Raw genomic sequence first — 72089 nt, forward strand, 5'->3', positions numbered from 1 at the left:
CTTTCTCTACCAAGTAAACCATCAATAACGCCCAAGTCTTATGGGCTGTCAAAAGTCAAAAATTGATGATTGAGAGTATTTGTTGTATTGGGTTTTATTTCATTTTATTTATTATGGACAATTTCTTGATCTGTTTATTGGTGTTGGTGGTTGGGTTTCTAGACGGCTATGGTTAAATTATAATGGTCTAATTTTTTACATTTTTTTCATATTTATAAAAAAAAAATCCACTACAATTTGACAAAAAGAAAAAAAAAAATATTAATGTGTAACGTGATTACTTAAACGTTGCACCTGAAAGATTTATTAATAGGTGAAACTCCTCTGCAGTCCAATAAGAAATTAAGAAATTATACGTATAAAATAGAAGGACTTGTCGCAAATAATTTAATTTATTTATTTTTGAAGTTTCTATATATAAATTATACTTACAAATTTTATATTAAAGATTTATTAATAAGCGAGACCACTCTCCAGTCTAATAAAAAACTAAAAAATTATATGTTTAGAATAGGTGAACTTATTGCAAGTAATTTAATTGAACTTATTGCAAAAACTTAAATAAAAAATTAAACATTTGAAAAATTAAATTTTACAAATTTGCTCTCTTTCTTTTAAAATTATTTTAGTGAACTTATTTAATATTTATTTTATTTTATTTAGTCATATAAATTATTTTAGTGAACTTATTTAATATTTATTTTATTTTATTTTATTTAGTCATATTGTATGAACCTAAGTCACGTGTTTGTGAGGTTTCGTTTGTTTTAAGAGATAGAATGGATGAGATTATTAGTGAAAAGACTGTTAATAACAGAATTAAGAAAAATTGTGTTTGTTTGATAATCAGTGGACTAATAATAGTTCATGTTTGTTTTGAGAGATAAGAGTGAGATTAATCTGTGCATAGTTACTGTAGTACCCTTTTCAACTTCTCTCATACACTATAGTTAGTGATAAGATTGTTAAATTATTTTTATAAAAAATCTTAAAAAACATAATTTATATATTAAAAAATTTAAAACAAATATAAATATCTATAATTATCTCGTGCATAGCACGAGTGATAGGCTAATCATTTATATATGTGAATTGGTATTTTAAATGTCTTTTTTTTTTTTTTTTAAATGTCGTCTTTTTTTTCCTTTTCTATATTATATTAAAGTTTAACATTTTGATAATAATCATATGTGTTAGACTTTTCAAGGAATTAAATGTCTTTTTATTATTATTATATTATATTAAAGTTTAGTATTTTGAAAATAATCATATGTGTTGGACTTTTCAAGAATTTTTTTTATACTTGTTCTTAATGCATTAAAGTGTTATTATGAGGGATAATAATCATATGTGTTGGGACTTTTCAAGGAATTCATATGTGTTGGATTTCAAAGAATTTTTTTTATACTTGTTCTTAATGCATTAAAAGTATTATTATGAGGGTAAGACTTGGGGTTGGGAGAAGTTAATAAATGCTACGTTTTTTTTTTAAATAAAAAAATCAGGAAATTTAGATTGGGATATTCTTGGTTAATTATGAAACATAAATCTTTTATTTTTTAACAAATTAGAAATATACCATAAAATTTATTTAAAATATGAATTGGTCATATAATAGTAGAAATTACAACTATCGTTTGTGATAAATTTTAATTTAATACAATATTCAAGGAAAAGAAAGAAAGAAAAAAGAAAAAAAAAACTATTCTCCTATGCAATAATAAATTATCAAAATTATTTATTGAAAAATATTTCTCATATCATTAAAAAATTATTAATTGACTTAATAATTTATTTATTAAAAAAATGGTTAACTGAAATCTTTTTTCATATCATTAAAAATTATTAATTTACTTAATGATTTACTTATTAATAAAATTGATCAGTTGTTGTGAAAGTATGATTTATGTATTAATAAAATTAGTCATTTGTATATGTATGTATTTTCTTCTGCTTCTTTATTAGTTCAGTGGCTTATCTTAGTAATTTTTTTTAGGTGAGAGAATTATCTTAGTATTTGTTTTATATTTATCTGTTGAAAACAACTACACATTGTAATTTTTTATTTTTTTTATGAATTCGGAAGAAATATTTAAAACTCATAAATTCACCAAAAATGATATGATAATAAAATTAGAGTCAACATTATTGGTTGTATAACAAATCAAAAAATCATGCATATCATAACACATAATTCTATCATATATCTAAATGTCTTCTTTTTTTCCTTTTTTATATTATATTAAAGTTTAATATTTTGATAATAATCATATGTGTTAGACTTTTCAAGGAATTAAATGTCTTTTTTTTTATTATATTATATTAAACTTTAATATTTTGATAATAATCATATGTGTTGGACTTTTTAAGAATTTTTTTTATGTTTGTTCTTAATGCATTAAAGTGTTATTATGAGGGATAATAATCATATGTGCTAGAATTTTTTAAGGAATTCATATGTGTTGGATTTTAAAAAAAATATTTATGCTTGTTCTTAATGCATTAAAGTGTTATTACGAGGGTAAGACTTAGGGGTTGGGACAAGTTAATAAATGCTAAGGTTTTTTTTTTAAATAAAAATCAAGAAATTTAGATTGAAAGATTGGAGCTCTCACAAGGCTTGGGGTTAAAAATCTCATTTTGCTTAATATATAGTATAGATTTAGGCTTATACCAACTAAATAATAAATAAATTTTTACTCAATATCATTCTTCTTCTTCTTTTTATATTTTTTAAATATTAAAGAACCTAATTATAAAAAAAAAATTTACTCAATGTTATTCTTTTTTTCTTTTTTTTTTTAATATTAATGAATCCAACTATCAATAAATTTTTATTCAATGTTATTCTTTTTTCTTTCTTTTTTTTATAAATATTAAAGAATCTAACTATCAATAAAATTTTACTCAATTATTTGTGTTTAATAGTAGATGAGTCATATTATAAGTCTCATTCCAAGTGTTATAACAAATTTGGCAATAAACATAAGGGTAAAATAGTCAATTAATCCATAGTTTCAAGGGATTCATTTTTTAATATCACCTCCTCTAGGCCACTATTAATCCCATCATCCAAGGCCTTTCATAGTCTCATGATATTCTTAATCCCATGGGCACTTTCCAAAATAAATATAATTTTTTGAATCTCACCTTACTAATAGTCTCAATCCCATTCTCCAACTTTAGAAACAAATCGAGCGTAAAAGCGCACGAGAGTCTTGTAAAATTACATTCTGAGCTATATATATTATAGTTTGGAGTTTTGACATATGTTCTATGTCATCAAATTTATGTTGCATTTTTATATAAAAAATTGAGTATTGCTATTCAGATAAAAAAAAAAATTAATTTAATTTTTAAATTCAGTGATGTGACAATCAATTATGATATTAAAAGTAACACAACAAATATTATGACATTATTATTGACCTCACTTATTATACAAATTATAAATACTTAAAACTTTTAAAATTATGCCACATCATCTGTTAGTATACTAATTGATATACCAATTGATCCATATAGCATTATTTATCTCTCATATTTTTTCAATTATCAATCAATCATATCACTTCACATCATTAAATTTATAAAATGAGTTTAAAAAGTAATTTGTATATCATTTTCTTAAAAAATTTGATGCAAAGACGTAAACTTAGAAACATTTAGCCTTGGTTTGGTTTAGATTTCAAAACATAGTTCCATCACTGATTTGAGTATGGTATTTAGTTGCAGCTTTTAAATCATAATTCTACACTCATTTCTCGAAACTCATTTCAAACTATAATCATTACTTTTCAAAACTTATAACCAAAACATACACTCAAAACTCTTTTCAAAACTCAAAAACAACTTAATTTTTATTTTAAATATTTTTTATTTTTTTATTTTAAATATTTTATTTTATTTTATAGGAATATTTTTAATATTTTAATTTTCATAAAAATATTTTAATATTTTAATTTTAATATTTTGATATTTTAATTGTAAATATTTTGATTTTCGCAATATTTTTAATATTTTGATTTTCGGAATATCTTTAATATTCTTAATATTTTAATTTTTGGAATATTTTTAATATTTTATTTTACGGAATGTTTTTAATATTTTAATTTTCTAAATATTTTTAATATTTTAATTTTCTAAATAATTTTAAAATATTTTTAATATTGTTAATGTTTATACCGGCCTAAAAAATGAATTGATAGAAAAAATAATTGACATATAAGTTATTTGAAAAAAAAAAATTATTTGAAAAAACAATTATTCAAAAAAATTACTTAAAAACAATTAATTGAAAAAAAAATCATTTTTTTATTTGAGTGTTTTAAAAATAGTTGGTTATAATTGTTGAGCAACAATACGGATATCGAGTTATGAATTGTGTGTTTAATTATCAATTGTAGGTTGAATTAAGTTTTAAAAACTATTTTGAAAACTCATCACTGACATAGCTGGGCCCATAGGAGCTTTTGGCCCACCACTTAGAGCCCATTGCATAACTCAAACACTACAGCCCAACATTGCTGAAACCCAACGTTGCACCAAGGACCAATGCTACTTAAACACTTGCCAATAGAAGAACCAGCCACGTAGGTAGACAAAGATCCTGCAGAGTAATTGCACCACACATCAGCCATTAATGAGGTCCCTTGCCGCATTTAATGTGATAATCCCTTCACGTCGAAGCAGAACAAAGCAAGCTAAAACGTAGGCTTTCGGCCAACATGGCAGGTCGAAGTGGACAAGGAAATGATGAGCAAAGAGTAAAAGCAGGCTTCTAAGACAAAAAAAAATAAGTTCTTTATCACCATCATATCTCTACATTCCATCACTCTCTTCTCTAACTTGCTCGTCGGAGGGTTCGCTAGGGACTCTCATTCCCCATTGAACTCTTGTGCAGGTTTCTCTGTGGACTCAGCAATCGGACAACGGTTTGGGAGGCATAGATCAATTTGACCCATTCCATCAGGAGCTAGCAGCATCATCAGTTGGCACCGTCTGTGGGAATCGAACCCACGACCACGTGGTTAAACACTTGCTAACAGAAGAACCAGCCACGTAGGTAGACAAAGATCCTGCAGAGTTATTGCACCACACATCAGCCATTAATGAGGTCGCCTGCCGCACTTAATGTGATAACCCCTTCACGTCGAGGCAGAATGGCTTCACCATGAACAAGGCAAGCTAAAACGTAGGCTTTCAGCCAACATGACAAGTTGGAATGGACAAGAAAATAATGAGCAAAGGGTATAAGCAGGCTTCTAAGACAAAAAGAAGGTTAAGTTCTTTATCACCATCCTATCTCTACATTCCATCACTCTCTTCTGTAACTTGCTCGTCGGAGGGTTCACTGGAGGACTCCCATTCCCTGTTGAACTCTTATGCAGGTTTCTCTGTGGGCCCAGCAATCGGACAACGGTTTAGGAAGAGTGGATCAATCCAATCCGTTCTATCAGGAGCTAGCAGCATCATCAGTTGGCGCCATCTGTGGAAACTTTTTACTCCGTGTGACAATCATGCTCATTGTTGCCGAAGACCTACTCCCAATAATTCCTCCTTGCCACCCACCGGGGTGGATGGTCACAACAAGATCCATGGCTTCTTAACACAGCATTGCCTACTCCCAAGCCGACCCTTCTAACACAAACAACCCTCCGCAGTATTTCACAGAACTCACCAATAGTATCAACCGCCTAGCCAAACAAAACCAAGCCTTAATCAACGCTTTGCTTCAATGAGACCTCCCTATGCCTCCTCCACCACCACAAGATATCCCACCTAACCGAGAATGAACTCCGAGACATCCCTCCCAACAAGCCCACCCCTCTAACTTGGAGGGTTTGCGACCCCTACCCCAAGATATGAATCCACCACTTCGGGGTCTACGTCCGCCGGTCCAAGCACCTACTCCTAAGGGAGAGCTAGTAGTATCCAACCTCCAATGCATTATGGAGGTGACAACGTTCCTGTCTGGGATGCAAAGCTCTGAGCCATGAAACTCCAGCTTCAAGGAGTCATGCAGAATATACAGAATAAACTCTCCACAACAGCCAACTCACCATTCGTCGCCTTCATCAAAGACAAACCCCTACCTCCAAAGTTCAAAATGCCCTCGATCGACTCTTTCATCGGTACAACAGACTCGATCGACCACTTGGAGACTTACAGGACCTTAATTATCCTCCATGCTTTTCTTGATGAGATCATGTGTCGGGCTTTCCCCGTAACGCTCAAGGGGTCGGCTCGACTCAGGTTCAGTCAGCTATCGATGGACTCCGTCTCTACTTTTCCAACACCTAAGTGATTAATTTCTTAGTCATTTCATTGGTGCCTAGCGCCAATGACGCCCGGCGACTTATCTCCTCAACATCCGTCAGACGGAGGGGGAATTGCTACGTAGCTTTGTCACTCGTTTCAACACCGAGGCCTTGCAAGTGGCGAAAAATGACGACAAGGTCATTCTCACGGCTTTCATGGCTGATCTACGATCATCTGACTTCTTTTTCTCCCTCTCCAAAAACCCTCCAACCTCCATGGCAACCCTCCTCTCCAAAGCCTAAAAATATATGAACGCTGAAGATTCTCTAGCCGCCCAACAAGATTTCACAACCAAAAACCCAACCCTCAAAGAGAAGAGAAAAGGACTCTAAAACTAGAACCACCCAGTACACACAGCAAACACCTCAGTATACCGACCGACCTGCTTGAGCCGACCGGTCGGCACCTACTCGACCACCTGGCCGGTTCGAACTGTACATTCCCCTCAATTCCCCCATGAAACAAGTCTTGAACCAGATCCAACGAGATTATCCCCTGAAATGGCCACAACCATCGCGGTCTCCTTCCAACCAGCGAGACCAATCCAAATATTGTCGTTTCCATCAGGACCACGGCCACAATACCAAGGAGTGTGCTAACCTTAAAGACCAAGTCGAGAGCTTGATATGCTAGAGGCGTCTTAGTCGGTTCACGGCAGCCCACCCCCAGCAACGGCCAAGGACCGAACCTACCAGAGGCAACCACCGACGCACCGCTCCACGACCACCCACACAACCTAACCAAGGCAATGATCGACCCCCACCACAACCCCGAGCGCAATGCAACCCAACCCCCCCATTGGAAAGATTAGAGTCATTGCCGACGGGCTTGCATGCGGAGCACCATCCTGTGAGGCCCAACGAGTAGAGCTCACAAAAATCAGGCAAGGCTCCGACAAAGAAGTCGCGACATTGGATTGCCCTTCAAACACCCCAAGCAGTAGATGGAACCCATCACCTTTACGGAGGTCGATTGAACAGGCATTCGCTACCCTCACGACGACCCCCTCGTCATCTCAGCTCTCTTGTCTAATTACAAAGTCAAATGAGTGCTTGTCGACAACGGCAGCTCTTCAGATATCATCTTCCTAAACGCCTATTGCCAGGTCAAGGTCGTGGAGGAACGATTGTCCCCTCTCCAAACCCCATTGGTCGGTTTCATGGGGGATCAGGTGACCTCCATAGGCTCCATCGATCTTCCCATTACCATCGGAGAGTATCAACGGCAGACCACCAAGTTACTCACTTTCCTTGTCGTCAACTGTTCTTCGGCTTATAACATCATCCTCGGCCGCACAGCCCTTAACGCTTTTCAAGCTGTTACATCCACGTATCATCTGGCCATGAAGTTTCCTACCGACCTCAGGGTTGGCACCGTGAGGGGAGAGCAGACTGGCCAGAGAATACTACATTGCTTCATTCAAAGAGGTCAAGCTGAAGGAGGCTATGATCATCGAAGGACTTGACGTCCAAGACGAAGATGAATTAGTCAGAGGGGAACCAGTGGAAGAACTTGTTGAAGTCCCCATCGACCCGACCAACCCAACAAAAACAGCCAAGATCGGCAGCCAACTATCCTCCCAAGCCAAGGCCGACCTCATAGCCCTTCTAACCGAGCACGATGATGTATTCGCCTGGACCTATTCCGACATGTCGGGTATCGATCCCTCATTCATCATGCATCGTCTCAGTATCGAGCCCTACTTCCAACCTTTCCGCCAGAAGCAGCGCGTCTTTCACCCAGAACGCAATGCCCTTATCGCCTCTGAGGTAGACAAACTACTGAAGGCACGGTTCGACAAGAACGTGGACTACCCCAGATGGCTGTCGAATGTGGTTTTGGTCCGTAAAAAAAACAGAAAATGGCGACTCTGCGTCGATTACTCTGACCTTAACCGAGCTTACCCCAAAGATAGTTATCCTCTCCCCCGCATAGATCTGCTTGCCAACGCCACTGCCGGCCATCAGATGCTCAGTTTCATGGACGCTTTCTCCGGCTACAATCAAATTCTGATGCACCCGGCTGACCAGGAACACACCTCCTTAATCACTGACTGGGGAACTTACCACTCTCATGTTATGCCATTCGGGTTAAAAAATGCAGAGCAACTTACCAACAGTTAGTCAATGTCGTATTTCATCACCAGATAGGTCAGAACATGGAAGTGTACGTCGATGACATGCTTGTCAAGAGAAAACTCTCCTCTGATCATCTGACAAACTTGCGAGAGACTTTCGACACCCTACGCAAGTATCAAATGAAGCTGAATCCGAAAAAGTGCGCCTTCGGCGTAGGATCTGGGAAATTCTTCGATTTTCTGGTCAGTCAACGGGATATTGAGGCCAACCCCAAAAAAATCAAGGCCTTGATAAAAATACAGTCTCCCAGAACTATCAAAGAGGTTCAACGGCTTACCGGCAGAGTCGCTGCCCTCAACCGTTTTATTTCCCGGGCAGCAGACAAGTGCCTCCCCTTTTTCAAAGTCCTTCAATAGGCCTTTGAGTGGACCACTGAATCCGAAGAGGCCTTTCAACAATTGAAGCAATGCATGGCCAACCCCCCTACTTTCCCAGGCATTCTCGAGCGAGACCCTTTTTCTCTACTTAGCCGTGTCGAACACCGCAGTCAGTGCGACCCTCATCAAGGAGAACGGATCAGTACAGCGTCTGGTTTATTACATTAGCTGAGCTCTCAGAGGGGCAGAACAGAACTACCCTCTGCTGGAAAAAATGGCCCTTGCCTTGGTTATAGCCTCAAGACGACTCCGACCTTATTTCCAAGCTCACTCCATAGTGGTCCTCACTGACCAACCTTTGAATAAGGTAATACAACAACCAGAGCTGTCCGGCAGACTTATGCAATGGTCTATCGAGCTCAACCAATTTGAAATCTCTTATCGACCTCAAACAGCGATCAAAGGACAGGTTGTCGTCGATTTTATCTTGGAATTCACCAATCCCACCCCCACCACGCTCCCTTCGCCCAGGCAATTCAACACTGAGGCATAAGATCCTCACTCTTGGACCCTCAATGTCGATGAATCATCCCGCAAAGAAGGTAGTGGGGCTGGCCTCATCCTCACCGCCCCCGAGGGCCGTTATTTCAAGTGTGCTCTCCACTTCTTGTTTGACGCCAGCAATAATGGGTCTGAATATGAGGCCTTGATAACAGGTCTGTGCCTAGCCGAAGACATTAGTGTAAGTCATATCCAAGTGTTCAGTGATTCCCAACTGATCGTCGGACAGATTACGAGGGAATTCGACGCAAAGGAAGACACAATGCGAGCCTACAGGGATATTGCACTCCCTCTCATTCGCCTTTTCAACACCTTCTACATCAAACACATCCCCCGGTCAGAAAACTCCAAGGCAGATGAAATGGCCTAATTAGCCTCGGTCGACCAGTCAAACCTCAGCCATGGCGTCCGTCTTGAATACCTGGCCCACCCCGCTACTTCGCCAACCCAGCAGGAGGTCCACTTCCTCCAAAACGAACCTATCTCATTGGCGGCGGACATCCTTCCGTTCTTGACAAGTGGGGAGTTACCAGACGACAAGTAGCAGGCCGCTAAAGTCAGAGCCCGGTCATCCAATTACATCCTCATCAGTGGCCTACTGTACAAACGTGCGTTTTCACACCCATATCTCAGGTGCCTCAGTCCCACCCAAGGGACCTATGTGATGAGGGAAGTCCACGAGGGCATATATGGCAATCATTCGGGTGCTAGGTCGCTTACATATAAAATCCTTCACACCGGCTACTTTTGGCCTACTCTCAACCAAGATGCCACAGAATTTGTGCTTAAGTGTGATAAATGTCAGTGCTTTGCCAACATCCCCCATGCTTCACCTACAAAACTGATTACACTCAGCAGTCCCTACCCATTCGCCAAGTGGGGCATCAACCTAGTTGGTCCATTACCCACCGGTAGGGGCCAAACCAAGTTCGCTATGGTCGCCATTGATTACTTCACTAAATTGGTGAAAGCAGAACCCCTCGCCACAATCATTGAACGGAACACAACCAGATTTATCTGGCAGTCGATTGTATGCCGATTTGGAATCCCTCAAGCCATTGTCTCAGACAACAGCAAGCAATTCAACAATGCCAAGTTTAGGAAATTTTGTGCAGAGCTCCACATTCAGCCATGTTTCTCTTTTCCCAGGTCATCCCCAAGGTAATGGGCAAGTCGAGGTCACCAACCGCTCTCTCCTCAAGATCATCAAAACTAAGTTGGAAGCCGCTAAGGGACTCTGGGCTGAGGAATTACCAAACGTACTTTGGGCCTATCGCACTACTGCCCGAACCCCTTCTGGGGAGACCCCATTTCACTTACCATACGGCGTTGAAGCGGTCATCCCAGTGGAAATTGGCCTGCCGACCTCGAGGGTTTTGCACCTGGATCCAGAACTAACTGAAGACTTGCGTCAGGCTGACTTAGAGCTCATCGAAGAGCTCCGAGAGACCACTGTTGTCAAACAAGCCTCATATTAGCAAAAAATGAGAACACACTACAATCGCAAAGCTTGACTGAGGGAGTTTGCAGTTGGGGACCTAGTCTTACGCGAGGCGACTCTTGCCACCAAAAATCCCACCGAGGGCAAGCTAGAAGCCATATGGGAAGGGCCTTACATCGTTAAAGCCAGACCTCGCCCAGGCACCTACCGACTCCAAGACATGAAAGGCAGAGACCCCCCCCATCCGTGAAACGCCGAGCACTGGAAGCGTTATTTCCAGTAAAATGGCGTCTCCTACTTTTGTATTGGTCAATTGTTGTATGTTCTTTTTGACGCTGCACACGCTTGTTCATTTTTGTCCTTTCTATACGTGGTTTAAACTTGTGATCAATAGGCTACGCCTTAAATGCAAATGACTTTATATCTCCATTATCTGCGTTGTGTTTCAATAACGACTTGTTAACTAATGCCTCAGTCAGACTGAGCATGAAGAGCTCAGCCAGACTAAGTTAATTATAGCCTCAGCCAAACTAAGCACGAAGAGCTCAGCTAGACTGAGTTAATTGAAGCCTCAGCTCAGCCAGACTGAGTTAATTGAAGCCTCAGCCAGACTAAGCACGAAGAGCTCAGCCAAACTGAGTTAATTGAAGCCTCAGCCAGACTGAGCACGAAGAGCTCGGCCAGACTGAGTCGATTAAGGCTTCACCATGGTAAAGTCTTCCTGGTCTTAGTCAAAACTCGAATGAAGAATTCGGGCGGCCCATTTTCATAATTTAATATTACGGCATAGTTGTCATACTTAGTTAAAATCCAAGTCCATATTACAACATTTTTTAACATTTTCATGTCTACCCATTTTTAACATTTTTTACATCATGCTTGTGACATCCCTATTCCGTAATATGTTACATGGTCCTTAATATGAGTATGATTATGTGTTTAATATGTTTTTGTGTGCCATTATGTGAAAATATGTGGTTTTGAATTTCTATTTGTTCAACGTAGGAATATCTGTTTGATTATCTGCTTTGGGGATCAAATTGAAGGTCTTATCGGCCACCGAAACCGAAATTGGTCGCGCCATTATGATTGGCATGATTTTTAGAGCCTACGGTGAAATTTAATTGAAAAATTGATATATACCAGATTAAGTTGATTAAATTGGCGAATTAGTGCCCAGTTATTTCTTATTATTAAATTGTGGCTGGTGAGAATTTATGTAAAAGGGCACTATATACCCAACTTCCTCCTTTTATCTTCATTTGGGCTGATCAACTCTCTAGAAAGAGAGAAGGCCGGCTGTTAGAGAGAGAAAAGGAGAGACTTGTGCAATTTTTGGCTCAAGCTTGGGGATTTGAAGATTTAACTCAAGAATTGACTAGAGCTTGGGTGTTTGAAGCTCCTAGGTGAGTGAATTTGTGTATATTAAGTTGTGATTTTGTGAATTTAAATTGGAGTAATGGTCAAGAACATGAATTTGATCGAGCATGATGTAATTGAATTGGTTTTGTTGAATTGAGGGCCAATATGTGCATGCATGTAAGAAATTGTTTTGAATTTGCATGTTTGAGCTTGAAATACATGATTCATGTAGAGTTTTGGTTAAAGCTCATGTTATGATCACCATTTGTATCATCTAAGTTGAGAATGAGAGTAATACATCACATGCATGTACAATTTATGAGGATACGAGCTTTGAATACATGAATGTGTTTTGATGAAAATGAGTTTGGTGTAATTTTAGCCATGCATGTGATTATTTTGTAAAATTGAGCTCCATGTTGATGTATTTTAGTGTTAGTATCATGTTAGTACAAGTATATGTGAAATTGGAGCCATAATATGCAAGAAATGTGGTTGAAATGTCGAATTTGAACTTAAAAACCATTCTGGAAAACCCAAAATTTATGATGTCCACTCAAGCGGGGGAACCGCCGCTTGAGCGGAGAATTCATGCTCCCAGTATTTTTGCAGGCATAGGTTCGCTCGAGCGGGGAGCTATGTAGACAGGCATTCCGCTCGAGCGCCCGAGTTCACGCTCGAGCGTGAATTTGATGCAACCAGCACTTTTGCAGACCAATTGGGTCCGCTCGAGCGGGGACCCTGTTTTCTGAAATTTTGTATGCTCGTTCTGTGTTTCATTTTCCGTTCTCTTTCACTTGCAAGCACTCTTGGGCATGCATTGAGTATTGTAATTGAGTTAAAGAGATATAAATAAAGCCTAAAGAGGAAAATGTGAATTTAAGAACGGATTGAATTGTTGGTAACCCTTTTATGTTCATGGACTGTGTAGGGTCGAGCTCCAGGGCAAACCAACCAACTGATCACTGTGAGTAATATCGATATTTGGAAGCTTGTCATTTGTCCAATTGCTTATTTTCTTATAAGCCTTATGCCTTATGATTTGCTAGTTTGAATTGTGGACAAATGTCTGATAAGAATGAATGGGCCAGAGGCCGTTTTGACAAAAAAGAATGAAATGAGCCAGAAGGCCGTTTTGACATGAATGAATGGGACGAAGGCCGTTTTGACATGAATGAATGGGCCGAAGGCCGATTTGTCATCTGAATGGGTCAAAGGCCAGTTTGTTATCTGAATGGGCCAAAGATTAAGGCCAGTTTGTTCGGAACCGCAGTCGCTTGACCTAAATTATGTATACTTGTTAAATAGAAATATGGATTGGACCCAAGGTCGTTTGAAACATATTATTCTACATATCGTTTGTACAGCTTCTGTATTTGATATTATTCACTGGGCTATCGCTCACGCTCATTCATGTGTTTTGTAGGTGAGCCCAGAGAAGTCCAAACCCAGCCCTAGTGAAGTCTTTGTGGAACAACAAAAGTTTTTGGGAGAGTCAGCCCTTGTGTCTCGCGCACGAGACCCGTCTTCACCCTTTTGTTATGTAATTATATTTTGTCCTGTTGGCGAAGACTTTGTATATGTTGTACATAGTTTTGATGGGTTGACTTAGACTTATGTGATCCTGTTTGTACTGAACCTTATGATGTACATATTTTGTTGTGAGTTATTAATGTGCATATGTATGGTTTGTTATGATGTGCCATGTAAGCACAGCTCTATGGACAAAGTTTTAAATTGCTTCTGTTTGGCCCCCATTAACTCTGTTAAAATACGTTTGGTTTGGTTTGAGGCCGTAGGTAATCTCATGATTACTGGCCGGTTATGTCCTTAACCCACGGGGGCGGGTTTGGGTCATGACAATGCTTTTCTCACAAGTTAGCCTGGTTGTCCATTTTTAAACTTTTCACATCACAATTTACTAGCAAGTTTCACAATTCACGCATAAGTCTTACTTTCACACCCATTTTTCATTGAATTCTGCTCAGCCATTTTCATTATTCCAAATTTACAGCTCAAAATAAATAACAACAACAATAATACAAAAGAAAACTCGTTGTTTTATTCACAAACTTACGCTTTCATACAATTCGCTGCAGAAATTACATATAAAAAAAAAAACAAACAAATAAACAAAACAACAAAAGTAAAATTTTTACACTTAGTTACACAGATCACTCTTCCTTACTAGAGGCAAGATCTTCCTCTTTGGAGGCAAGATCTTCCTCTTCAATGCCCTCGTCCAGGGGAGTTTGGGCGACGTCGTCTTCGCCTACCTTCACGAGGCTGAAGTCCACGTCTAGGAATAGCTCATACGCCTTATGCTTAAAGGTCATCCAGCCGCTATCCCAGAACTCGCTCTTTTCATACTTGTAGAAGTCAGACCGTTGGAAGCTCTAAATCACTTCCTCTTCACTCCTACCTCCAGGGGCCGCTCCTGATGGCCCAGCCCCCCCCCCCCATTTCCCTCATTCGCCAAGCTGCTGGCGACAGCAGCATCTATGGCCATCTAGAAGTTGGCGAACCCCTTGAATTGCTCTATAGCCGCCATACACAGGTCGGGGTACGCCGCCCTCTCAGATGCTAATTTCTCCTTCTCCTCCGCCATGGCCTTCTTCAATGCCGCGATCCGACATTGGCCTCTTCCTTGTCCTTGACCGCTTGGTCCCACAGATCTTCGTTGATGGTCATGGCCTCCTCCCACCTTTCGTTGGCAGTGGTGCAGGCTTGCTGGGCCTCGTCTAGTTTTCCCTTCTTGCCCGCCAACTTGAACTCTAGCGATATCGCCTTGTGGCGCTCCGCTTCCAACTCTGATTTGGTTGCAAGGAGATCAGTACTAGCTCGCTCCGCTGAGTAGCTTTGCATCGGTGCCAACACCTCCATGTTCTTCGGCCTTTACGCATACTCCAATCCCTTGGTGCATGCACTCCGAGCGGCATTCCTCCACCCCACTATCTCAACCCTTAGGTTCTGCAGCTGCAATTTTGTCCCTTCCAACTGGGTCCTCAGCAGCCCTACTTCCACCGTAGCGCGCGATGCCTTATTTATCAAGGCAGTTGCCAGGGTCGCTGCCTCCATCTGGGCTAAGCAAAACCCTCTCAGGAGGTCTACCTCTGTCAACCACGCCATCGACCGCATAGTCACATTCTCCACCACTCCAACAAGGCGGTCAGCTGCGACCTTGGCTTCCCCCCTTCTGCCGAGAGACCTGCAAGCGCTTGCGTATGGTACAACGCGGTCACCGACGCGGCACTCGTCTCTGGCTTACTGATCCCAGTCTTTCCATCGCTGGGACTTGAGGTTACTTCTGGTACAGGTACCACCGTCGACACCTTAAGGGCCTTTGGGCCCAAGGGCTCTTTCAGTACTTGGGCACTTGGACCTTTGTCTTCCTTCGCCACTTGGGCGGTCTCCTCCGCCTCTTCTGGAGTTGCCTCCACCATTCCCTCCTTTATGTTCCCCACCATAGAGGCATCCTCGCCCCCAACCTTCATCTTTTCCCCCCCTCTACACCCGCCCTCTTCTTCATTGACTTCTTCAACACTGTGTGGACGTGCCCCGGGAACTCTCCAGGATCCGCGCTGTGAGGGCCCGAAATCCCGTTTTGTTCTTTAGGCTCTACAAGTTCGAACTCGTGTCACGGTTCTGAATCTAATCTCACAAAGTGCAATGTGAGACCGATAAATCACCAAAGAGTCCAAATCCGATAAATCGTTTTGAAAAACTGATTTTTATAAAGAAGTGCCAAACATGGACTGCTTTGCCAGATACAGAGTCGCCACCTAAATGTTTTGTTTTAGAGAATTTAGGAAACCCTGACTCGTGCCTAAGGCCACATGTCCGTCATCACCAAAGTTGCCTCGGCTCGGGAACTTGGGTATGAGAGGGGAAGGTCATGCAATGAGCACCCCCGCTCGCCCGATCAAAGATCGGCCTGTACTAAACATGATATTTTGTTTTTGAAAACACATGTGTTTTTATTCCGGTTATTAACCTAGAATTAATATGTTATGTGCACAGCAAATAAGTATAGACTAGATTGCCTAAGTTTGAACAAAATATTGCATATTCGTTTATGAAAATGATTTGAAGTTTGCTACTCGCAAGTAGGCTAAAACGAGAATTTTGATGAATTGTTCCAATTCAAGCAATCCAACCTTCACCCAGAGGCATTCTGGCAGTTATATCAAATAAGCAGTTAGCCTCATGGCAAGCATGCTTTTATGGCAACATTAACACACATACAGTATGCTAAAGCATAAACACTCACAGTGTACTCCAAGCCAAAACAAAGAACTAGTTAGAAAACATGCATGATCCTAGTTCATGTTAAGATGGCTAATGTAACACATGCCAAAATGCAACTAAAATAGGCTCGGCTATTCTAAGATGGCATGTGAAATGCAGATTGATAACATGTATTCAGATTGGAATTTAAATACAATGCAGTTAGTATGATGCGCCGAGCCCGGTGCATGCAATACAGATGAATGGATGCACGCATGCGAAGCATAAGGTATGCTAATCGAAATATGCCCTAAAACTAACCATCGTAAGCGGTTAAGTAAAAAGGAGAAAGAAATGGGGGTTGGAAGACATGCATCACACACACGCACGCTTATTACAATAGTTAGCCCTCTCGACGGAGGGTCCGAATAAGGAACTAACTAGTTAATCTAAGCTAATTAAACTAATTATTACAAAACAAAATTGAATAACTAGCTACAACTAATTATTACAACACAAATTGAATAGCTAAGCACATTAGCTAATTAAGTACAAAACCAAAGTGTAAACTAGCTATGCAAATTAGCTAAGTAAATCAGTAAAATAGGAGCCTCAAAGGGAGAAGAGTGCATGCATGCTCGGTCGCCTCATTCAGAAATCCGTCGCGATGCCCCAACTTGCCTCTGTTTGCAATTGTCCTCAGAACCTTGTACCAAGCTCCAGAAAGCTTCTAACTCACCTTGGCGACCTGTAGGAGGATGGCTGACCACCTAAGAGTGCTTCCAGCCAGTGGCCGACCACTTTTTGTTGCTACAAACCAGAAAAAGTGGTCGGCCAGCTAGTTTTTCTGGCTGGCCGGCGAGTTTTGCTGCATTTCTCCAGTTGGCTACAACAGAGAGCAAGAAAGGGCATGGCAATGTATTTGCAAGATATGTGTGCACAACCACCCTCCCTATTATTTCATAAGCTCAAAGGAGTGTGGTTCTCGACCCTCGAGCCACCAATCATACATCTCGATGCATGATGGCCGAGAAGCCAAATTACACAATTCAATGTAAAATGAACGCACACATAAACACATAAATACCTAGAACTCTATCATGCATGATCAAGAGCGTCGGCGACCGGAAATTAAGGCACGTTTCATCACTTCAACTATGAAACACCACTCGTTTCCCGTGTTTAGACTAACACCGAATCCAAACAAATGCAATGCAACTACTTGGCATACTCAATTCAATGGACAACATGGCATACTCAATGCAATATGGCCCAAGCATATAGACAACATGGCATACACAATGCTAAATGCTAAGAACATGGCATACTCAATGCAATGGACAACATAGCATACATAATGCAATGTAACCTAAGCATACACAATGCAAAGTATATGGCATACACAATGCGATGAACATGGCATACACAATGTGATGTAATGTAAGCATGCAAACAACATGCAATCAAACATGCTCAATGGACTTAAATCAAGATGGACAGATCTCAGTCATGCTCAAATCAATGGCCATGATGATGAAACTAAGGCATGAAGATCAAGACAAGCATGCACAATGCAATGGCCTATCAACTAGGCCTAAGAACACAACTCTCAAGCATGATGGAGAAGCGATAAACATGAAAGTGTGACAACACTAAAGGTTCTGAAATCAAGTGTGAAATGATGCCAAATCATTCAAACAACACAAGTAAAGTATGCAAAGGTCCTTAAGCATTAAAGCTAGCAAAGAGGACTACTCTAGAGACATGCAATACATGGCACAGAGGCATGAACCAACCATTGTCAGAGCCCAAATAGGTCTAAACAAGGACCAAAACGTGCTGAGATGGGGGCTCAAAGGCCTAGGCAAGATGGCATACACATTGGTCCATAAGCTAGGCAACAAATGCACAACACTCAAAGGGACTTAAATAGTGAATGAAGTGGGAACATGGCAATGCTACATGCTCTGAAATGTCATGTTAAGTGATGCTAAATCATGTACACAACACAAATGAAGCATGCTATGGCACCCAAAGCTTGAAGCTAGCATAGGCACTTGTACTACAACTATGCAAAACATGAAGGATATGGTCAAGGCAACCCAAAACAGTCCTAGAACATGTCAAAATGAGTCTAAAACATGCATGGAAGGAAGCCAAAACAAGCTAGCATGAAGGGCATAAAGTATGATGAATACAAGTCAAATAAGGTGGATTACACTATACCTTTTAAGACCAAGCATGAGATGGCTTCGCCAATAAAAATCAGAGTTATATCATGGGAAAATAACCCCAAAAACACACTGAAATGATAGCTCGCAAGCTTAGGCATGAAGGCATACGCAATGATTCATGTTTAAGGCATAAAGGGCAAACCCTCCAAAGCATGGAAAGGGTGACAAATGCAAGTGTATGACCATGAAACATGCACTGAAATCTCATAACAAATGATGCCAAATCATTCAAATAGGCCAAGCAATGCATGCTAGTGGACTCAATACACAAAGCTAACAAGCTAGAATGCACTAAGGCTATACAAAGCATGGCATGCATGACCAAAACAACACAAATCAGAGCTTAAGCATGCTAAAACATGGACAAAAGATTCTTAGAGTTAAGCCAAAAACATGCTAAAATGATAGTCTAAAGCATGGTACACATTAAGCTAATTCATGGAATTGTACTACAAGTGCATAGAGCATGCAAGGGGCCATCAAACCCACCCAAAACAGAGTCATGGCATGCTAAAACAACACCAAAAACCTACTGAAATGGAGTCAATATAAGCTAGAAAGACATGCTACTTCATGAAGCATATAAGACTAGTTTATGAAATTTACACTGCAAGTGTATTAAGCATGCATGAGGTGATCAAGGCAACCAAAAATAGTGACATGCCATCCCAAAATAACCCCAAATGCATGCTAAGATATGGCCAACATAAGCTTAATAAACATGCTCAAACATGAGGCATTCGAAGCAAGTAATCAAAACACAAGAAGAGGGGATGACCCTCTCCTATTTAGGACCCCAAAACCACCTTTCCACCACTGAAAATTCTCTGGATTTCAGTGGTAGAAAGGTCATGCAAAGGCTAAAACAAGAGCCAAAAGGGATGGCTCAAAACAAGGCCTAAGAGGGGGTAAACCACCCCCAACACAAAAGTGACCTTAAACAAACATTTTAAGGACTGAAATACAGAAATTTTTGCAGTAGGAAGTTAAGTCTAAAACACCATGCAAATAGGTCTAAAAGCTTAAGCAAAAGCAAGGGGTTAAAGGGCTAGTAGCTCACCCTTGATGAACACCTTCAAAACCACAACTCCAGTAGGTTTTCTAAGCTCAAACCAGTCCAACAACACCAAAACCAGCTCCTAAGCACCTTAGAAACAAAAAGATAGTGTTTGAGTGTGTTTGAGTGTTAAAGTGTGATAAAACTACACTTTTGAAGCACAAATATGAAGCAAAAGGGCAAGATAGATACAAAGATGTGTATGTATATCCCCAGCACCAAAAACTGAACCTAGAGGAGGGAGGGGAGGTTCTCTTATATAGAGAAGCAAAGCTCAAGCTTGTTGAGGAAGTTTTGGCCTCAAAGCCATCCCTCCATACACGTGTATAGAGGATGGTTCTGGTGCCTTCCAGCTAGCACAGCTGGACTGAAAATATCTCTAAAAATGTGACAAAAAGCAGCCGACCACTTGAAATGGTCGGCCAACTACTTGAAGTGGTTGACCGACCACCACAAGTGGTCTCCCAAGAAGACAACTGGCAGGCCATGGTGGGAGAAGGTCAGCAGCATGAAAACAATACAGTGGTGTGGTGGCCGACCAGAAAAGGTGGCCCAAAGACCAAAGAGACCAGTTAACAGACCAGAAAACTGGCTAGCGGGAAGAAAAGTGGTCTCCAAGGGGAAGAACTGGTCTCCCACCCTTGTACCACCTTCCAAAGAAGGAAAACAAGGTTTGTACCAAAAACAAACCAAAAAAGATGTAAGACGAAAGTTCGGGAGGCAAAGCGCGCAGCCGAAAGCCTTGAAAACTAGTCTATGAGCATCAAAAGTGGTTTACAATCACAAAAGTGGTTTCCCAGACCACAGTGCCCCTCTAGGAAGAGGCAACAACGCATGGTTCAAAAACCAAGCCAAACAGAGAACGTTAAGCGGTCCCAAGTCAAGGCGCGCGACCGAAGACTCTAAAAATCGGCAACTAGCCTCCAAGCGAGAAAAGTGGTCTACGACCACAAAAAGATGGTCTACCAGACCTCTCCCTCCCTCTAGGGAAGAGAAACAAGGTTCGGTCCGCAAACCGAGCCAAAGCACAAAAAGTTCAGAGGCTCGAAGGCAAGGCTCTCAACCAAAACTCCGGCAACCCTAAACGAGCACAACATGCACTATCATCGAGCGCTCAACCGATGACGTCTGAATCTTAAGGTCGGTCAAAAATGGGGTGTCTACACACTGCCTCCACCTCCTGCTTACGCCTCTCCTTCAGCAGGTCTACTGGGGGCTGCAGTGGGGCAAAGCCAGTTAAGTCTTTGTCGCCCAACGGTTTGGGACGCAGTCGGACCCGTTATCTCATCACCAGTTTAGGGGCAGGTCCCAATTGTGTCTCCTTATACTTGTCCACTTTGGCGAACAATCTCTTGTCCTCTGCCTCCTCCTCCTTCCTTCGCACTTCCAATTCCTCCATCGACGGATCCTCCTCCGTCGACTGCGGTCCCAGTCTCAGGGCAAACAAGGTTGAAGAAAGGATCAGCTCATCTCACTTCACCCCCATCTCCTCCCTCCACTCCTTCACCTTCTTCACCCTGTTTTCGACTACCACATCTAACTTTGGCTCCACCGATTTTGTGGGGACTTTCCATGTTGTGCGAACTCCCCTCCCAACATTCGCTGATACGAAAAACCATCTCGGTATCCACTCCTTCATTGAAGACGGCAAGCCAACCACTGCTTGCAAGGTCACCCACGTCTCCTGTTGACCCGAGGCCTTGTAGTAGGAGAAGAATTCCTCCACCATCATTTCTGCTCCTTCGATAACCTGCGGCCAAGCGCTCACACAGGCCATTAGTATTTTCCAGGCGTTCGGCATCAGCTACCCTGGCAGCACCTCCAGCTTGTTAAGAACGTCCACCACTACTTGGGGAAGTGGTAGCCTCAGCCCCCCCGACAGCGCCTCCTCGTACAGCGTGAACCCCGTCGGTTGTGCATCCGACGCCCTCTCCTTCGATGTGGGCAGCATCAACTCTATCTTCGCGGGGATTTGGTACTTTCTTCATTCCTCCTCCAACTCCTCCGTCGTTGTAGACGTCCCCGAACGCCCCGGGAGGAACGAGCTCCCGTTCTGTTCATTTGGGGTCACTACAGCTCAGGACTCTAAAATTGTCACGGTTCTAAGTCTGAACCAAATAGTCCAAATCCGGCAAATCGTTTTGAGAAAACAGATTTTTGAAAGAAGTGCCAAACATGGACTGCTTTGCCAGATACAGAGTCGCCACCTAAATGTTTTATTTTGGGGGAAATTTAGGAAACCCTGACTCGTTTGCCTAAGGCCACGTGTCCGTCATCACCAAAGTTGCCTCGGCTCGGAAACTTGGGTACGATTGGGGAAGGTCACTTCGTGAGCACCCCCGCTCGCCCGATCAAAGATCGGCCTCTACTAACCATGATATCTAGTTTTGAAAACATTGTGTGTTCTTATTCCGGTTATTAGCCTAGATTTACTATGTGATGCGCACAGCATACAAGTATAGACTGGATCGCCTGAATTGGAACAAAACATTCCATGTTTGTTTTTGAAAGATGGTTTGCTACTCGCAAGTAGGCTTAAAGATGCAGATTTTGCCACCCTCAGGTGGGCTTAGAAAAGATGGTTTTGCCACTATCTAGTGGGCTTAAAACTCACAGTTAATGATTTGTTCCAATCCAAATAACCCAACCTTCACCCACAGGCATTCAGGCAGTTATATCACGTAAGCAATTAGCCTCATGGTAAACATGCTATTCATGGCAGTCACTCACACGCATGCAAGGATGCTAAAGCATAAAACTCACCGAGTACTCCAAGCCAAAACAGAAACTTATTAGAAATCCATGCATGATCCTAATTATACAGAAGTGCCTAATGCAACACATGCAAAATGCAACTATAGCAAGCTCGGCTATTCTAAACATGGCATATGAAATGCTACAGCTAACATGTATTCAACTTTGAAATTAAAATACAAATGCAGTTAGTATGATGCGCCGAGCCCGGTGCATGCAAAACAGATGAATGATGCAAACATGCTGTCATACTGTATGCTAATTGAAACATGCCCTAATCTAACCATCATAAGCAGGTAAATAAAAGGGAAGAAAGACGTGGGGTTGGAAGACATACATCACACTCACGCACACTTATTACAACATTGCCCTCGCGCAGAGAGTTCGAATAAATATACAGTCCCGAATAAAAGAATAGTACAGTCCAAATAAATATTACAGTCCAAATAATGTACAAATTCCTAATTAATTAACAAACTAACTAAGAAAGCTATAAAAAACTGGCATGCAAGCCAGGGACTGCCTTGATTCCGATGAATGATGTATGTTTGGGCTGCCTTGCGCGGAAATCCACTAGGATGCCCTAATTAGCCTCTGTTTTGCAATTATTCTTGGAAAGCGCGCCGAGCTCCGGAAGACCGCCGATTCTTAATTTGCTGCAACAGAGAGCAGGAAAGGGGCATAGCAATGTATTTTCACATATGTATGCATGCCTCGATCCTCGTACCACCAATCACGCATCTCGATGCATGATGACCGAGGAGTCGAATTGTGCAACTCAATATAGAATGAATGCACATAAAAAGATAACTAGAACCTAACTCCATCATGGATGATCCGAAGCGTCGGCGACTGAGAATTGAGACACGTTCCGTCACTCGGAGTACGAAACGTACCTCGTTTCCCGTGCTCGGGCTAACTCCTATCCCAAGCACAATGCAATATGCATGATATGCATGAAATGTAACTAAGATACAACCTAACATGCAACATGCTATGAGATGGCATACACGATGCACGAGATAACATGGCATACACAATGCGCTAACACACAATCTAGCATACGCAATGCCATGAAATGAAATGGCATACACAATGCATAATGGACTTACACTAACACAAGTGGACCTTAGCCACACTTGCATAAGAGGCCATCAAATGAAAACAAGATGACTCGAAATGCGTGCACGCGTGCACGCAAACCGAGGACCGACCCTCAGGCACCGAAATGCCACTCTAATGAGACATGGCAAAGACATGGAATATGATATGCAAATATGCAAAAATCAGTAGCAAAATGAGGGGCAAAACAACCCCGAAAGATGGCAAAATAGCACCCGATGCATGAAATGGTCCCGAAATGCAAGATTTAGGCACATGAAATGGCTTGTAGCTACATCAAGCATGCATTATTTGATCATGACATATGAAGACAGATTCAAGGCAGTCCCAAAATAAGCATGTTTACAGTTTTAAGCAAGACCAAACAGCAAACACAAATAGGGCAAAACTAGCATGCAAAAATGGCCATAAATGTGAGATTATGAAGCAAGTCACAGATTCTGGCCCCAAACAGCTGAGGGTCCTTCTACAATGTTGAAGAGGGACCCAAAATATGATATTTTACAGTTCTGAAAAGAGCCCAAAAACAAACGCAAGTATGGCTAAGCTCTCATGCAAGAAATGGGCCAAAAGATTGACAAAGAAGCAAGTGAAGGTTGCTGGCCTTAGATACAAGAGGGTCCTTCAACAAAGTTGAAGAGAGACCCAAAACATGGCATTTTACAGTTGATGGCCGGACCCAAAACAGTATGTATATAAGCCAAAAATACTATGCAAAATATGGCCAAAAAGAGAGATATAACACAAAGTATATGGAGGATACCTCAAACAGTGAAAGACCCTCAATGAAACATGAAGAGGAGGCCAAAATAAGACTGTTTTCAGTTCTGAAAATTGCCCAAAAACAGAAGCACAATAGGCTAACAAATCATGCAAAAATGGAGCCAAAAGAGAGATATAAAGGCAAGTGATGAATGAAAGCCTCAAACAGCAATGAGCCCTTCAACAATGTTGAAGAAGGGCTCAAAATAAGCTACTTCTCAGTTTATGACAGAGCTCAAAAAAGATTATACATAGGCCAAAAATACTACACAAGATAATGGCATACAAGAGGGATAATGAAGAAAGTGTATCAAGAGGGCGTCAAACAGTGAGAGGCCCTTAAACAAAAGTGAAAAAGAGCTCAAAATAAGCCTAGTTCCAGTTAAGGCCGGAGCTCAAAACAGCAAGCATGTATGGCTAAGAAATGATACAAGATATGGACCAAAAAGGGAGAAATGGCACTTACCCTTGAAGACAAGTCTTTAGCAAATCTTGGCTTGAGTTTGCAGCACTCCTAGGCCTTGAAGAACATCCTCCAGCTGCTGGAATGAAGGATGGAACAGTGGGGCTTGGTGGTGTAGTGTAAAATGGTATAGGGTTTGAAGGATGGAGGCTTGGTGATAGAGAGGGAGAGAGATATAATGCAAAGGGTTGAGGGGGAATTTTCTTAACCCTAAACTAGCAGCTGGAGCTGCTGATATATAGGCAAAAATGGGGGGAAAATGGGGGGAAAAATGGAGGGAAAACAATCCAAATTTCCCTCCAAAAAGGCCAAAAAATGGGATATAAAGGCAAGTGGTAGCTGTTAGACCCAAATGACCGAGAGTCCTTCAACAAAGTTGAATAGGGGCTCAAAACAAGACACTTTGTAGTTTATGACCAAGTCCGAAACAGCTCACAAGTAAGCCTAAAATACCGCGCAAAAATAGGCCTAAAAGAGCGTTAAAGAAGCAAGTGATAGGAGGAGATCTCAAATAGCAAAAGGTCCTTAATCAAACATGAAAAGGACCTCAAAATATGACTGTCTCAAGTTTGGGTCGGAGCCCAAAAATGTAAAATGAAGGTTCAGGAGCCAAAACACGCAGTTTGGGGCCCCGAAAGTGGGCTGTTAGGCACCGAAAGTGGTGTCCGACCACAAAGTTGGTCTCTCAGACCACAATGTCCCTCAAAAGGGAGAAAATAAGATGTATGCCAAAAACTGAGGCAAACGGAGGTGGTTAAGCGGTCCCGAACCGAGGCACACGGCCAACGACTCCGAAAAATCGGAAACCGGGCTCCAAACGGGCAAAATGGCCTACGACCACGAAACGTAGCCTACGACCACTGAGAGATGATCTACGAGACCTCTCCCTCCCTTTGAGAAGAGAAAATAGAGAAAACAGAGCCTGGTTCGCAAACCGAGGCAAAGCACAAAAGAGTCCGGAAGTCCGGAGGCAAGGCTCGCAGCCGAGACTCTAAAACTTCTGAACGAGCACAATATACAACATCACCGAGCGCTCAATCGGTGACGTCTGAGTCTTAAGGTCGGTCAAAAATGGAGTGTCTACAGCCGTAAACGTGGACTTGTCGGCCTTGGTATGCTAGTGGTCCGGCTCCACTTGGCTAATTGGCTTAGCATCGTCATCGGACGAGCCTGTGCCGCTTGACCAGCTCCCCTCTTCTCCCTTCACTCCACTCGATATGGTTCCGCCAACTCCACCGCGTCGTCGTCTCTCAACGATTCAAGCCTTGCGGCTGGCACTTCATCTCGGGTCATCCCTCCTACGTGTCTACGTATTGCTTCGAACGCTGGCACAAGAAAGTTCGCAAAGTGTTATAGAGGCATGTCACACGAGACAAATGAGTTCACTTCAGGGATGTGTTGGTTTTTTGAGATAAGGTAGGTAAAGCGAATAACTCCAAATGCCCACGGTTTGCCTATATTTCAAGGGTCAAGATTAAGTTTCGCCAGTTTGAAAATTTTTGAAAATTTCTGCCCTCGCCTCTTCAACGCCCTATATTAGCCTACCCCTTCATTTCCTGCTAACGCATCACTTCCCTTATTACGGGATCGTGCCACGTGTACGACCACGATCCACTACTCTCTTCTCCTTTCCTGTTTATTCCACTTCATATCATCACGTGCCACACCGCGCCTCGAGCCCTACGTGCCGCCATTTCCACTTCTCACTCGGTCACCCTTCGCGGTTGGCCCTCCTCACAGTCGGTCTTCCCACTCGGTCACCCTTTGCGGTCAGCCCTCCTCGCAGTCGAACTTCCTACTCGGGCACGCTTCACGGTCGACCTTCCTCGCAGTCGGTCTTCCCCCTCGATCACCCTTCGTGGTCGGTCCTCCTCGCAGTCGATCTTCTTACTCTGTCACCTTTCACGGTCGGCCCTCCTCGCAGTCGGTCATCTCACTTGGTCACCCTTCGTGGTTGGCCCACCTCTCAGTCGACCCTCTCACTCGGTCACCCTTCGCGGTCGGCCCACCTCTCAGTCGACCCTTTCACTCGGCCACCCTTCGCAGTGGACCCTTTTCCTAGTTGGCCATCGCAGTCGGCCCACCTCACAGTTGTTTTTCTCTCCAGCGACCCCTCGCAACCCTCGTCTTCTTTCTTATTCCCTTCGTTAGACTGAAGTTGCACTTGGGAATGGGGGACTACTGACATAGCTGGGCCCATAAGGGCTTTTGGCCCACCACTTAGAGCCCAATGCATAACTCAAACACTACAGCCCAACATTGCTGGAACCCAACGTTGCACCAGGGACCAATGATACTTAAACACTTGCCAACAAAAAAACCAGCCACGTAGGTAGACAAAGATCCTGCAGAGTTATTGCACCACACATCAACCATTAATGAGGTCCCCTACCGCATTTAATGTGATAACCTCTTCATGTCGAGGGAAAACGGCTTCACCATGAACAAGGCAAGTTAAAACGTAGGCTTTCGGCCAACATGACAGGTTAGAGTGGACAAGGAAATGATGAGTAAAGGAAATGATGAGTAAAGGGTATAAGCAGGCTTCTAAGACCAAAAAAAAGGTTAAATTCTTTATCACCATCCTATCTCTACATTCCATCACTCTCTTCTCTAACTTGCTCGTCGGAGGGTTCACTGGGGGACTCCCGTTCCCCGTTGAACTCTTGTGCAAGTTTCTCCGTGGGCCCAGCAATCGAACAACGGTTTGGGAGGCGTGGATCAATCCGACCCGTTCCATCAAGAGCTAGCAGCATCATCAATCACCAAACAAATTTTTTTATTTCACATGTCACATCAAACTTTCAAAACTCAATTCCACATACAATTCAAAACTCAATTCAACACTCTATTCAAAAACCATAACCAAACAAATTTTCTACACTCAAATCATAATTTCACAACTTATAAACTCAAAATACAACTCATACTCTCAAATCATATTTATAAAACTCTACCAAACACAACTTTAAATTATTTTTGAATATTTCCACATCTCTAAAATAGGGCGATGATGCTTCTATTTCTCTTATAAAAAGCATTCATCATACGACAGACCACATGGCTTTATTTAAAACAAATCGTTCTAATATAGTACACTAGAGGCGTGCCCAAACAATAACTTTTTTTGTCAGGCTTTCTTGTTTGTTCCTTTAAATAAATTGTATGGCTAAAGATCCTTTGGCATGCCCAAACAATAGCTTTTTTGTTAGGCTTTGTTTGTTTGTTCCTTTAAATAAATTGTATGGCTAATGATCCTTTGGCATGGAAGAAGCTGTGGTCAATTCATTAGTCTTTAATTCTCGAAGCTTCCTTTCATCCGAAAGTATTTTTGCAAACCTGTCAAAAGTGTAATCAGCAATTTGATTATTATTCATATTGGTAAAAAGAATTTTATTTACAAAATGTTTGTTTCACGGGAAAATATTTTCATAAAATTAATCTTAAAAAAACGAATAATTCATTTTATTAATATTTAGTTGTGACTTAAAAATTAATATACTAATGGTGGTAGGGTGGTGAAAATGATGGTAGTATGGTAAAATTAGTAAGACATGAAAAATATGCATTTGTTTTTATACAAAATTTTGCAAAATGCTAGAAAATATGAAAAAATTAGTTTTGATAAAAAAAAAATTATCAAAACAAATAAAACATTAATTTAAAACAATTAGCATTTATGTAAAATTGTTACTTTTTCAAAGCATCTTCATTCGTGCCACCATTTTCGATTGGCTTGGAGAGATTAATCTCCAAGTTTACTTTTGAAATTGGCTTCTTCAATAGGCTTTCTCCAATTTTGACAAGTTTCTCCAAGTTCTCTTTCGTAGACACATCAACCGAAGCATCGGTCCCCGTTAATGTATCTTCCTGCTAATAAATAATTCAGTAATATGTATTGTAAACTGAAGAGGATGGGAGGGGGGATAAACCAAAGTATGTCACCATGATATTTTGAGTTTACTAAATAATTTTTTTTATGCCTTACCTGAATACGGAGATAATTATCTTCAGAATGAAGAGCTTGGAAAACAATAGAAATATGGAAATCAATCATATCGGCACTTGCTTGAGTAAATACATCGACTAATGGAGTGGAACTACCATGAAGTAACCAACCCAAAACACTCCATTTGGCTGCCATTTTAGCATTGTACTTCTTTTCCACCTTTGCCGATCCAGTGCCTATCGATATCACCAGAAAGCGACCATAATCCATGGGCTTTATTGGAAAGAAATCTGGATTTTCATGAAATATCTGCTTTGTCACTTGGCTTATGGCAACTAATGCCTGAAAAATTAACAAGCTATTAATATCTAAACAAATCCATGAAATTAATTTAGTTCAATGATTCATTATATTGAGTTCATTCGATAAGCTAGTAGTGTGCTATAGCTAAAAGAAAATCAATTTTGATAATAATCATACCGGATTATTTGCAGCAACACCACCATCGATAAGATTGAATTCTTTAACATTTCCTTCACTGTCTTGGTTTTTGAAGTTGTATGCTGGAAGATAAGTTGGAGCCGCAGATGTGCTGATGCAAATATCAGACAATCGAGCATTCAAATATGGTGATTTTTGCACCTGAAAAGGGTTGGAAATACACAATCATTAATGCCTAATTAACTTTACAATCCTAAGTATTTGAAAATTGTTTACAAGTACACGACAATAAGACATTAATTAAAATTTAAAAAAAAAAAATTATGGAGAGCGAGAGATAGAGACAGAGGCCTCATAAGTGGAGAAAATAGTTGGCTGCAAATGCTTGATATCAAATGTTGGAATGACAACGTTTGTCAAGGTTTGATGCAATAGTGTCTCTCCCAATTTTTCCCTTATAATCCCATGAAGATATTTTCCATTGTACTTTGGTCCAGTTAATAGTTTCAACATGTTTATGATTGATCCGAATGGTCCCCTGCCATTGAAACCAAAATAAGTTGAAATGAGGGGGCGTGGTAGAACTATTTTATATCGGAATAAAACTATTCTGTGTTTATTCAAATTTTGTTATCTGAGATAAAATATCTCGAGGTTCTTTCTATCTTGCATTTTCTTTGTCCTGAGAGAGGTGAGACAACTTATTCGGGCCAAAGTCTTCGTTGCAAAAGGTTATAATACGCTCTTAATATTGTTTGTGAATTAAACGTGGCCTAGATTAATGAAGTTTTGAAGTGGCAATGTTAACACTCAAGTTGTACCTCTCTTGTGGGAAAATCTTGGGGGAGTGCTCAAGATAGAAATTCTTGATATCTTTGGCAGCAAAGAGAGGACGATTGTTTTCATTTGGAGCAGTTAACATAGCAGTTACAAGGCCACCGGTGCTTGTTCCAGCAATCACATCAAAATAATCTGCAAGTCTTGCATCTTCCCCATCAAGCTCCTAATTGATCCAAGATTGCATTATTTCGATTAGTAATATGTAAGTCCACATCGATAATTTGTTATTGATATATTTGTAGGTTACTTGTTTTGTACTTACTGCTCTTACATGGTGTTTTTTTTTTTTTTTTTTTTTTGAGAGGGGAGAAAAAAAATATAAGTCCACATCGTATATGGTGAATTAATTTATTGAATAATTTTCTGTAGTAACATACATAACATTTATCTTCTTTGTGATGAGGCATCATAAAAAATGTTTTCATGATCCATGACAATGGAATATAAACTCGCCGCCAGGTTATAACATCCTAGTAAGTCTCAAAGAGTTTTATAATATGGAAGTTCAGTAGTTGACTTTGCATTCTAGCTGTTAAATTTAACATTTTAAAATCATGTATCATGCACTTCAAAGTTACATAAAAGTTAATATGAATCCAACACACTTCTTTTCAATCCACATAATTTATTTGATAATATCAAAGTCGAGTTTGAATCCTCACCGGCCCTTCTCTCCATCTCTCGCTCCAATCAACAGACAAGATTCGTCCACATCACCCATAACAAAAACCAATAACTCAGATTAACTTAAAAAAAATAAAAAATAAATAAAAAAAAAGTTGAATTTCATTCAACACAGCACATCTGACACACTGTGCTATGTCAAATCCACCACTCACTCAATCACTCACTCTCTCTCCTAATAAAAAATTAAAAAAAAACTATTTTAATCCTTTTAATTTTATTTTCATAATATATATAATTTTTAATATAAAATTTTAATTTTATAAAATTAATATCATTGAAAATATACCTTTAAAATGAGACTAATATTAAATATATTTAATAAAAAATTAAAACAAATAAAAAGTAATTACTATGTTTAGTTATGTTTTGAAATTATTATTTTTTAAATAGAAAAATTAATTTGATGAAATAAACACACAAAAATCATATATTTTTCAAATTTTCAAAAATAATCTTCATTCATGAAAATAAAAAAAAAATTATTTATGAAAATAAAAAAAAATCATATGAAAATATTTTTTTAAAAAAAATCATATAAAAATTAATTTGATGAAATAAACACACAAATGAATTTGGGCTATTTTGGGAAGATGATTATAATCAACTTTCTGGTTAAAAGTTGCTTATAAGCAGCTTTTTTATGAGAAATGAAGTAGATTATAACCCACTACCCAAAAGGGCCATATTAAAAATTCATATGATTTTTTTCATATGATTTTTTTTTTTGAAATGAAGATTATTTTTGAGAATTTCAAAAATATATGATTTTTGTGTGTGTATTTTATTAAATTAATTTTTATATTTAAAAAATAATAATTTAATATATTAGTCTCATTTTAAAGGTATATATTCAATGATATTAATTTTATAAAATTAAAATTTTATATTAAAAATTATATATATATTATGAAAATAAAATTAAAAAGATTAAAAAAAAATTTAATTTTTTTTTAGGGGAGAGAGAGAGAAAAGGGGGGGGGGAATTTGGATCATCGGCCGCCTTACCCGGCAGCTCGTTTTGGGGGCTTTTTTTTTTTTTTTTTCTTTCTTCTTCTTCCTTCTTGTTTTCTCTCTCTCTCTTCGATGATCCAAAACCGAAGGGGAGGGGAGGGGGAGAAGAGGGAGGAGGGAGGGGGAGGTCCGATCGTCGCCGTCGCAGCTCGTCGCCTCGCCGCCGGCCGTCGCAGCACCGCCGCACCGCCGTCTCCTCCGCCTCCGCCTCCGCCTCCTCCTCCTCCCCCACTGGTTATGGCCCCCTCCAGTCCGGCCCACCGGCGGCTCTTCTTCCCCTCCCCTCCCCCTCTCTCTCCTTCCCCTCCCCTCCCCTCCCCTCTGGTTCTGTCGAGCTCAACGAGGAAGAAGAAAAGAAAAAAAATGAAAAAATCCCCAAAACGACGTCGTTTTGGGGGGCTGATGGAACGGCTGCCGAAAACGGCGGCCGAGGATCCTTGCTCGGGGGGGGTGAGTGACGTGGGACAGTGTGTGGGACTCTATGTGAGATGTGCTGTGTGCTATGTGTTGAATGAAATTTAACTTTTGTTTTTTTGTTTTTTTTTTAGTTAATCTGAGACATAAATTTTGCTATGGATGACGTAGCCGAATCTTATCCGTTGACAGGAGCAAGAGTTGGAGAGAACAGCTGGAGAAGATCCGGACTCATCAAAGTCCCGCTCGGTACCCAAAAAAAAACCATGATTATGAATTTTATAATAAATATTATTTTTTTAAAAAAAAAAATTGATCAATAAGTCTCATATTTTAGACTTATAATGCGTATAGTCTCATATTTTTTCTTGTGATCCATTTAGTCTTTTTGAATGTATAATGACTCATTTACCCACATTGGAGTATCACATTTAAAAAAAGTATACTAAAAAATTTTTAGTGTTCTATCATAACCGTCACGTTGGAGTGTCACATTTGAAAAAGTACACTAAAATTTTTTTAATTTTTTTAAATTGTCATATCATACCCGCCGCCACGTTAAAATGTCACATGTCACGTTTAGAAAAAATACACTAAGGAGTTTTTAATTTTTTTAGAGTGTCACATCATATTTGTCACGTTGTCACTTTTAGAAAAAGTATACTAAGAAATTTTTTTTTTTTTAGTGTTACATTATAACCGCCACGTTGTCGCGTTTGAGAAAAGTATACTAAAGAGTTTTTATTATTTTTTTTGGAGTGTCACGTTGTTCTATTTGAAAAAAGTACACTAAGAAGTATTTAGCTTTTTTAGAATAAAAGTTTTGAATTATCATATTATACTCCTCACGTTGTCACATTTGGAAAAAATATACTAATGAGTTTTTAATTTTTTTAGAGTATCACATTAATACTTGTCAAATGGGAGTATCACATCATACATGTCACATTAATAAAAGGGCATAGTTGCCCACCAAAACACTACCAAAATAAAAATAGAACCACACAGAAAGAAACTCTCTACTAATAACACTTAACAAATCAATAAAAAAATTTGAGACTAATTAAAATACTTATTTATAAAATGAGATTTATTGATAAATATCCCTTTTTTTCAACTTGGATCATTTGCCCCCATTTTCGGTTTGAAATTTCTATGGTACTACCACATCATCTAAATTTAATTTGAAGAATAAGTTTTAAATATTTCTTTACTAAAAAAATTGCATAAAATTTAAATTGTGACGATGTGCTAGACTAGAGTTAGAATAGAAAATAGGAACAAAAAATCTCATACCCATTTTTTTTTATAAAGTAGAGTGTGTTGTGTAAATTCAAACACAATCCGAATGAATCTGTTACATATATATATATATTCAAATATTTTTTTAAATACATAAAATTATTGATTAACGATTGAGGATATACCTGAAGTTGGGACTCAAGGTAAGTAAGGATAGTGGCCGGAATGATTCCTCGAATGCCACCTCCGTCAATGCTAAGAATGGTTATCAAGTTTCCATAAGTTGGGGGTTGGATTTGACGAGGAGATGCTACTACTTTCTCCATTTGAAAGGGTTTCCTAAAACAGAAAATGTTTTTGTAGTGTCTGTTTAGGAATAAAAGGAGGCTCTTTTTGAAGTTTCAGATGTTTGATTTTGCAGCTAGCTAGGTTGTTTATTTATAGACCTCGTTCTTGGTCAGAAGAAACTTCCTCATACCGACCTGTTTTCGGCTACGCAGTACTGTAGTTTGCTATTAGTGACGAACATGAACACTAAGAAAATTGCTAAATTTTAAAAATAATAATACGTGTACGTATTATACAAATAAAAAAATTATACACAATAACATATAGAATAATGTGTCTCATTATGAAAAGTTTATTTAAAAACACAAAACCTGCTATTATAAATATAATTTGCCAATTTGTCATTTCCATATAATTTGAAAATAAATTTTGTATAAAAATTTTGGTGGAACGAGATTTTTCTAATAATATTATATATATGCAAGTAGTGTTGTGATTGGCACGGATCTCTCGTTAATAAGATTAGTTTGCCTCATGTATTACGTGCATATTATGATCAGTTCTAGGTACATGATTTGATTAATGACCAAATACTAATTTAATAATTTCTTGTTTATCATGTTGCAATTTACAAAACTAATAAAGCCGAACTTAGTTGGTCACTATGACTCTCTTGAAGATTTAGTTTCAAAAGGGAGATCATGAGTTCAACTTTGCAATTTATAGTTTACTAATTGAATCTTTGTACGCAATTGGATAACTCCAGCGTATTATGTGATATTGTTTACGTAGCACTTTTGAAAAACCAATTAGGTGCTGTACGGGGAGGAAATAATTCTCCTCGTATAATCCTGTTGACCAAGTCCACGCTCTTCCGTACGACGTCGCTTTATCACCTGAAAACACAAACGTGAGCTAGCCGGCGGGTGAGTGCCGAAAACCTCTCCGATGCCTAAGTCAGTAAGCTTGACAAATAGACAAAGTTTTATGTTCTCAGAAAGAATTGTGTTCAATTACCTCCTCCAAGGTGATGCTTGTGAGCTTTTATAGGTTTCGAGTGGCATAATCCTAGTAGGACTTTTATTTCTCCATGCAGAGTCCTCCTAGGATTCATACTCCTAAAGGATAATGCTTATCCTTTTACACCCCCCACTGCTTAAACCAAGTGGGATGGTTTTCTCCATGGCCGAACTACCATTTGACCGAAGTAAAACTGGCTATGCTGAGCCACAAAGTAAGCCAAACTATCCTTAGTTCAGCCCTTCCCTTTACTCTTCCTTATATCGGTTTCTCATCTGTTCAACCTATGGTGTGTTTGGACCGAACCAACGACTCTCGACCAGTATAACTCCCTGACCGGTACACCTCTAAGGCCGACATAACTTCAAGGCCGGTCTAACTCCAAGTTGCTCCCGGACCCGAAGTACATTTACAACCCTTTAACCGAAGTAACTTTATAATTCCTGAGCCGAAGTAATTTTGCCTCCCTGGGCCGGAGTAACTTTGTTTCTCCTAGGCCGGAGTAACCTTGCTCTCCTGGGCCGGAGTAACCATTACGGCCTTTTTACTTAGTCCTTCGCACTTTGGGCCTCAAAGCCCAACTCGCAGCTTGGCCCAATTTTTCCCAAAAATTACCCTCTCAATTGCCCCTTAATTCCATCTGCGCAACATGATTGGGATTACTAGTCTACTGGCCGAGCTAGAGTTTATTAAGCCTTTCCAGCCGAGCTAAAAACCCTCGGGCTCTCCAACCGAGCTAATTTTATTTCGGGCTTCACTTTGTCCGGTCAAAACGTCTCTTCAATCACGACTGTAACGCTTCCCTTTCCGTATACACGTGGCATGCCCCCATTCGTAGAAGGCAGCTGTCAACGCCGTCTTCGTGTTTCGTAATTTTTGAACAGTTACCGCTTCTTCCCTTTTCTTTTCCCTTTCTCTCATTTCACAAAACACTTTTTTCATACTTGAACCATTCACCTTTGGATTAACCACTCTATCATTCCCTTTCTTCTCTCTCTACCTTGTGTTCTTGCTGCTCTTTCGTTGCTTCTGAAGACTGATCTTGCTGCCGTCATCACATCTTCAGTTCCCTCTTCTTCAATCTTGGTAAGTAAACTCATTTTCCTTCCTTCGTTTTGCTTTCGTATCTGTTCTATGTATTTGGTTTAATGTGTTTTTGCAAAACATGTTCTTCGCTTTCTGTTTTACTTCTGAACTCTCAGTAGAACTCATGTATGTGTATGAACTATTCTGTAGAAAATTAGTTTCTGATCCAAAATCTTGCCCCAACCGAACTAGGATACTGTTTTTGTGCTACAGCGGTAGATCATCTTAGACAATTAACCGAACTAGAACTTGTAAGATGACAGTAGCTTTGAAAAATAAATTTCCGATTCAATTTAGCCGAAATAAGATCACCGAACGAAGTATGAACTCAATAAACCAGGAACCTCAGTCATTAACCGAGCTAAGCCTTTGGGGCTAAGCCAGCTTTCTCGGTTTCTATATCAGACTCCGAAAGCTGCCCCTAGAGGCTCAACCGAAGTAACAAAACACATAGGTCAACCGATTTAGGCCCTAGGGCTAAGCCAGCTCTCTTAGTTTTTAGACCGAACTAAGAAAGCCGCCCCTAGATGGCGAACCGGTCTAATAAGCAACTTGCTCAAACCGAGCTTACCAAACCTTTTGCCAAACCGAGATATCACCTGCCCTTAAAGCCGAAATAGGGCATTTTTACCTTGTTTTTAATTTGTAGCACGGTCCTATGATCTGTGCTTAACCCCTTTGTTTTCTACTTTGCAGACTTAGGTTGCCCAGGCATTCCTTCTTGTGCTCAACCGAGCTACTTGAGTCCAATCTTCCGACCGAGATAACTTATTAATAATTTATACCACAAATGGGTAAGTATAGGTATCTGGTAGATACCCCAGGTGGCATGGCCGAATTCCGAAGGGATTATGGCATTCCAAATGATGTACACCTTACCCTAGCCAAAAAGGAAACCATTCCGTGGAACAACCAAGGCTTTGTCCCCTTTACTGTTTTATCTATTATAGAAACCGGACTAAGGTTCTCGGTCCAGCCTTTAATTTGCGAATTTTTTAGGCAAACCAGACTATGCCCAACCCAGCTATCCACCAATACATACCGGATAATAATGGGTATTGCCGAGCTAAACCGCCAAGCAGGCTTGAACCTCGGTTTAGCCGAAATCTTCCACCAGTACTCCATAGGTTCCAAAGATGATGGCTGGGTTTATTACCTTAGGATACGCCGACGTAGAGAAAAGATAATAAAAGATACCCCGGATAAGGATGTTAATGACGATGACTTCTTCTGGGTATCGGGCAATTTTGAGGATCACCAAGCCCAAATCCTAGGCCGAAGTATTAACTGGAAGAAAGGAGAACCTGGTAAAGTTACTTCAGTTTTATGCATGTCTTTCTTTTACTTCGGTTTCAGGCGTCATGACCGATCTAACAGTCATATATTTTTTGCAGACTTGGCCCATCTTGCTTCCTACTATAGTTACCCACATCTGAACACACTCCGAGCCGCACTACGGATTAAAGAAAGAAGTTGGGCCAAGCTTCTAAGCTTTGAACCGACCTACCGATATAGCGGTCGTCGAAAGGCCCGAGTGGCCGATTTCCTTCTTGAGGAAGCACCAGAACCGGACCCAAACTTGCCCGAAATACGACTTGTCCCATTAACTGCTGAAGAAGAGATGGCAAAGAAAAGCAGAGTTAGGGCCCTTCTGACTGCAACAACCAGGGCCGAAGTACCACCAATTATTGAAACGCAGCCTGCCGTTGTGGCCCTCCCTTCACAACGGCCTTCTTCCTCTCGCCCTTCCAAACGCGCCCGATCTACATCAACCGAACAACAACTTATCGATGAGGTTGAATCCATCCCCCAGAGTCCTCCACCTATCCTTCAACCAGAGCAAACCGACCAAGCTGAACCTTCCAATTGGTCTCCGAAGCTAACCTTCAACGACCGAGATATCAAAGTTTCCGATTCGGTTGTTGCTAAAAAAGATCATTTGTTGGCATTCAACTTGGCCAAGAGTGTGTTCCTCCCAAAAGATATGGAGCACCACTTAAAGCAGCTAAACACCGAAATGAAGTCGATCCGGTCCGCATCGAAGTCCATGATTTTGGTAAGTAGCTCTGTCAGTTTTTTTTCTGTCTGATTTCTAACTTTTACTTCGGCTTAAGAGAAGTCTTCGTTTTGTCAGGCCTTACAGAAGAACAACATCACTTACAAGAAAGTCCAAGAGCTTAGAAAAACCACAAGGCAGGCAATGGCGGAAGCCGAGGCAAAGGTGGCCGAGCTAGAAGAAGCTAAAAAGAAAATGGCCGAGATGCAAGCAGAGAACGGCCGACTTGCCGATCTGGTTAATTCGGCTGAAGCGGAGAAGCAGAAAGCCGCCATCGCTATGAAGGACAAGTATCTGCGGGAGTTGGTGAAGCTTGAGAAGAGAAAAGACACCGAAATAACTCAACTAAAAAAGAGCGCGGAGGAAGCCGAAAAGGAGGGGTACAAGCAAGGTTACAAGAAGGCAGAAGATGCCTATGTTAAACAATGCGACGCTGCCAAGGAACTATTCTTCAAGTGCGGCTGGAGGGCGGCTGTTGAGAAGCTCGGTCATGATCAGCAGACCGAGGTCTTCAACCCTCCAACTTACTTTATACCGAAGTCCCTTGCGGAGTATGCGGATGCCTTGCAACAAGAGTTTCTGGAAGACTCCGATTTTGATGACTCCTCTGCTCCCGAAGACATTCCGGTTGTTAGTGCAGACCCGTCACTTCGGTTGGAGCCCATGGTAGAGGACCTACCTATCGAACAGCCAAATGAAACCGTGGTTCCAACCGAAAGCATCCTGGCAACCGAGAGTGAACTTCCTCTTGAAACTGGTCTTCAAGTCACTGGTGACGCGGCTTTTGACGCCGAAATTGAAGAACTTTTTTCCTGATTTTTTTCCTTTTTTGTTACCTTTTTTTTTGTAACCGGGCTATGTCCTCTTGTACTTGCTTTTTGATGAATGAAAATTTTGTTGGACTCTTATTCCGGTTTCTGATTCATATGCTTGCACTTGTAATGTCTTCTATTTACTCCAACTGTTATTTCGGTTTTGGCTGGTTAAACTATGCTTACTAGCCGACCACTCCTTAGCCGATATAATCACTTCGGCTGAGGAGTACAAAGTGTTTAATCCAGCCAATCCAGTTTCAGCCATACCCTCTTTGGCTGAAGAGTAACAAGAGTTGGTTTATTCCAGTCAACCACTCTTCAACCTTGCACTTACTTCGGCTGAAGAGTAACAAGAGTTGGTTTATTCCAGCCAACCACTCTTCAGCCTTGCACTTACTTCGGCTGAAGAGTAACAAGTGTTGGTTTATTCCAGCCAACCACTCTTCAGCCATGCACTTACTTCGGCTGAAGAGTAACAAGTGTTGGTTTATTCCAGCCAACCACTCTTCAGCCATGCACTTACTTCGGATGAAGAGTAACAAGAGTTGGTTTATTCCAGCCAACCACTCTTCAGCCATGCACTTACTTCGGCTGAAGAGTAACAAGTGTTGGTTTATTCCAGCCAACCACTCTTCAGCCATGCACTTACTTCGGCTGAAAAGTAACAAGAGTTGGTTTATTCCAGCCAACCACTCTTCAACCTTGCACTTACTTCGGCTGAAGAGTAACAAGTGTTGGTTTATTCCAGCCAACCACTCTTCAGCCTTGCACTTACTTTGGCTGAAGAGTAACAAGTGTTGGTTTATTCCAGCCAACCACTCTTTAGCCATGAACTTACTTTGGCTGAAGAGTAACAAGAGTTGGTTTATTCCAGCCAACCACTCTTCAGCCTTGCACTTACTTCGGCTGAAGAGTAACAAGTGTTGGTTTATTCCAGCCAACCACTCTTCAGCCTTGCACTTACTTCGGCTGAAGAGTAACAAGTGTTGGTTTATTCCAGCCAACCGCTCTTCAGCCATGCACTTACCTCGGCTGAAGAGTAACAAGAGTTGGTTTATTCCAGCCAACCTCTAAGTTAGTTTTTTCCAGCTAACTTAGAACAATGCTTGCAATATACCTAATCTTTACTAAGGCTAACTTTTACAAAGAACATCTTGTGCTGAAAAGAATTGCTTGTTTTATTGAAGGAAGAAAAAATTGCATATGTTTGAAAAAAGAAAAGCTAAAAGTAAAATAACTTGAGATTGGCCGTGTTCCATGGCCTAGGGATTGCTTTGCCATCCTTGTCTTCTAGGTGGTATGCCCCTTTGCCTGCTAACCCAACCACCTTATAAGGACCTTCCCAGTTTGGGCCTAACTTGCCATCTCCTGGGTTTGAGGTGTTTCCCATTACTTTGCGTAGTACCCAATCTCCAATCTTGAATTGTCTTGGATGGACCTTTTTGCTGTATTTTCTGATTAACTCTCGTTGGTATGAGGCGATGTGGACTAGTGCTCTTTCTCTTCTTTCTTCTGCAAGGTCGAGTTCTAAGGCTATGGCTTCTCCATTTAAGTTTGGATCAAAATTTTCGCTTCGAATTGTGGGGAGGCCAACTTCTAGTGGGATTACTGTCTCCATTCCATAGGCTAAGGAGAATGGTGTTTCTCCTGTCGATCGTCGAGGTGTGGTGCGGTAAGCCCATAAAACGTGAGGAAGTTCATCTACCCACTTGCCTTTTGCCTTTTCTAGCCTTTTCTTTAGTCCATCCAGGACGACTTTATTTGATGTTTCTGCTTGTCCATTTGCTTGAGGATATGCCGGTGTAGAATTGTAGAACTCTATCTTGTACTCTTCACAAAAGTTTCTAAAGATTCTGCCGTCGAACTGAGTACCATTGTCTGAGATCAGTGCTTTTGGTATGCCAAACCGAGTGATAATATTTTGCCAAACAAACTTCTTCACGTCTTTTTCTTTGATTGATGCCAATGTTTCTGCTTCCACCCACTTTGTGAAGTAGTCTGTTGCTGCGAGAAAGAATTTTCTGCCGCCGGGCCCTGTTGGAAGTGGTCCTACTATGTCCAAGCCCCACATTGCGAAAGGCCAAGGGCTAGTTAATGGTAGGAGTTCTCTTGCTGGTTGATGTATTTGGTGCGCGAATTTTTGGCATTTCTCACACTTCTTCACATATTTCTCTGAGTCTGCTTGCATATATGGCCACCAATATCCTTGCGAAATAGCCCTGTCAGCGAGCGACCTTCCCCCTTGATAACTTCCACACACCCCTTCGTGTATTTCGAACAAGAATGCTTCTACTTTGCTGGGATGAACGCACTTGAGGTAAGGCCCAGAGAATGACTTCTTGTATAATGCCAAAGATGGAGATAGCCAAAATCGCTACGATTTTGCCCTTATTCTGTTGGCTTCTTTTTTCTCTTCTGGTAGGATGCCGTCTTTTAGGAACAGGATGATGGGATCCATCCATGAAGGGCCTAATTCTGTGCAACATACTTCTTCTGCTTCGGGGTCTTCTATGCTTGGTCTTGGTAAGAAGTTGATGAGTAATGGATGAGGGATTGATGTATCTGCCATTGAGGCGAGGCCTGCTAGTTCGTCCGCTCGGCTGTTTTCCTCCCTACCAATTTGTTCTATCCTTACTACGTCAAACTTCTTGATTTCTGTTCTGACTAACTCTTGGTATTTGGCCATTCTGTCATGCTTTGCTTCGTATTCGCCAGAAATTTGGTTTACCACCAGCAGAGAGTCACTGTATACCATTAGTTCGGTGGCCTTCATGTAGTATGCTGACTTGAGTCCTGCGAGAAGCGCCTCATACTCCGCTTCATTGTTGGATGCTGGGAAGCCAAGGTTGATTGCTTGCTCTACTACAACCAGGCCGTCTGGAGAGATGAGGACTATGCCAAGCCCTGCACCATGCCGGTTGGATGCTCCATCCACAAAGAGCTTCCACATCTCTCCAACGAATAACTTCCAGCAAGTGGAAGGATCAGATGATGTCGTGGGGTCAAGAATGGTGTTTTCTTCAAGGTCCATGTTGGCTGTCTTCCCTTCGTCCTCTGTTTGAACTGCTGGTGAGCTTTTGTTTGTCTCTTCCTTGTTGTCTTTAATATGGTCTGCCTTGGTGCTTGATTGACTACCTTCTATTAGGGGTTGCGCTATTCCTGCGTCAACTTCCGTCCCTAGTTCGGTTGTGTCAGTTAGGTCGACTGGGCAGATATGATGACTTCCAGGAGTAAACTCTGCGACGAAGTCTGCCAAAGATTGGGCTTTTATTGCGGTCTTGGGTTGGAACTTGATGTCGAATTGTCCCAACTCTACTGCCCACTTCAAAATTCGCCCACTAAAGTTCGCCCTTTCAAACAGAGCTTTTAGTGGAAAGGCTGTGAGGACGACTATGGTGTGGGCGTGAAAGTAGTGCGCCAATTTTCTGGATGCCATCATTAATGCTAATGCTAGTTTCTCCAAGGGCAAGTACCTTGTTTCGGCTCCCAACAATGTCTTGCTGACATAAAAGATGGGCAAGTGTTGTATTCCTTCTGCACGAACCAACACTGCGCTGACTGCGTGCTGAGAGACTGCCAGGTACAAAAAGAGTTCTTCACCAGGTACTGGAGTAACAAGTAGTGGTGGGGAAGACATGTACTCCTTCAAGCTTTCCAGAGCTCGGTCGCATTCTTCATCCCACTCAAACTTGGCCTTTAAAGCTTGGAAGAATGGTCGTAGTCTGTCTGATGACCTGCTTATGAACCGGTTGAGCGCAGCTGCCATACCAGTGAGATGCTGTACTTTTTTGACTGAGTTTGGTCTCTCCAACTCCTGGATTGCTTTAATCTGAGAGGGGTCTGCTTCTATACCTCGGTTGGTCACCAGGAAGCCCAAGAATTTGCCAGATCCAACTCTGAATGAGCATTTGGACGCATTGAGGCGCAACTTGTGTTTCTTCAGGATCTGGAACATCTCGCCTAGATCTTTAGGATGGTCATTCTCATCCTTGCTTTTGACCACCATGTCGTCGATGTAAGCCTCCATTGTTCTGCCTAACAATGGTTCAAACATCTTGGTGACCATCCGTTGGAATGTCGCCCCTGCGTTCTTTAGGCCAAAGGGCATGACCTTGTAGCAATATAATCCCCTTGGTGTCGTGAAGGATGTGACCTCCTGGTCTGGTTCATGCATGGCGATCTGGTGGTAGCCTCTGTATGCATCCAGAAAGCTAAGTCGGTTATGCCCTGCCGTTAGGTCCACCAGCTGATCTATCATTGGTAGAGGAAAGCTATCTTTTGGGCACGCCTTGTTGACTGTTTTGTAGTCGACGCAGACACGCCATTTACCATTCTTTTTTGGCACTACGACTGTGTTGGAGATCCATCTTGGGTAGTGCACTTCTCTTATTGCTCCTGCCTCCAGCAGGTTGCCTACCTCTTCTGCCACTATTTCGGCGTGGTGGAGTGCCGATCTGCGTGTGCGTTGGATGACTGGTCTGGCGGATGGGTGGACATTGAGTTGGTGACTGATGAAGTTTGGATCAATACCTGGCATGTCGTAGGGCGTCCAGGCAAACACTTCGATATTAGAGGTCAAGAATTCCAAGACCTCTAATCTCTCAGTGCTGGACAACGATGAGCCAAGCAAGAAGAACTTATCCGGGTTCTTCTCATCTATTTTTACCTCCACCAAGTCCTCTACCGCTTTCTGATCAGCCTCTTTGCCGACGTCCGCGAATAATTTATTACTTTCTGGTTCTTCCACCGAATGAACATATCCTTTGGCAGCGCGGCTGCCATTCACCGTGGCGAAACATTGTTTTGACATGATCTGATCTCCATAGACTTCTTCAATTATACCGGTGTCGTTGGGGAACCGCATTACCTGATGGTATGATGACGCTACCGAACGCATGGCATGCAGCCATGTTCTGCCCAAGATGATGTTGTAAGTGGAGGGGACCTTCAATACCCAGAACTCCACTTGTTTTGTTACGCTTCCCGCTCTGACCAGAAGAATTATTTTGCCGACGGGCCATTCTGGCATGGAGTTGAATCCAATTAGGGGAGAAACTGCATGCGCCAAGTCTTTGTCTTGCAGCTTCAACTGTTTGAATGTTTCGTAGTACATGATCTCACATGAACTACCCTGGTCAATCAGAATCCGCTTGACGTCAAAATCTTTGACTCAGAGAGTGACAACCAGAGCATCATTGTGAGGACAGTATATTCGATCCAGGTCTTTATCCGAAAAAAGACATGACGTTTGTTGCCTCTGTCTTCCCTTTCTTGGTGGCTGGTTGGGCACCTAGCACTTCTCTAAAGTGCTCAGCCTTTTTAATTGATCCTCTGAGCTCGCATACGCGCTCAGGTTCAAAAACTCCATGTATGACATTGATAATACCTTGAGGTGGTGCGTCGATTGGCATTCTGTTGGGATGGTTATTATGATCTTGGGGGGCCGGTTGCGTCCTTCCTTCAATGTATTTGTCCAAGTGGCCTGCTGCCACCAATTCTTCCAAGTGCTGTCTCAGTGGCGTGCAATTCTCAGTTCAGTGCCCCTTTTCTTTGTGGAAGGTGCACCGTGATCTGTCGTCGTAATTTTTCTGAGTTTCCCCTAGCTTGGCTGGCCACTTGACAAAAGGCTCATCTTTTATTTCGCTCAGAATCCGATATATTGGTTTTTTGAACGCCGTTGTTATGGTAGTGTGGATTCTTAACCATCTTTTGTCTGGGTCTTCTCCGTTATCTCGTCTGCCACGCCCGTTTTTATTCTGCCGATCTACTGTATTGACCTTTGCTGAGGTCTTCTTTTCTGGTACTGCGGTTGCACTAGATTTTGCTTTGGCACGTGCGCCATCCTCTTCTACCCTGATGTGCTGATGCACTCTCTCCATCAGGGCTTCCATGGTAAGGGGTGGCGTCATGGTGATCGAGTCCCTTAGTCTGTTTCCGACTGGAAGGCCTCTTTTATACTTCTCAATGGCTAGATTGGTGGGGCAGTCTCCAATCTGGTTGAATGTCTCCCAGTAGCGACTGTTGTAAGATCTGAGGGTCTCTTTTTCACTCATGTTGATGGAGAGCAACTGGTCTATTTCCACCGGTGTTTTAGTGTTTGTTCGAAACCTTGTTACGAACGCTTCTGCCAATTGGGCCCAAGAGGCTATGCTGCCCTCTGGGAGCTTCTCGAACCAAGTCAAGCCGAGGTCGCCAAGGCTTGATGGGAAAACTATGCACATTAAAGCCTCGTTTCGCCTGTACACAGCCATGACTTGGCGAAAGTGGCTCAAGTGTGAATACGGGTCCGTCTTTCCTTCATATGTAGGGAATTTCGGCTGAAGGAAGCCTGATGGTAGGGGAGCGTTTTCGATTGCTGGAACAAACGGCGAAGTCTGTAGTCTTGCCAATGCTTTGTCCGTTGGTTCGTAGGCTGGTCGCGGTATTGGCATTCCAACCTCGACGCTTCCATGCGTCCGAGGAGCCAACCGCTGTAAGGCTGAAACTCTATGTGGATCCCTTGCCCTGGCATCCTCCTTGCATCGTGCTTTTTCTTCGAGCACGGTTCGTAAGTCGGATGATCTGGGTAATTCTGTCTGTCTGGATCTGGTTTGGTGTGAATGTGAGGGCCAATATGTGCTTCCTTCAGTGTATGACCTTTCAGATCTCGTCCTCTCAGACCTGGAGTGACGAGTTCTGGAAGACCAGGATTGAGTGTCGCCTGTCCTGAGGCTTCTGCTCTCTCCTTGTGAGGGTGTAATGTTCCTACTACGATTCTCTGAGTGGCGAGGGGGCGTCTTGTTTTTGCGCCCCTCTCCTGTTGCCACCTCTTTTTCTTCATCTGGCGTTTCAAGGCCTCCATGTCCGCCGCCATCTTTTTTATCAATTCATCTTGTTCTTTTACGCTATCTTCCAGAGCTTGAGGGTCAATCCTCTGTCTTTGTCTGTTGGGACTTTGAGAATGGGACTGACGGGGGCTGTGAGTCCGTCTCCCCCTAGCATCCCTCCTGGAGGTATGTCTTTGGGGCTCCAAGTCTGCCATGGGAGGGACAGAAGGTAATCCTTCACGCCTTGCGCCCCCTTCTGGAGTTAGTCCGTCGACGGCGGACTGCGGTAGTTCTTCAATGTGTGCCATTGATTGAGAAAAGGAGAAGCTTAGTCAAGAGATTTTTTGTTCTTGTCTGTTTTTCCCACAGACGGCGCCAATTGTACGGGGAGGAAATAATTCTCCTCGTATAATCCTATTGACCAAGTCCACGCTCCTCCGTACGACGTCGCTTTATCACCTGAAAACACAAACGTGAGCTAGCCGGCGAGTGAGTGCCGGAAACCTCTCCGATGCCTAAGTCAGTAAGCTTGACAAATAGACAAAGTTTTATGTTCTCAGAAAGAATTGTGTTCAATTACCTCCTCCAAGGTGATGCTTGTGAGCTTTTATAGGTTTCGAGTGGCATAATCCTAGTAGGACTTTTATTTCTCCATGCAGAGTCCTCCTAGGATTCATACTCCTAAAGGATAATGCTTATCCTTTTACACCCCCCCAACTGCTTAAACCAAGTGGGATGGTTTTCTCCATGGCCGAACTACCATTTGACCGAAGTAAAACTGGCTATGCTGAGCCACAAAGTAAGCCAAACTATCCTTAGTTCAGCCCTTCCCTTTACTCTTCCTTATATCGGTTTCTCATCTGTTCAACCCATGGTGTGTTTGGACCGAACCAACGACTCTCGACCGGTATAACTCCCTGACCGGTACACCTCTAAGGCCGACATAACTTCAAGGCCGGTCTAACTCCAAGTTGCTCCCGGACCCGAAGTACATTTACAACCCTTTAACCGAAGTAACTTTATAATTCCTGAGCCGAAGTAATTTTGCCTCCCTGGGCCGGAGTAACTTTGTTTCTCCTAGGCCGGAGTAACCTTGCTCTCCTGGGCCGGAGTAACCATTACGGCCTTTTTACTTAGTCCTTCGCACTTTGGGCCTCAAAGCCCAACTCGCAGCTCGGCCCAATTTTTTCCAAAAATTACCCTCTCAGGTGCATACAAGAATAATCAATTGAGTTGACCTAAGTGGTTCTCTTATCTTCTAACTACGGATTTTGATCATTTCCATTTCATCTTCATTTCATTTCATTAGATAACACATCACCTTAGCATGTCAATGTAACTTTTAAAACTTTTCTTGATAATTTTTAAACTTAAAATAAAGATATGTTAATATGAACCTTTTTTTAGCCATTTACTATGGAAAGAACATTTTCATTTCAATCTTGTAATACAGAGGATCTCAGTCACGTAACTAATTAATAAAAATGAGTCAGTATTATCTTATTAGTAAAGTTTTCCACCATATAATACTCCGAAACTATTAAATAATTACTCTTGACTGTGACATTAAAAATATGATGGTTGGCAACATATATATGTCTTGATACAATGTAAAATTATTAAGTCGAGAACGAATTGATATGAGCTTAATTATATATGTCAATCATATTTAAATGATAATTCCATCTATCAACTACTGTAACATTGTGAGACATTTAACACAACAAAAACACATTTTGTTAAATATTCATCAACGATGTTTAGCGCCAACTGAAATGGCCAATAAGAAGTTCATAATTAAAGTAACGTGAACTTAATGGCCACAATGATGCTTAGTTCATAATTAATTAGGCCTCATTTTTTATGGTGCTTAAATGAAGGTGTTCATAAAAAATAAAAACAAAACGAAAAATGATGGTGTTCAAAGTGACGTGTGGGTGTCAATTTCCGACCACATTACCAATCAGGTACTCAGCTGGAGAACACTGACAGAATAGATTAAACCCGAACGACCTGCAACAGAAAGAAGAGATTCCGGCGGTGGTTCGTCCACCCAGGGGCACTCCGACGATCAAGTCAGTAAAATATCTCTCAAAGATAAGCAATAATGCTTAACTCACTAGACAAAGCATAAAAGATATACCTTAAACCCATAGGGGTGCCTCCTTTTTATAGCCAACATAATCCTAATCACAATAGAAGCCTACCTCTAATGGATTTAGGATTACTGCTAATTTTGGACTCCCAATAGGATTAGGATAAACTCTTTAAGAGTCTTATCTTTACCCAAACTGAAGTGTTCTCCCATTCTAAGACTCTTGTCCCTTACCCGCTTATCTCGGATTCCGATTTCTTTGTAGATAACCTCGGCCTAGTCGAGATCATATCGGCGTCATGACCAGGACACGTGGCACCTCGGCTGGCACTTCGGTGACACCTCAACCACGTGTTGTCATTCAAAAATTATGTCCCCACAACTGCCCCCTAGGTTCTATTACCTCGGCATCTTGAGGTGATGGAACCTATATCATTTCTTCCATTTTAGCACGTCGGCTATGCTTGCTTCATCGTCTATTGCCGAAGTCAAAACTCGTCGACTCAATATGACCAAGACCTATAGTCTGCTTTCGTCAATGCCTTAGATCCAATGACCAAGTTCGTTCAAGTTTCTCAGCCAAAATCATCCTCCTAGCCGAGGTATTTGCTTCATTGAATCAAGAACTCCAAGAGTTCCAGCATCCGTAAGAGCTGGTACGCATAATATTTCAACCGTTTTCACCACGTGCCTTTTCCCTACTGGACCAGACCTGATATGCGCCATCAAGTCGTATCACGTTTGCGCGTGCCGTCTGACAAGCACGTCGTCCAAGGCACCATAATTGCCATTTTGCCATCATCTTCATGCTTTTGATCAAAATCAAAACTTTCTCTTTCAAATCCTTCATTGCTGCTTTTGCGAAGCTTTCTGCAACCAGTTTCACTCTCTCCCTCCGGTGAGGCTTTCGTTGCACTTCTTTGCTTACTACCACCATCTGACATCGGTGTACTTCACACCGGCCTTTTTGTAATTTAAACAATCATTCTTCAATGTTAGGCCAAAGTGCCTTCTTTCCTTTTCTGAATGCATTCTTTAATTTCTTCTTTCAACGTAGTTGTATGCGTCTTCTTTTTACTCTTGTATGATTCTATAAAAATAATTTGCATGTCTTCAAAATACACCTTAACTGTGCAATCTCCTCGGGGTTTAACACCTCGGTTGTACCCACTAATCGGTTTACCTCAGCCTCGGCTTAACACTTGAAAATATTTTTTACAATATTTTCACAAGTGTTATTTACAACTCAATACTTCACTCTTAGCAAGACTTTTGTCTTCAAATTTCTTCCAAGTCTCGGCAACATGGTAATCTCAGCAAGTATGTAGATATTTCTTTCAACATAACATTGGCTTAACTTGTAAATTTTTCTCAAAATTTCAACAAGTGTTAATCATGACATCGGTTTAACTTCAACTTGTAAATTTCAATTTCAACAAGTGTTAAACATAATCTCGGTTTAACTTCAACTTGTAAACTTTTCTCAAGTTTTAACAAGTGTTAAACATATTCACGGTTTAACTTCAACTTGTAAACTTTTCTCAAGTTTCAACAAGTGTTAAACATGACCTCGGTTTAACTTCAACTTGTAAACTTTTCTCAAGTTTCAATAAGTGTTAAACATAATATCGGTTTAACTTCAACTTGTAAACTTATCTCAAGTTTCAACAAGTGTTAAATATATTCTCGGTTTAACTTCAACTTGTAAACTTTTCTCAAGTTTCAACAAGTGTTAAATATCATCTCAACTTGTGAAATTCCAACTCCCAAGCATCATTCTTCAGCCTTTTGCCCCCTAATGTAAACTTAAGTTCCACTTAGGTTCTTATTAGGCACGTGGCTTTGACCTTGATATTGCTCTATGGACAGGGGATCCGCCCTTTGCATGGCTTTCACATACTCCTTTGTGGAAAAAATTCTTTAACTTAGGCCAAGCTCTTCTCTTTTCGGCCTTAATCATCTAAGCCGAGATCTTGTCTTCTGGGTTCTGGGATTCCAAATCTGGAATCTGGGATCTGTTACTTGGGCTAAGCTCTTGTCTTCTCGTGTCCAGTATTATCTCGGCTTCGCTTCGGCGAATCATTTCTCTTCTCTTATTTGGACGCCTTTGTCCCCGGCGTGTCTTCCTCGGCTCTGGCATACTTTTCTATCTTGGCCATCAGCTCCTCCATGCTTTTGGTAATGTATTTGCCAGTGATTTTTGAAGCAGGCGGTCATCCTTCAAGCCGTTTTTAAACAACATGACCGCCACCTCTTGGTTACATCCTGGTATTCGGTTGAATACCTCATAGTACCTTTTGGCATAAGCCCTACGGCTTTCATCCTCGCCGATCTTCAGGGCCATTAGGGCGTCCACCCTCAATGGCTATAGTTTGTTTGTCACGAATCTAGCCATAAACATCTCGGCCAGGCCTTCCCAGGTTTTCACAGCTCCTTTTGGCAACTTGTGAAACCAATTCGATGTAACTTCTCCGAAGGATGAGGGAAACACCTTGCAGAGCAACGGCTCGTTCCCAGTGCACAACGCCATCGAGTTCAGGTACAAGCCGACGTGATGGTTGGGGTCCGACTTACCGTCGTAGATCTGGAATCTCGACATGCTAAACCTCTTCGAGGCTTTGAATTTGTCCAATTCTACCGAGAACGGCGTTCTCAGCTTGACTGGAGAGGTTACCTCGGCATCTTGTTGCTTCCTCTGTAGGTGATCCCCCAGATCCTCTTTGGTTCGTCCAGGAGCTCGGTTATCTCCGAATTTCAGCTTTTTTGGTGCACTACTTATAGTGTCATTGTGAGTCTTTTTGGACCTCCCTCCACTGGTCGTGTCGAAACAGAGTTCATTCCCCTGAACATCTTAATGTTCTTTGGTGCAGGTTCCTTTTGTTCGACGTGTCTTCTGGGATTCTCCATGCCCGACCTCCCGCGAAGGTCGGTGAGAATGTCCCTTGGTCCTGCCATGCTAAGGAACTGCAGGAACCGTTTTCTGTCCCCCTTTCTGGGCACTTTTCATGGCTGCTGGAATCGGCGTATCATGTGGCGGGAACGGTGGCTGCATGACGTTGGTTTGCATCATGAAATTGACGACCGATTGCAGGTCTGCCAATTTGTTTGCCATCTCTTTTACTTCTTCGTCCCTCCACAGGCATCTATCCTTCCATACCTAGAGGTCATCCTCGTTGTAGTACCTGCTTCGATCTGGTTTCTTTGGCACGTCGCCATCCTGACCGACGTCCTTCTCACCATGATTCTGGTTCTGGGTTTCCTCGTTGCGACCATCCTCCTCTATACTTGGATCAATGTGCCTGCTGTTCCCAACAGGGGTTTCGTCCCCAACTTTATCCTTTTGTCCGTTGTTGGCCATCTATTCTTCTTTCTTTCCCACAGACGGCGCCAAATTGTGAGTGTCAATTTTCGACCACACTACCAATCAAGTACTCAGCTGGAGAACACTAGCAGAATAGATTAAGCCCGAACGACCTGCAACAGAAAGAAGAGATTCCGGCGGTAGTTCGTCCACCCGGGGGCACTTCGACGATCAAGTCAGTAAAATATCTCTCAAAGATAATCAATAGTGTTTAACTCACTAGACAAAGCATAAAAAACATACCTTAGACCCATGGGGGTGCCTCCTTTTTATAGCCAACAAAATTCTAATCCCAATAGAAGCCTAACTCTAATGGACTTAGGATTACTGCTAATCTTGGACTCCCAGTAGGATTAGAATAAACTCTCGAAGAGTCTTATCTTTACCCAAACTGAAGTCTTCTCCCATTCTAGGACTCTTGTCCCTTATCCGCTTATCTCGGATTCTGGTTTCTTCGCAGATAACCTCGGCCTAGCCGAGATCATCTCGACGTCATGACCAGGACACGTGGCACCTCGACTGGTACTTCGGTGACACCTTGGCCACATGCTGTTATTCAAAAATTATGTCCCCACATGACGCAAGGAAGCATGTAAGAGCAACTCCAACCACACTTTCTACTTTTCAGTAGCTAAAGTACAAAAAAAGTACAATCTTTATTTTACCTAATTACTTTATCTATTGTGTTCTCCAACTACGCTCTTTATTTTACTTAATCATTTAAACTAACTTAATTAAAATCCAATCATTTAAATTTGCAATAATAATAAATTTGCCCATACAAACATACAAAATTTGTAGAGTGAGGAGAAAAAAAAATACAAAATAAGTTATTTCGTAATTCATCAAACAAAATTGAAAGAACATATAAAATTGCTACACACACACACATATATAAAATATATAAAATCCCAAATCCAAGACATAAATATACAAAAATCTAAAATACATACATATATAATTGTTTAGAAAGCCTCTGGGACTCTTCAATTATAGCCATCAAAAATATAGGGTGGTAAAGTAGTTAACCCAATAGGTAGCTCATTGGAGCTCAAAATTAAACTTATATTGGCTAAAATACCTAACAAGCCTTGTTTAATTATCCCTTTAGAGATGCTCTAAGAAGGGTAAATAAAAACAAACATAGCTAGTCAATAAGGAATCTCTTCTGTAAAATTCTATAGGCCGAAAATTAATTAATTAAAAAATGAATGATGTATAGGCCTTATATTTGAATTTAATTAATAATATAGCAACTCTTACCTACTTGTAATGAATAGATTCCATTATATCATCGGATGGTGGGTATAATAATATTTTTTTAATTAAAATAATTATAAATTTACATATTTAATTCATAGATATTAGATATGTAATGGAGATTCTCCATTACACACATAGAATGGAAATGATCAAAGTTTCAACTGTAATCCCTTCTCGTTCGGAGAAAGCAGCTATTTCCATACATGGATCGGCCCAACAAATATGCCCGAACTCTAACCTTAATTAAGAACCCTTGCCCCCAAGTTGGCGACCTTTTTGATAAACCAGCATCGAAATACACGAAAAGAGCTATCTATGTTTATCCTTGAAAGTTGACCTCTACTCTTCACTTAGGAAATGAAAATTTTCAGAAAATAATAAATTTGAGTTTAATGTCAAAGCAAGCATGAAAATTTTTCTAAAACGGAAAATTGCAAAATTAAAGGTCTAAACAATAGAATTTGTCAGAAACTAAACACAGGGTAAACATGGGCCTTTCGGAGATAATCCACCAACGTTAATCCAATCACTTATTTACCATTTTGTCATTCTAATCCAAATGGGTCAAATAGGCCAAAACCATGAAATCTACATCATTATTATGTTATTTATGTTGAGATTATTGTACATTCCACGAACGCAATTATTATACATTCCACGAATGTAAATAGAACTACATTCATATGTACGTCAAAGAGAAAAATCACATAGAAATTTTTATAGTTCAGCAGAATTAAAGTAACCAACAAAATAAAAATAAATAAAATAAAATACGAATGTCTTGTTTATGCTGATTCTTTTACAGATGTGTTTATGACGAGTTCTGCCTTCAAAAATTTGATAGTTGTATAATCTGCAGAAGACAAAGTTGCTGATTCTCACATGAGAAAATGATGATCTAAAGTATAGAATTTGCTACGTATTTACCCGCAAAAAAAACGTGGAATAAGTTTGTATTATAATAATTTCTATTTAATTGGATAAGGGTTGATAAAAAAAATATTGTATTTAATAATGTCTTGCTTATGCAATTCTTGGCCATTCTCTTTCAGATCATACGCCACACACGTAGAGCTTGAACTCGACCTAATCAGTTTGTAGGTGACAAGGTACAACATAAACAGAATACGTAATTGGCAAGGACACGGATACAGATATACATTGACGCCGCAATTTTAAAAAATATTAGACGTGACATATTACTACAACATATAAGAGTTTTAGAGATTAAATGTTTTGGTCTCTAAAAGTGAAAATTTTGTTGTAAAAGACATTTAAGGACCAATTTCTATCATCGTGAGGATAGTCAGTAAAAAGTCGTCTCGAAAAATAAAAAACAAGGCTTTTAGCTACAAAATTTTTAAAATGCCACTAATAAATAGATTTTTAGGAACAAAATAATTTAGTCTCAAAATAGTTTATTTTTTGAGACAAAAATTTGGTCCCGAATAGATAATAATTCATCATCAATGTCTAAATTTCGTTGCTAAAAATATAATCACATTTTTCGCAACAAAAATATTTGCTCCCGAAAAAATAATTTTGTTCCTAAATTTTTGTCCCCAAAACCTTAATTTTTTTGTAGTGTGTAAATTATATAATTATATATATTTATTGTCTATGATGTGTATGAATATTTAATTTTAAATTAATAAAAAAAATATAACATAATACAAATTTTAAAAGTTTCATAGATGATGAGCTAATAGTTATAAATCTATATTGTTTATCATAAGATTTTTTTTTTTCTTTTTAGTTCAAATTTATGATATGTGTCATGTGTCTACCGCATTTTCAAATTATCCAAAACTTGTCGGATTGTTTTTTTAGACATTTTCAAAGTGACCAAAACTTGTCAGATTGGTTTTTTTTTTTTTTAAACGGTAGGAAAAATGTGAGCTTATATCAAACACGTGTAAAAGTCACATGTTTAAAAGTGTAAGATATTGTTCAAATTTTAATATTAAATAAATAGATTTATGAAGAAATCAAATTATATATATATTAAGAACACATGCTAATAACTGCAACTAAATTTCAACAGAAATACACAAAACAATAAAAGGGTAAAGAGACGAAACCGAAGCCTGCACGGAAGCAGTTTCCTTAAAACAGATTTCGCCGCCTCACTGGTCGAGTGCTTGAGGAATCCCCGCGTCTGTCTCCCAGGATACGACGGTCAAAACCAACTACGGCAGAAGCACTCTCTGTCTAGCTTAGCGAACAAAACAATGGCAGCACTCTCTCACTATAGGAACTTTCAGGCAAACTGACTTGTGAAATGGAAGTAAAAATTTCTGTGTTTTGAGACTTGACAGGAGGATCTCAATTTATAAATGTATAGGGGAGAGAGGAAGAGCCTCCAGCCTTTATGGCTGTTCATAATGCACCATTAACCTCTGCAATAAAGGTAGGAGTTACAAACCCCATTAATGCAGGAGTTACAAATTTCATTACCTTTTTTCCATGAAGCTAACTTCATGAGGTAATTTTTCATTCAAATCTCAATGGTTTTTTGGCCATTCACAATAGATGGTTGGGACCCACTTTAATCTTTAATTAAAGTCACCACACTTTAATATTAAATTAAAGTCCCCAAAAATCATTTTTTTCAACAATCCCCCACATGAATAAAAATTGAGCGAATGACTCAACAAACGAACACCATTCAACAATAATGACTCTGAGAGAGAGTACAACGGACTAACCCCGACATCAGAGAAGGTAGCTTTTGGCTTTGAACCTCTCCCAGTGAAAACCTATCGAGTTTACTGGCTGATCAGTGAATAAGACATCTTGAACTGCTCTGCCGTTTATGTAAACTGAAACAATAGATCTCACACGGGAATTACTCCTACCACCATTCTGTTCTCACTGGTGTGCCCTGTGTGGCCCTAGACACTAGCCTGGTTCAGCGAGTGGTTTCAAAGAATCTCGGCCTGCCCAATTCTTCTAGAAGCGGCCCCACTTCACACTCACATAAGTGACTCTACTTGAGTATCCTGCTATACTCAGCTCAATAGCTTAACACACTAGAGTCATTAAAAGCTCAGCTTAACCTCTACACTTGCAGGTATCACTGATAGAAGGAATGGCTGGAGGTTTAACCTCCTCAGTGACATACCACCGTTACACGCAATTAGGTTGTCCCATTGAACCTAGATCTTGGGATCTCCAGTCAACTAGGTTGGGTTTCCATTCCGGTAACTTTCAAAGGCCTAAACCCCATTCCTTTTGACGACGTTTCGACTAACATTCGATTTAACCCTTTGGTTAGCGAATCCGCAATGTTGTCCTTAGACTTTACATAGTCTATAGAGACAACTCCATTCGAGAGTAGTTGTCGTATGGAATTATGTCTACCACGGATATGTCTAGACTTTCCATTATACATATTACTCTGTGCCCTACCAATTACAGATTGACTATCACAATGAATACAAATAGCAGGCACAGGTTTGGACCAACTTAGAATATCTTCAAGGAAATGGCAAAGCCATTCAGCTTCTTCCATTGCTTTATCCAAAGCAATAAACTATGATTCCATCGTTGATCTAGATATACACGTTTGTTTGGAAGATTTCCAAGACACCGCTGCTCCACCAAGAGTGAACACATATCCACTAGTGGACTTTGAGTCCTTTATATCTGATATCCAATTTGCGTCACTATAGCCTTCAAGCACCGCTGGATATCGAGTATAATGCAGCCCATAATCCCGAGTGTAACGTAAATACCTTAACACCCGCACAATACCCTTCCAATGAGAAGCATCGGGATTACTTGTGTATCTACTAAGCCTGCTAACCGAGTAGGCTATATCCGGCCTAGTACAACTCATCAGATACATTAAACTTCCAATTACCCGAGAATATTCTAATTGCGAGACACTTTCATTATTATTCTTGGTAAAATGTAGACTTAAGTCTACAGGTGTCGATGACACACTCGTATCTGATCCACTAAACTTCTCAAGTATCTTATCAACATAATGAGACTTAGATAGTACAATTCCGTCAGAGATTCTGGTAATCTTAATTCCCAGAATAACATCTGCAATGCCCATATCCTTCATGTCAAACTTAGAGTTTAACAACTTCTTGGTAGTTTTGATCATTTCATCATTACTACCTATAATGAGCATATCATCAACATATAGACACAAAATGACATAACCTCTGTCAGTGTCTTTGACATAAATACACTTGTCACATTCGTTGATTCTAAACCCATTTGACAACATTGCGTTGTCAAACTTTCCATGCCATTGTTTAGGCGCTTGCTTCAAACCATACAAAGATTTGACAAGTTTACAAACTTTCCTGCTTTGCCCTGGAGCTGAAAATCCTTCAGGTTGCTCCATGTAGATTTCTTCATTCAAATCTCCATTTAAGAAAGCTGTCTTTACATCCATCTGGTGAATTTCTAGATTGCGCAAAGCAGCAATCGCAATCACCATCCGAATGGATGTTATCCTAGTAACAGGTGAGTACGTATCAAAGTAATCCAGGCCTTCTCGTTGCCTGTACCTTTTGATAACGAGCCTCGCCTTATACTTGTCAATAGACCCATCGGCCTTCATCTTTCTTTTAAAAATCCATTTGCAGCCTAAAGGCTTACAACCTGGAGGTAAATCTACCAACTCCTAGGTGTGGTTCTGTAAGATGGAGTCAATCTCACTTTTGATCGCTTCTTTCCATAATGGACTCTCAGGAGAAGTCACAGCTTCGTGGAAAGTTTGAGGTTCATTCTTAACCATACAAATTAAGAAGTCTGGACCAAAAGATTTGGATATTCTAGCCCTTTTACTCCTTTTGGGCTCATCTAAAACCTCAATTTGATCATCACCTGAATCATCAATATGATCATCCTCACTAGCAAGCTCATCAAATTTCTCCAAAGACCTTGGAACCCTTTCATGGGTTCGGCAAGAAAAAATGTCTTCAAAGAAACATGCATTCCTTGACTCCATAATGGTATTCTTGTGTATGTCTGGAATTTCAGACTTATGTACAAGAAATCGATATGCACTACTATTTTGTGCATAACCAATGAATATACAATCCACGGATTTCGGGCCTATCCTAACCCATTTGGGTGTAAGAATTGCCATTTTTGCAAGACACCCCCACATTCGTAAGAATTTATACGAAGGCTTAACGCCTTTCCATAACTCATATGCTGAGCTCTTGGAACAAAACACACTATAGAGTGAGTCTGCCAAGCTGTTGAACACATAGTTCCGGCAAAGATAGTCTGTCTGCTTCCATGTGTCAAGCGCCATGACTTTCTGCCTATCAGGCTCCTTCTCTGCCACGGCTGGAGGATCCTCGCTCAGAACCTTTGCAAGGTTTAGCGTGGTCAAGTAGAACAGCATCTTTTGTTGCCATCTCTTGAAGTTCACCCCAGTAAATTTCTCTGGGCGCTCATGATGACTGAGCGGTCCTCCTAGAACAGCCGGAGTAACGCCATGGTTGACCACAGAGGTCACAACAGCAGGGGTTGGCAACCCAGTTGCCCCGGGGTTCAGATCCCCACCAACATTAGCAATAGCAGCAGCATCAGTGATAGTTGCCATTTCTGAACAAATAAAACCTCATTTTTAGCCAAGGCTAAACACTTTGGTTTCTATTCCAGAAAACCACACCAAAATCTAAACTTACAAGCAATTTAAACTTGCAAACAATTTAAAATTGCTACAACTAAATACATGCATATAAAATGCGTCTAATAAGCAAATAAAACTTGCTACTACAAATTGGTAAACAAACCAACTAAATTTCAAGAAAAACATTTCTTCAAACATAAAGAAAAATAACCAATCCAATTGAGGATTATAAGTAGTCCAAACAATTCCTTTCTACGCTTAGGTATGCCTACAAAAGAGTTAGTAGAAAACGACAACATAATATAAAGCAATTGTACATACAATCAAATATTATTTAACCTTCTAGCAAATCATAGAATAGCAAAACCTTATAACTTCTACATTAAATTAAAAAATTAATTGCCATAAATTATATAAGAATTTAATTCACAATAACCATGTAAATAAATATAGGCAAGTTACACAAATTTTATAACTCCAAAGAACTACATTTAATTCAAACTTTAATTCATCCAATTAAATCACACACTATTCATGGAAATAACTTATGTGTATAACTCTAGAAAATTAGAAGCAATTTCACATGCAAATTAGATAGTAAAGCTAGAAGCATGCAAAATCAAAATATACATATGCAACATTAGACAAATAGGATGAAACCAAATAAGTAGCATGCAGTTTATATAAATAATTTGAATTGTTTATATGTAATAAACTAATAACCAAGCACTTCAAATATATAACCATTCAACCATTAACATGCAAAAATTCTAAAGATTAAATCATGTAATCTAGTCTAGAAAATAATAAGCATGTAACAAATTAAAACCTAGAATAGAATAGAATTAGCATGTCAAAATTGCAACATCAATAAATTATATTTTATAACCTTAAAATTCATGCAAATCATAGAAGGGGAATAATGAACCATACTCATAAAATAAGATCATAGTAATACAATTAAGTATACAAATTATGATAGAGCATTCTAATTAAACTAAACAATTAGAGAATCATATTGCATAATTTACAATCATTGAAATAGGGTGCAATTCCGCAACAGTTCCTAGTAACATTATACAAATGTCTATATAAATCTATTCGATTAATTTCATAGGAAAACATATATGCGAAATCTGTTTTAAGCTTGTTGTTCAAATTTTGAAATTAAATAAATAGATTTATGAAGAAATTAAATTATATATATACTAAGAACACATGCTAATAATTACAACTAAATTTCAATAGAAATACACAAAACAATAAAAGGGTAAAGAGACGAAACCGAAGCCTGCACGGAAGCAGTTTCCTTAAAACAGATTTCGCCGCCTCACTGGTCGAGTGCTTGAGGAATCCCCGCGTCTGTCTCCCAGGATACGACGGTCAAAACCAGCTACGGCAGAAGCACTCTCTGTCTAGCTTAGCGAACAAAACAGTGGCAGCACTCTCTCACTGTAGGAACTTTCAGGCAAACTGACTTGTGAAATGGAAGTAAAAATTTCTGTGTTTTGAGACTTGACAGGAGGGTCTCAATTTATACATGTATAGGGGAGAGAGGAAGAGCCTCCAGCCTTTATGGCTGTTCATAATGCACCATTAACCTCTGCAATAAAGGCAGGAGTTACAAACCCCATTAATGCAGGAGTTACAAACTTCATTACATTTTTTCCATGAAGCTAACTTCCTGAGGTAATTTTTCATTCAAATCTCAATGATTTTTTGGCCATTCACAATAGATGATTGGGACTCACTTTAATCTTTAATTAAAGTCACAACACTTTAATATTAAATTAAAGTCCCCAAAAAGCATTTTTTCCAACATAAGACTTATTTGGTTTGTATTTGAGAAATATATTTTGAGATAAAAAGTATGAAAATTTATTTGGTTTGATTTTTTTTTAAAAGATGTTTTGAAAAATTATTTTGAGAAAGAGTTTTGAAAAAAGTGATTAATTTGATGTGTATGAGAGAGAGATTTGTTTGGAAAATTTGTAAACTAAACAAGTTTTGAAAAAAAAATTTAAAAAAATTTGTTTAATTTGATTACTTTTAAAAATTTATTTGTAAAAAATTTTTCTCAAAATTTTTTGAAAAACACAAACCAGCCATTATATTTTCTACAAATTTTAGTGAAGGTCTGTGTAATGTACTCATTTTGTCAAGTTGAAGCTGACAATGTAGCCACCGTGCGGTGTTTTGTCAAATAATATATTCAATGTGTGTTTAGTAAATTAATTATTTATATTGTTAGGTTTACTAGATTATTTATATAAAAATTAAAGAGATAATTGTTGAAACGAGGGTAAAAGACATTAGTTTTAGTAGATATTTTTTTTTTTTTTTGTTAGCGAGAAGTCCACCTTTTGAGAAATAGTTTGGTGAACTTTTAAAGAACATTTTATTTCTAATTTTACCCTTTAATTTATCTGTTGACTTTTTTTTTATCTGTTGACCTTTCGTTGAAAATATGTTCAAATTTATATCTATTTGTTCAAATTTATTTCTATCTATCAAAAAAAAATTCTATCTATTCAATTTTTTGTCTATCTGTTCAAATTCTTGTCTTATTTTCCTATCTGTTGAAATTTCTATCTGTTGAAATTGGACATTGATGATGTGTTTATGACGAGTTCTGCCTTCAAAAATTTGATAGTTGTATAATCTGCAGAAGACAAAGTTGCTGATTCTCACATGAGAAAATGATGATCTAAATTATAGAATTTGCTACGTATTTACCCGCAAAACAAACGTGGAATAAGTTTGTATTATAATAATTTCTATTTAATTGGATAAGGGTTGATAAAAAAATATTGTATTTAATAATGTCTTGCTTATGCAATTCTTGGCCATTCTCTTTCAGATCATACGCCACACACGTAGAGCTTGAACTCGACCTAATCAGTTTGTAGGTGACAAGGTACAACATAAACAGAATACGTAATTGGCATGGACACGGATACAAATATACATTGACGCCACAATTTTAAAAAATATTAGACGTGACATGTTACTATAACATATAAGAGTTTTAGAAATCAAATATTTTGATCTCTAAAAGTGAAAATTTTGTTGTAAAAGACATTTAAGGACCAATTTCTATCATCGTGAGGATAGTCGGTAAAAAGTCGTCTCGAAAAATAAAAAATAAAGCTTAGCTACAAAATTTTAAAAATGTCACTAATAAATAGACTTTTAGGAACAAAATAATTTAGTCTCAAAATGATTTATTTTTTGAGACAAAAAATTTGGTCCCGAATAGATAATAATTCATCATTAATGTCCAATTTTCGTTGCTAAAAATATAATCACATTTTTCGCAACAAAAATATTTGTTCCCTAAAAAATAATTTTGTCTCTAAATTTTTGTCCCCAAAACCTTAATTTTTTTGCAGTGTGTGTAAATTATATAATTATATATATTTATTGTCTATGATGTGTATAAATATTTAATTTTAAATTAATAAAAAAAATATAACATAATACAAATTTTAAAAGTTTCATAGATGATGAGCTAATAGTTTTAAATCTATATTGTTTACCATAAGATTTTTTTTTTTTTTTTCTTTTTAGTTCAAATTTATGATATATTTCATGTGTCTAACGCATTTTCAAATTATCCAAAACTTGTCGAATTGTTTTTTTAGACATTTTCAAAGTGACCAAAACTTGTCAGATTGGTTTTTTTTTTTTTTTTAACGGTAGGACAAATGTGAGCTTATATCAAACACGTGCAAAAGTCACATGTTTAAAAGTGTAAGACCTACTATATTTTCTACAAATTTTAGTGAAGGTCTGTGTAATGTACTCATTTTGTCAAGTTGAAGCTGACAATGTAGCCACCGTGCGGTGTTTTGTCAAATAATATGTTCAATGTGTGTTTAGTAAATTAATTATTTATATTGTTAGGTTTACTAGATTATTTATATAAAAATTAAAGAGATAATTGTTGAAACGAGGGTAAAAGATATTAGGTTTAGTAGATATTTCTTTTGTTGGTGAGAAGTCCACCTTTTGGAAAATAGTTTGGTGAACTTTTAAAGAACATTTTGTTTCTAATTTTACCCTTTAATTTATCTGTTGACTTTTTTTTATCTGTTGACCTTTCGTTGAAAATATGTTCAAATTTATATCTATTTTTTCAAATTTTTTTCTATCTATCAAAAAAAAATTCTATCTATTCAATTTTTTGTCTATCTGTTCAAATTCTTGTCTTATTTTCCTATCTGTTGAAATTTCTATCTGTGTAAAATTCTATCTGTTGAAATTCTTGTCCTATATTTTCCTATTTGTTAAAATTATGTTCTAATTTTTTATCTGTTGAATTTTTCACTACAAGAAAAAACACTTTCCGTGACCAACATTTTGGTCGTGAAAAGTACCATATTTGGTCGCTAAAACATTTTTGCGACCAAAATATGTTGGTCGCGAGTTGGTCGCTAAAACCTCATCACAAATAGTTTTCTGTGACCAAAAAAGCCTTTGGTCGCTAAAAGTGACCATTCGCAACCAACTTTTTTGGTCGCGGAAAGTCCAATTTATATTAGCCAAAAGTAAACTTTTAGCGACCAAAGATAAGTTGGTCGCCAAAAGTCAGCGCCTTGACCCAAAAAAATAATTCTTTTGTGCTCCCTGGGACTTGAACTCCTAACCAAGGAGTTACCATGCACCCAATCCATTCTGCCACTCTGCCAATAACATACTTCTTGTTCATATTTGGCAAAAAAAATATATAACCCATAAAAATTTGGTTATATACTATTTTATAAAACTTTTAATGCCTAAATAGAAAAATAGCATGTAATTACTGTAGTATCATTTTTTTAAAAATTTATCCTGTCATAACTTTCTGCGACCAACTTTTTTTTTTGGTCGCCAAAGGGTAATCTTCCGCGACAAAAAAAGCCTCTGGTCGCCAATAGTATATTTTCCGCGACCAACTTTTTTTTTTCGTCGCCAAAAGGTGATCTTCCGCGACCAAAAAAGCCTTTGGTCGCCAATAGCATACTTTCCGCGACCAACTTTTTTTTTGGTCGCCAAAGGGTAATCTTTCGCGACCAAAAAAGCCTTTGGTCGCCAATAGCATACTTTCCGCGACCAACTTTTTTTTTGGTCGCCAAAGGGTAATCTTCCGCGACCAAAAAAGCCTTTGGTCGCCAATAGTATACTTTCCGCGATCAACTTTTTTTTTTTGTCGCCAAAGGGTATACTTTCTGTGACCAACTTTTTTTTTTTGGTCGCCAAAGGTGATCTTCCGCGACCAAAAAAACCTTTGGTCGCCAATAGTATACTTTCCACGACCAACTTTTTTTTTTGGTCGCCAAAAGGTAATTTTTCGCGACCAAAAAATTGTGGTCGCCAAAAGTTAAATTTTAGTCACAGAAAGTGGACTATTTGCGACCAAAAAAAATAGGTGGCCGCCAAAAGTGTTTTTTCTTGTAGTGTTTACAGCCCTCTCTCTCTCTATCTATCTCTCTATTTGTTGAAATTCTCATTTTAACTTATATATATGTTGAAATTCTTTATTTTTTCAAATATATGTCCAAATTTTATTATCTGTTCAATTTTAACAGTTATCTGTATAAATAAACTTCAAATTCAACAGCAATGAATTTATCTGTTGAAAATCTATCTCTATTGTTAAAAATCTATCTGTTCAAATTCAACAACAAACAAACAAAATTATTTGTACAAAAAAATTTATCTGTTGCAATTAACAACAACAAGCAAATTGAATAATCTATCTGTCCAAATTAGATAAATTAACAACAACAAGAAGCAAACTGGGAGATTTGTTGAAAACAAAAATTAAACAAATTAAATCTGTACAAATTGAATAATAGCATCTTCATGATTTCCCCAATTTGCTGCAATAGCATATTTAGATCTGCAACAATAACATCTTCATCTTCAGATATGAGAAATAGAGAAGTTTATTTAAAAAGCTAATTTAAAGGTAAGAAAAGAGATATACCAAATATGAGCAAAGCCGATCAAAAAAAGAAAAGAAAAGATCTAAGTGATGAGACGGCTGCGGTGGTGGCCTCCTCTCCGATCGGGAGATGAAGAGAGAGAGAGAGAGGAGATGAAGAGGGTTTGGTTTGATCCTTTTAATTGTGTATACCATATGGACGTGATTTGGGAAGTTGATTAAAAGCTGATTTTTTTAATTTTTTTTATTTTTGTCATTTTGTGTGTAAAAAATGTGAGAGGTAATTTAACTTCAAATGGGCAAAAAGTTAAAATTTAGCTTCCCAAATTGTCCCATATATATTTGGTAGTTTGATTATGTCGCAAAAGCTATGTTTATGGACAAAATATTTTGAAAAATTCTATTTTTACACATCTAATTATCTTAGTGCATATATTTAATGAAATATTATTTTAATGGCAATTATGTCCTAAACTAAAATGATCATAATGGATATCCACTAGCACCCACAATATTCTATGAAAATATCTTTGTACACATCTTTTAAAAACAAAATAAAAAAACCTCAATATACAACTTTTGAGTAAAAAAAAAAATTAAACCCTAGTTTTTCCATTATTGTCAATTTGCTTGCTACATACTTTATACTTCTCTACTGTTTGCAAAGCAATACTCTCATAACAACTTTTAGTTGTTTTAATTTTTAAATTTAAACTCTATTAGTGATGAAATTAGTTTTTTTGCAAAAAAAAAAAAATTTCTTTTGCGTTTTTCAGTCAAACAATCAGTAGCAAATTATTTCATTATATTCGAACATCAACTGCTAAATTATTTCATTATATTAGGACATCAACTGCCGAAAGTTTTTTTTATTTTTTTCAGAATAAATTTGTTGAACTAATCACTTTTATTCGGAAGTTAAGTTTTGAATTAAATGTATAATTTCATAAAATCAGTGCCGAAATTCCCAAATCGAAAAAAATAAAAATAAAAATATTAAAAAAACAACGATTTTATGATAATGAATGTACGGAGATCTGAAAATGGTAAATGCAATAACAAATACAAAAATATCTCATCTTCGACAATATTTTGCAAGATTTTCAATAGTATTTTTAATGGAGGTTCAATAGGATCTTCAATGGAGGACTTTATCTTCACTTCATACTGTTGTCTTGAATGGTCTTCATGTGGGTCTACAATAGGTCTACAAATCTAGAAATAGGGTCACTCAATAAGTGTGTGGAAAGGGTGTGTGGAAAGAAAAGTTGAGTGGTGTTTGTACAATAATTATGAGTGAAAGATATAATTATAACTTTTAGTGTGTGGATTGAAAAAATTAATTAATAATCAAATTAATAAGTGTGGATTGAGAACATTAATTAATAATCAAATTAAATATCATTTAATTTTTAGATTAAATCATTTAATTTTTACTCAATATAAATGTCACTCAAATTAACTTATTTAAAGAGTTCTTTTATGAATTTTGTTGTTATGTATTATAACTTATTAAATTAAACTAATGATTTATTTTATGTATTTTATTTCTAGATATTTGATTCAAAATTTATTAAATTAAACCAACGATATCCACACTACTAAGGGCTGTTTAGAATGAATTATATAAGTGCACTTTTTAACATTTTGGCTAAAAAAGTAGAGAAAAAAAAAAGATAATTGTTTGGGATAACTTTTTGACTTTTTACGAAAAAATGTGTATTAAAATATTGTATAAAATATTAAATTTAAGATCCTACCCTTCACTGGCATGCACAGTGCAGTGAGCACTGGGCACTTGTTAATTCCCCCTCTCATAGTGCACTGTGATGAGATAACAGCTACACAGGCAGAACCAACAGATAAAGCTCAAGCATTGTAATTAGATATTAAGCTCAGTTCAGTTGTATCAAGTTGAGTTGTATCAAGTCTGTTACAACTGTTTTCAGTTACATAGTTAGATATAGTGTAGCTACATAACAAACTCTAATATTGTATAAATAGGAAACTCTGTACTCAAGATTCATTATCAAAGATATTTTTCATTTCTGATACAAATTCTTCATGGTATCACAGCTTGTTAACTCCAACGAGTCAAGCTTCTTTAAGATCCTTCAATGGAGTCTACAGCTTCACCCCTACCAGCCAACCTTGTTTTTCTGATCAACAATTTGAATTCGTTTACTACAATCAAATTGAATTCTACAAATTTTTTGATCTGGAAAAGTCAATTTCAAAACATACTTTGAGCTACAAATCTCATTGGCGGGAAAGGTACAATCATCAGCTACTAAATAAGGTAGGTAAAGCGAATAACTCCAAATGCCCATGGTTTGCCTATATTCCAAAGGTCAAGACTAAGTTTCGCCAGTTTGAAAATTTTTGAAAATTTCCGTCCCCGCCTCTTCAACGCCCTATATTAGCCTACCCCTTCATTTCCTGCTAACACATCACTTCCCTTATTATAGGATTGTGCCACGTGTACGACCACGATCCATTACTCTCTTCCCCTTCCCTGTCTATTCCACTTCATATCATCACATGTCACACTGCGCCTCGAGCCCCACGTGCCGCCATTTCCCCTTCTCACTCAGTCACCCTTCGCGGTTGGCCCTCCTCGCAGTTGGTCTTCCCAATCGGTCACCCTTTGCGGTTAGCCCTCCTCACAGTCGAACTTCCCACTCGGACACGCTTCATGGTCGACCCTCCTCGCAATCGGTCTTCCCCCTCGATCACCCTTCGTGGTCGGTCTTCCTCGTAGTCGGTCTTCCCACTCGGTCACCCTTCACGGTCGGCCCTCCTCGCAGTCGGTCTTCTCACTCGGTTACCCTTCGTGGTCGACCCACCTCTCAGTCGACCCTCTCACTCGGTCACCCTTCGCGGCCGGCCCACCTCTCAATTGACCCTTTCACTCGGCCACCCTTCGCGGTCAGCCCTCTTCCTAGTTGGCCTTTGCAGTCGGCCCACCTCACAGTCGTTTTTTTCTCCATCGACCCCTCGCAACCCCCGTCTTCTTTCTTATTCCCTTCGTTAGATTGAAGCTACACTTGGAAATGGGGGACTACTGACATAGCTGGGCCCATAAGGGCTTTTGGCCTACCATTTAGAGCCCAATGCATAACTCAAACACTACAGCCCAACATTGCTGGAACCCAACGTTGCACCAGGGACCAATGATACTTAAACACTTGCCAACAGAAGAACCAGCCACGTAGGTAGATAAAGATCCTGCAGAGTTATTGCACCACACATCAACCATTAATGAGGTCCCCTGTCGCATTTAATGTGATAACCCCTTCACGTCGAGGCAGAACGGCTTCACCATGAACAAGGCAAGTTAAAACGTAGGCTTTTCGCCAACATGACAGGTCGGAGTGGATAAAGAAATGATGAGTAAAGGGTATAAGCAGGCTTCTAAGACAAAAAAAAAAAAAAAAGGTTAAGTTCTTTATCACCACCCTATCTCTATATTCCATCACTCTTTTCTCTAACTTGCTCGTCAGAGGGTTCACTGGGGAACTCCCGTTCCCCGTTGAACTCTTGTGCAAGTTTCTCCGTGGGCCCAGCAATCAGACAACGGTTTGGGAGGCATGGATCAATCCGACCCGTTCCATCATGAGCTAGCAGTATCATCAATCACCAAACAAATTTTTTTATTTCACATGTCACATCAAACTTTCAAAACTCAATTATACATACAATTCAAAACTCAATTCGACACTCTATTTGAAAACCATAATCAAACAAATTTTCTACATTCAAATCATAATTTTGCAACTCATAAACTCAAAATACAACTCATACTATCAAATCATATTTACAAAACTCTACTAAACGCAACCTTAAATTATTTTTGAATATTTCCACATCTCTGGAATAGAGCGATGATGCTTCTATTTCTCTTATAAAAAGCATTCATCATACGACAGACCACATGGCTTTATTTAAAACAAATCGTTCTAATATAGTACACTAGAGGCGTGCCCAAACAATAACTTTTTTTGTTAGGCTTTCTTGTTTGTTCCTTTAAATAAATTGTATGGCTAAAGATCCTTTGGCATGCCCAAACAATAGCATTTTTGTTAGGCTTTGTTTGTTTGTTCCTTTAAATAAATTGTATGGCTAATGATCCTTTGGCATGGAAGAAGCTGTGGTCAATTCATTAGTCTTTAATTCTCGAAGCTTCCTTTCATCCGAAAGTATTTTTGCAAACCTGTCAAAAGTGTAATCAGCAATTTGATTATTATTCATATTGGTAAAAAGAATTTTATTTACAAAATGTTTGTTTCACGGGGAAATCTTTTCATAAAATTAATCTTAAAAAAAATTAATAATTCATTTTTTAATATTTAGTTGTGACTTAAAAATTAATATACTAATGGTGGTAGGGTGGTGAAAATGATGGTAGTATGGTGAAATTAGTAAGACATGAAAAATATGTTCTGCATTTGTTTTTATACAAAATTTTGCAAAATGCTAGAAAATATGAAAAAATTAGTTTTGATAAAAAAAAAATTATCAAAACAAATAAAACATAAATTTAAAACAATTAGCATTTATGTAAAATTGTTACTTTTTCAAAGCATCTTCATTCGTGCCACCATTTTCGATTGGCTTGGAGAGATTAATCTCCAAGTTTACTTTTGAAATTGGCTTCTTCAATACGCTTTCTCCAATTTTGACAAGTTTCTCCAAGTTCTCTTTCGTAGACACATCAACCGAAGCATCGGTCCCCGTTAATGTATCTTCCTGCTAATAAATAATTCAGTAATATGTATTGTAAACTGAAGAGGATGGGAGGAGGGATAAACCAAAGTATGTCACCATGATATTTTGAGTTTACTAAATAATTTTTTTTATGACTTACCTGAATAAGGAGATAATTATCTTCAGAATGAAGAGCTTGGAAAACAATAGAAATATGGAAATCAATCATATCGGCACTTGCTTGAGTAAATACATCGACTAATGGAGTGGAACTACCATGAAGTAACCAACCCAAAACACTCCATTTGGCTGCCATTTTAGCATTGTACTTCTTTTCCACCTTTGCCGATCCAGTGCCTATCGATATCACCAGAAAGCGATCATAATCCATGGGCTTTATTGGAAAGAAATCTGGATTTTCATGAAATATCTGCTTTGTCACTTGGCTTATGGCAACTAATGCCTGAAAAATTAACAAGCTATTAATATCTAAACAAATCCATGAAATTAATTTATTTCAATGATTCATTATATTGAGTTCATTCGATAAGCTAGTAGTGTGCTATAGCTAAAAGAAAATCAATTTTGATAATAATCATACCGGATTATTTGCAGCAACACCACCATCGATAAGATTGAATTCTTTAACATTTCCTTCACTGTCTTGGTTTTTGAAGTTGTATGCTGGAAGATAAGTTGGAGCCGCAGATGTGCTGATGCAAATATCAGACAATCGAGCATTCAAATATGGTGATTTTTGCACCTGAAAAAGGTTGGAAATACACAATCATTAATGCCTAATTAACTTTACAATCCTAAGTATATGAAAATTGTTTACAAGTGCACGACAATAAGACATTAATTAAAATTTAAAAAAAAAAAAAATTATGGAGAGCGAGAGATAGAGACAGAGACCTCGTAAGTGGAGAAAATAGTTGGCTGCAAATGCTTGATATCAAATGTTGGAATGACAACGTTTGTCAAGGTTTGATGCAACAGTGTCTCTCCCAATTTTTCCCTTATAATCCCATGAAGATATTTTCCATTGTACTTTGGTCCAGTTAATAGTTTCCACATGTTTATGATTGATCCGAATGGTCCCCTGCCATTGAAACCAAAATAAGTTGAAATGAGGGGGCGTAGTAGAACTATTTTATATCGGAATAAAACTATTCTGTGTTTATTCAAATTTTGTTATTTGAGATAAAATATCGAAAGGTTCTTTCTATCTTGCATTTTCTTTGTCCTGAGAGAGGTGAGACAACTTATTCGGGCCAAAGTCTTCATTGCAAAAGGTTAAAATACGCTCTTAATATTGTTTGTGAATTAAACATGACCTAGATTAATGAAGTTTTGATGTGGCAATGTTAACACTGAAGTTACCTCTCTTGTGGGAAAATCTTGGGAGAGTGCTCAAGATAGAAATTCTTGATATCTTTGGCAGCAAAGAGAGGACGATTGTTTTCATTTGGAGCAGTTAACATAGCAGTTATAAGGCCACCGGTGCTTGTTCCAGCAATCACATCAAAAAAATCTGCAAGTCTTGCATCTTCCCCATCAAGCTCCTAATTGATCCAAGGTTGCATTATTTCGATTAGTAATATGTGTTAGTATATTATTGTATATTAATATTGTATATTAGTAGTGTTAGTCATCATTGTAGTCTATCATTATGTTTCTGCTTTCATAATTGTTGTTCCCTCTTTCCGTTATGCTTTCGGTGCTAAGGCACCCTATGTCTCTTTTCCTCTCTATAAAAGAGAGGTGTACATCTCCTTCTAATTACACAGATATACAACAACTGAACAATTCAGTATTTCTCTCTCTCTCTCTATTCTCTATCACTCTCTCAAATTATTGTTTCATGGTATCAGAGCTCAGTGTTGCATTTCTGGCAATTTTCGATTTTGGTGTTTAGTCCCGTACACAGTGGCATACATCAAACCGCTCGGAATTTCCTCACGATTCCAACGGCACCAAGCCCGTCCTCAGAACACCCTCCACGCGCCCTCACGCGCCACTTTTGTCTTCGGCGCGTCACCACCTCCGCCACCACTCTCACACGCGCCCGCACGCGCCATCTGTTGCACCTTGCTTCCGCCACGCGCCTCCACGCGCCCACACAACCGCGGCTGACGTCAGCCCGTACGCCGCGCCTGCTACTGTGCGCTTTTCGTGCGCCGTTTCACTAAAGTGCACCCGCGTGCGCCAAAACGGCTACCGTGCGCCGCGCCTGCGCCTGTCCGCTATCGTGCGCTGCCGCTTCCTGCTAACGTGCTCCTTCTTGCAGCCTGCTAACGTGCGCCGCTGACATCATTGCTGACATCATCTCTGTCCAGCATACCTTTCCTGGCTATTTTCGACCTTCCGGACTCACTGGTACACTCTGTTTTACCTAATTTTGCTCCTACAAGTCTATTCCTCTTGCTTTAATCCTACTCAACTCGTATTATGGATCGTCCTGATGCCTCCCATCCCATTTCCGTTATTTTGAATGGTTCCAACTATGTTCTGTGGGCCCAAGCCATGTCTTCCTTCCTCAAAGGCAAGAAGCTCTGGCGAATTGTCACCGGGGATGTGACTAAACCGGTTAAAGACAGTGTCACTACTGAAACCACTGCTCATACTGCTACATATGAAGACCAACTTGAGGAATGGGACAGTAAAAATTACCAAATCATTACCTGGTTTCGTAATACATCTATTACCTCTATCAGTCTTCAGTTTGGTCGCTTTCAGCTTGACTCTGTAAATACTCCTGCAAAGGACATATGGAATTTTTTGAAAGAACGATACCAGACTACTGGTCTTGCCCATCAAAATCAACTTCAGAACCAACTTCATCGCATGCGCCAAGAATCCACTCAGTCCATTAATGACTTCCTTTCTCAAATGTACTCTGTTTGGGATCAGCTTGCTCTTTCAGAACCAACTTGGCATAACACAGTTGTTGTATATCTGTGTAATTAGAAGGAGATGTACACCTCTCTTTTATAGAGAGGAAAAGAGACATAGGGTGCCTTAGCACCGAAAGCATAACGGAAAGAGGGAACAACAATTATGAAAGCAGAAACATAATGATAGACTACAATGATGACTAACACTACTAATATACAATATTAATATACAATAATATACTAACATCCCCCCGCAAACTCAAGGAGGGAAAGCATCAACTAAGTTGAGTTTGGAAACAAGATCATGGAAGCGGCCAGGAGGATGAGCTTTAGTGAAGATATCAGCGGGTTGATCGACTGAAGCAATAGGGAGAAGATGAACAGTACCACAGGTAACATGCTGGCGAATGAAGTGACAATCAATCTCAATATGTTTGGTGCGATCATGAAAAACATCATTGTGAGCAATCTGAATGGCACTCTGATTGTCACAATAGAGAGGGGTAGGACCAGAAGAAGAAACACCCATATCAGTAAGGAGCCAGCGAAGCCAGAGAAGTTCCTGAGTAGTATCAGCAAGAGCTCGGTATTCAGCTTCGGTGCTAGAGCGGGCAGTGAGGGATTGTTTTTTGCTACGCCAAGCAAGAAGAGAATCCCCTAAGAAGAAGCAGAAACCTGTGGTAGAGCGTCGATCCGTAGGATCCCCAGCCCAATCAGCATCGGAAAAGGCACGCAGTTCAAGAGAGGAGGAAGCAGAGAAGTGAAGGCCATGGAACAGAGTGCCTTTGAGGTAGCGAAGGATGCGGAGTAGAGCA

At 39.4% G+C, this 72089-nt stretch overlaps 2 protein-coding genes across 2 annotated transcripts in view; both read right to left on the reverse strand.

Annotated features, from left to right (window-relative positions):
• Positions 1 to 27666: 27666 nt before the first annotated feature.
• On the reverse strand, positions 27667 to 57711 carry LOC114268825 (patatin-like protein 2). Its single transcript, XM_082918790.1, has 9 exons — positions 57428 to 57711; positions 33529 to 33682; positions 30372 to 30380; positions 29971 to 30149; positions 29495 to 29687; positions 29189 to 29350; positions 28748 to 29050; positions 28454 to 28629; positions 27667 to 28098 (listed from the first exon to the last, which is right to left on the reverse strand). The coding sequence occupies exons 1-9, from the start codon at positions 57709 to 57711 to the stop codon at positions 28008 to 28010; spliced, it is 1551 nt and encodes a 516-aa protein (XP_082774916.1). The 3' UTR covers positions 27667 to 28007.
• Positions 57712 to 68160: 10449 nt separating this feature from the next.
• LOC114268827 (patatin-like protein 2) overlaps positions 68161 to 72089 on the reverse strand; it is an 8346-nt gene continuing 4417 nt past the window's right edge. The window contains exons 2-6 of the mRNA XM_028210063.2: positions 69761 to 69942; positions 69293 to 69479; positions 68979 to 69140; positions 68538 to 68840; positions 68161 to 68419 (exon numbers count right to left, since the gene is read on the reverse strand). Of these exons, the coding sequence (XP_028065864.2) occupies positions 68240 to 68419; positions 68538 to 68840; positions 68979 to 69140; positions 69293 to 69479; positions 69761 to 69942 (1014 nt within the window). The 3' untranslated portion in view covers positions 68161 to 68239. The remainder of the gene's footprint in view (positions 68420 to 68537; positions 68841 to 68978; positions 69141 to 69292; positions 69480 to 69760; positions 69943 to 72089) is intronic.

The sequence above is a fragment of the Camellia sinensis genome, chromosome 3, assembly GCF_055761805.1.
Source record: "Camellia sinensis isolate YWXY chromosome 3, ASM5576180v1, whole genome shotgun sequence".
NCBI classification, from domain to species: Eukaryota; Viridiplantae; Streptophyta; class Magnoliopsida; order Ericales; family Theaceae; genus Camellia; species Camellia sinensis.

Excerpts from the sequence above, each read along its gene's own strand:
- LOC114268825 (XM_082918790.1), bottom strand. The coding sequence starts at position 57,711 with ATGGCAACTATCACTGATGCTGCTGCTATTGCTAATGTTGGTGGGGAT. Across the intron at positions 29,688-29,970 it reads AAGATTTTCCCACAAGAGAG|GGGACCATTCGGATCAATCA; the intron begins GTACAACTTGAG and ends TTTCAATGGCAG. Across the intron at positions 29,351-29,494 it reads TCTCCACTTATGAGGCCTCT|GTGCAAAAATCACCATATTT; the intron begins GTCTCTATCTCT and ends AACCCTTTTCAG.